At 42.0% G+C, this 72089-nt stretch overlaps 3 protein-coding genes and 1 long non-coding RNA gene across 12 annotated transcripts; 2 read left to right on the plus strand and 2 right to left on the minus strand.

Annotated features, from left to right (window-relative positions):
* Positions 1-14783: 14783 nt before the first annotated feature.
* On the plus strand, positions 14784-18807 carry LOC122882379. Of its 7 annotated transcripts, none has more exons than XM_044209692.1 (4): positions 14784-15630; positions 15929-16044; positions 16164-16213; positions 18522-18807. In XM_044209692.1, the coding sequence occupies exons 2-4, from the start codon at positions 15945-15947 to the stop codon at positions 18780-18782; spliced, it is 411 nt and encodes a 136-aa protein (XP_044065627.1). In that variant the 5' UTR covers positions 14784-15630; positions 15929-15944; the 3' UTR covers positions 18783-18807. The 7 variants fall into 7 exon arrangements, with proteins under 7 accessions (XP_044065627.1, XP_044065628.1, XP_044065626.1 ...); XM_044209693.1 differs by having other exon boundaries at positions 14784-15594; XM_044209691.1 differs by having other exon boundaries at positions 14784-16044.
* A 2530-nt stretch (positions 18808-21337) lies between these two features.
* LOC122882932 lies at positions 21338-43888 on the plus strand. The gene is made up of 3 exons (XR_006379497.1): positions 21338-21769; positions 34739-34893; positions 43304-43888. It is a non-coding gene; the product is annotated as an uncharacterized LOC122882932 (long non-coding RNA).
* Positions 25988-28622, minus strand: LOC122882929. The gene is made up of 2 exons (XM_044210901.1): positions 27791-28622; positions 25988-27690 (listed from the first exon to the last, which is right to left on the minus strand). The coding sequence occupies exons 1-2, from the start codon at positions 28031-28033 to the stop codon at positions 27247-27249; spliced, it is 687 nt and encodes a 228-aa protein (XP_044066836.1). The 5' UTR covers positions 28034-28622; the 3' UTR covers positions 25988-27246.
* Positions 43889-57462: 13574 nt separating the features above from the next.
* On the minus strand, positions 57463-69575 carry LOC122882930. Of its 3 annotated transcripts, none has more exons than XR_006379496.1 (3): positions 68730-69575; positions 67426-67471; positions 57463-57797 (listed from the first exon to the last, which is right to left on the minus strand). XR_006379496.1 is itself a non-coding variant. In XM_044210903.1 (3 exons), the coding sequence occupies exons 1-3, from the start codon at positions 68840-68842 to the stop codon at positions 57493-57495; spliced, it is 429 nt and encodes a 142-aa protein (XP_044066838.1). In that variant the 5' UTR covers positions 68843-69575; the 3' UTR covers positions 57463-57492. The 3 variants fall into 3 exon arrangements, 2 of the variants coding, with proteins under 2 accessions (XP_044066838.1, XP_044066837.1); XM_044210903.1 differs by having other exon boundaries at positions 67461-67471; XM_044210902.1 differs by lacking the exons at positions 67426-67471; positions 68730-69575 and adding an exon at positions 57893-58261.
* Between the last annotated feature and the right edge of the window lie 2514 nt (positions 69576-72089).

Consider the following 72089-nt stretch of genomic DNA (forward strand, 5'->3'; position numbering starts at 1 on the left):
CCCAGTTTGGGTTCGGGAGGTAGACACCATCTCCACATTTAAGAGTAGGCTTAAGACTTTCCTCTTTGATAGAGCTTATAATTAGGGCTGGCTTGGGTGAGTCCTGAACCATCCCTTAGTTATGCTGCTATAGGCCTAGACTACCGGGAGACTTCCTATGATGCGCCTCTTTCCTCTCTCCTTCTCTCCCTCTCCATCTGTATGCATTTCATCTCATTACTGCAGGTTACTAACTTGACATCTTCTCTCTCCCATTGTTTTGTGCTTTCTTGTCTCTCCTCTCTCCTTCTGTCGCTTTCAGCAGGTATTTCTGCCTCTGGAGCTGCAGAGTCTGGATTTGTGGTTGTGGGCCACCTGCTACCCCTGTGTTCCTGCTTGACAACTGCTGATGCTGACATTGTTCTTCCTATGGCTGCCATTCCTATTAGTACGAATTTATTAATATTAACACTACAATTACTATTCTACTATATAAAAAATATAATTCTACGTGGTCTTTGTATTATGCCTCCCTAACCCTATCCCCTTCCCCCAAACCCCTCCCCTGTCTCTCTCTCTCTCAAAACCTAACACGGCAGTGGTGGATGGCCACCCAGCATTGAGTCTGGTTCCGTCCAAGGTTTCTGCCTGTTAAAAGGAAGTTTTTTCTTGCCACTGTCACCAAATGCTTGCTCATGGTGGGATTTGTTGGGTCTCTGTAATTAATATTATAAAGAGTACAGTCTAGACCTGCGCTATAGGAAAAGCTCAATAAGATAACTTCTGTTATGAATTGGCGCTATATATATAAAATTGAATTGAATTGAATTGACTTGTAACAGCTTCCCAAGGGCGAGCATGGCTCTAGCCATCTCTGCAAAAGTTCTGGCACACATCAGGCTAATCTCAGAACTGGAATCCAGTAGGGCGAGTGTCAGGTCCCTTTGGTGGATCAGCAGATGAAAACTGCTTCACCGCCTCTGTCAGGTATTTTCAGAGCAAGTTCTGTATGTCTTGGTTTGACTTTTCCCTTCCGGGTTTGTTCTCACCGTTGTGCCCGTTGTCTTGCAACAGGTTCTGGTCGAACCATGCCTTTCCCTTTGATTGGAAGGTGTTGGCGGTGGTCTCGATCGACCATGGGGATGGGTCCTGTTCCCACCCCATTGGCTCAATCCCTGCCTGTCTTGGTAGGGGTTGTGGCGACCTTGGTATCCAGGCTTCCTATCAACCCTGGTGCACAGCATTTCAGGTGCCTTCAAGCGTGAGGCTTGGGTCTTCTGAGGCCTGGATTATCAAGACTCTAGCATTGCCCTCAGGTCGTCTGGCAAGGCGTGCGTCTCCCACACCAGTTGGGCGTATTTCCTGTCTTTTTCACAACACTTAATGGTGATACCACACCCGGTTATGCAGGAATAAAGGCTTGAAGTACTGTTCTACCTCCAAGCCTGGGGCATTGCATCCCCGGAAGTATGTGGCTCTCAGCTGTCTGAAGTACTCCCTTGGAGGCTCATGCCTTTTCTGCACGATGGCAAAGGCATAGCACAGCGAATATTCATCCTGCAGGGCTTGGCACAGTCCTGAGTATCGATCTTAGGTATCTGGCGGGAGTGTTTCCATGAAGACATGGATGCTCCTGGAAGTGGTTTTCCAGATTAGCTTCAGCTCTTGCTTTTCAGCTTGCTCTTCAGCTTGTGCCTAAAGTTTGCATTGGCAGAGGAGGGCTATTTGTCCATGTTGCTAAAACAAGGCACAGGTGAGAGGCTTCAACCGGGCTTGCAAATTAGTGTTAGTATGCTAATTATTCTACCTCAACCTATTTTGCAGGATGCTTAATTGAGGTGACTTTCAAGAATAATAGCTAAGATGAGATCTCAAACCAAACAATGTGCTAAATTATTACATAAACAATCCAAAATTATCCACTAGTACCCACTGGTACAATCGACAACACAACTGAGTATGCTCGGCAACTTGCGCAGAATATTAACTTCCCAAAGAAAAATTCCAAAGATTTCCAAAAAATGTAAAATTAAAACTCGAAATGAATCATTGAAGAGTATTATGCATAAATATAGCAATAAAGCTAGTATTTGATGGCCTCACATGGGACACCAAAATGTTGGGATTTAGGTAGGGCAGGTTTGGTTATTGGCATAAATATCAAACATATTTATGAATATGAATGAAATTATTAATATTATCAAAATCATTATTATAGATTAATAATTACAGGGCACCACCCTGGGATCAGGGACCAATAACCAAATGTGAAAAACAGTCTCAAAGATGGCTGTCCACCTAAAAATGTTGATATTTAAGGGACTATCTTACAGGGGACATTGAAGGGTGAGATCCAAGCACTGACCATCGCAACCAGCTATTATCACAACATGTACACACAATAACCACAGGCAACTGCTCTTTAAAAGATACAATAGCGTTTATTTAACCTTAGCACTGACAACTAAATATAAGCTTTATCAAAGAGCAAAGTCTTTAGCCTACTCTTAAATGTGGAAATGGTGTCTGCCTCCCGAACCCAAACTGGGACCTGGTTCCACAGGAGAGGAGCTTGATAGCTGAAGGCTCTGGCTCCCATTCTACCTTTGAGACTTCAGGAACCACAAGTAAACCCGCATTCTGGGAGCATAGTGTTCTAGTGGGGTAATAAGGTACTATGCACTCTTAAAGATATGATGGTGCATGACCATTTAGAGCTTTGTAGGTGAGTAGAAGGATTTTAAATTTCTATTCTTGATTTTATAGAGAGCCAGTGCAGAGAAGCTAATATAGGAGAAATATATTCTCTTTTCCTAGTTCTTGTCAGTACACATGCCGCAGCATTCTGGATCAACTGGAGAGTCCTAAGGGACTTATTAGGGCACCCTGATAATAAAGAACTGCAATTATCCAGCCTAGAAGTAACAAATGCATAGACTTGTTTTTCTGCATCATTTTGAGACAGGATGTGCCGGACTTTTGCAATGTTACGTAGCTGAAAGAAGGCAGTCCTTGAAGTTTGTTTTATGTGAGAGTTAAACTACATATACTGATCAAAGATAACTCCAAGGTTATCCAAGATTTGGTGCTGGAGGCGAGGGCAATGCCATTGTAAAGGACATTTTCAGACTCATGTCCTTTCTGACACAGAACACGTCACACGCATCTTTCTTCCATGTACTTTGTACTGTGATAAAATGGAAGAATTGTGACAAACCCTAGATTTTACCCCTGGGTAAACAATAAGCTGACAATATCTCACTCTATGTATGCCTTACTCACTGTTCAGGAACAGGACAAAATCAGATTGTTGAGATCTATAATCTGATCACTGGACAATGGAACAAGATCTATTGTTCCATTGTCCTGTGTAGAAGATCTTGTCCCAGCTTATCCCAGTCTTTGGATAATATGTGACTCAACCCCTCCCTGACTTTGCTGTTCTCAGTGTGTAAAGACTGACATTTCTTTTGCTCATTGCTCATTCACTTATGGAAGTTTTCAATGGACGTTATTATTTAATCACAGTAAATAGGTAATTGAATTACAGTAAGAAATATTTAAGTCAAAATGAAAATTAAATATCCTAACAACTTGAAAATGAAAATGAAAACTGCATAACCTTCTATGGAGTGGACAATATTCAAATGCAATAAATAAAAAAGCGCCCCCATGTCTAAGCATTTCCATTTCCTTATCACTATGATCTTTTCCTATAGAGCAGGTCTAGACTGTACTCTTTATAAAACGAATGTAGTTGTCTCAGCTTGAGTAAAACGTTATCTTTCACTTCACCTGGTTCATTGTCTCCACCTCTCTGCTGTCCGCTCTCTGTGTGTGTGTGTAGAAGCTGAGCCACATCTTCAGTCTAACTCCGACACATTCAGTTTAGGCAATGTGAAAAAACTCTTAGGCGCTGTGGCTAAGTCTTAGAATGGTAGGGAAAACCCTGAAATCCTTCCAGTAAGACTAGAAAACAGCCTGAAAAATAGGTTAAATTAACTCCTCTCGCAAAAATGGAATATTATCATTTCAATATTGGGATTCATTGCACACTGTTGAAGTAGACAGCATGACATTGTACAAGGGTTTCTTATGTTCTGGTCACTCAAGTGTGTGTACATTATCTCAGTGTATACTTACCAAGCATAATGAGTCGCGGGCTCCCAGGTATGGTGTGTTGCTTGTATATCTGCTGCTATAGCACACCTCTGTCAAATGAAAGAACTTTAGGCAATATTATTAAGAAACACTCCATAAACTCTCATTGTTATGCGGATGATACCCAATTATATCTATCGATCAATCCAGATGAAACTAACCAGTTAGCTAACCTTCAAGCATGCCTTAAGCTCATAAAAACCTGGATGACCTGCAATTTTCTGGTGTTAAACTCCACCGTAAGGAACCTCTGAACTATCTTGGATCAGGATTTATCCTCCCACTTGAAACAAACTTCAAGGACTGCCTTCTTTCACCTACGTAACATTGCAAAAATCAGGCACATCCAGTCTCAAAATGATGCCGAAAAACTAGTCCATGTATTTCAGGTCAGATAAATTAAGTACCAAGTGGGTATAAGTATAAAATTAAAATAAGTGTAAAGTAAAAAGTGGATTACTGGTTGATGATAAGTATGTACATAATAATACAATGTAATAATATAAGTAATAAGTAGTAGCGCATGTACTGTGTAGCTTATTAAGATTATTATGAGACAGTGGATTTTGCACAGCAGTTATAGAAGTATGAATAAATATCAATAAATTAAACTGAAAACAGAGTATATTGCACCTGAGTTTAATACTCAGGTGCAATATACTCTGATATAATATATCAGTGAATATTACTATGTCAAGTATTACAGTGATGTTAATGATCTATTGTCCAGTTTATCGACTTATGGTCATATAGACTGACACTTAGAGGGAGGAGTTAAAGAGTTTGATGGCCATAGGCAGGAATGACTTCCTGTGGTGCATTTTGGGGGGATGAGTCTTTCGCTGAAGGTACTCCTTTGTTTGACCAGCACGTCATGGAGTGGGTGGGAGACACTGTCCAAGATGGCATGTAGTTTGGCCAGCATCCTCCTCTCTGACACCACCGCCAGAGAGTCCAGCTCCACCCTCACAATGTCACTGGCCTTATGGATCAGCTTGTTGAGTCTGTTGCTGTCCGCTACCCTCAACCTGCAACAGCATACAGGATAGCACTGGCCACCACAGAAAAGACCAGACCACAGACCACCTCATAAAACATCCTCAGCATTGTCCGGCAGATGTTGAAGGACCACAGCCTCCTCAGAAAATAGTGGCGGTCTTCCTGCAAAGAGCTTGAGCATTCTTAGCCCAGTCCAGTTTATTGTCCATGTGTACTCCCAGGTACTTGTAATCCTCTACCATGTCCACACTGACCCCCTGGATGGAAATCGGGGTCACTGGTGCCTTGACCCTTCGTAGGTCTACAACTAGCTCTGTAGACTTTGTCGTATTGAGCTGCAGATGGTTCTGCTCACACCAGGAGACAAAGTTCCCCACCACAGCCCTGTACTAAGTCTCATCACTACTGCTGATACTTCCCACCACAGCAGAGTCATCAGAAAACGTCTGAAGGTGGCAGGACTTTGTGTGGTAGCTAAAGTCTGTGTTGTAGATGGTGAAGAGGAGGGAGAGAGGACAGTGCCCTGAGGGGCCCCAGTGTTGCCGACCACGCTGTCCGACACACAGTGTTGCACACGCAGGTGCTGAATAGAATTTTATATCCTTCTCCTCACCTACAAAGCTCTTGATGATCAGGCACCATTTTATCTTAAAGAGCTCATAATACCTTATTACCCCACTAGAACACTTCACTCCCAGAATGCAGGGTTACTTGTGGTTCCTAGAGTCTCCAAAAGTAGAATGGGAGCCAGAGCCTGCAGTTATCAAGCTCCTTTCCTGTGGAATCAGGTCCCAGTTTGGGTTCGGGAGGCAGATACCATCTCCACATTTAAGAGTAGGTTTAAGATGTTCCGCTTTGATAAAGCTTATTGTTCGGGCTGGCTTGGGTGAGTCCTGAACCATCCCTTAGTTATACTGCTATAGGCCTAGACTGCCGGGAAACTTCCTATGATGCACCTCTCTCCTCCTCTCCCTCTCAATTTGTATGTATTTCATCCCATTACTGCAGGTTACTAACTTGACATCTTCTCTCTCCCATTGTTTTGTGCTGTCTCGTCTCTCCTTTCTCCTTCTGTCGCTTTCAGCAGGTATTTCTACCTCTGGAGCTGCAGAGACTGGATCTTTGGTCGTGGCCCACCTGCTGCCCCCGCCCACCGTTGAGCCTGGTTCTGCCCGACGTTTCTACCTCTTAAAAAGGAAGTTTTTTCTTGCCACTGTCGCCAAGTGCTTGCTCATGGTGGGATTTGTTGGGTCTCTGTAAATAATATTGTAAAGAGTACGGTCTAGACCTGTTCTATAGGAAAAGTGCAATGAAGTGTTATGAATTCACTGTTATGAATTGATATATATATATATATATATATAAATAGAATTGAATTGAATAGTGTGTGTTTTTGCTTTGTTTATCTTTTAATAAATGCTTGTGTATAATTAAGCTGGTTTGTTTAATGTTGCACAGAGTGAATAATTTGCCAACCTCTTCTATGGTGAACTCCAAATCCTTCAACCTACTAACTATTAATGGTTATTTTTCTTATAGTCAATTAAATTATTAATCAGAGTTCTAAATTGATAGTTTGGTGCCCCTTTAACCATGGTAAATCCCAAGAAATGGTGCCCTGTATGTTAGGCATAGTACTGTTCGCAATTATTCATAATTGTGTAATATTAATATTCAGCATCATTTTTGGCCTATGTCCAAATTTTCGATCACACTCTAAAATTTTTGGATTAGGAAAAGTCTTTACATTCACTGCCACAGCAGTAGACATGCAGCTGTACTTACAAACAAGTGCATGCATAAATAATAAAAAAATAACTTTGTCCTTCACCCTCCGCGGGTGGTCTCATCCTTCGAGCTCGGGTCCTCTACCAGAGGCCTGGGAGCTTGAGGGTTCTGCGCAGTATCTTTGCTGTTCCTAGTACTGCACTCTTCTGGACCGAGATGTCTGGTGTTCTTCCAGGGATCTGCTGTAGCCACTCCTCCAGTTTGGGGGTCACTGCCCCGAGTGCTCCGATGACCACGGGCACCACTGTTGCCTTCCAGGCCTTCTCCAGCTCTTCTCTGAGCCCTTGGTACTTCTCTAGTTTCTCATGTTCCTTTTTCCTGATGTTGCCATCGCTTGGTATCGCCACGTCAACCACAACGGCTTTCCTCTGCTGTTTGTCAACCACCACGATGTCAGACTGGTTCGCCATTACCATTCTGTCAGTCTGGATCTGGAAGTCCCACAGGATCTTGGCTCGGTCATTCTCTACCACCTTTGGAGGTGTTTCCCACTTTGACCTCGGGGTTTCCAGTCCATACTCAGTGCAGATGTTCCTGTACACTATGCCAGCTACTTGGTTATGGCGCTCCATGTATGCTTTTCCTGGCAGCATCTTACACCCTGCACTTATGTGCTGGATTGTCTCAGGGGCCTCTTTGCACAGCCTACACCTTGGGTCTTGTCTGGTGTGGTAGATCTGGGCCTCTATTGCTCTGGTGTTCAGGGCCTGCTCCTGTGCAGCTATGATGAGTGCCTCTGTGCTGTCATTCATTCCAGCCCGCTCTAGCCATTGGTAGGATTTCTTGATATCAGCCACTTCAGTTATGTTCCGGTGGTACATCCCATGTAGGGGTTTGTCCTCCCATGATGGTCCCTCCTCCAGTACCGCTTCCTCTGTTCCCCATTGCCTTAGATATTCACTGAGAACATCATCTATTGGGGCCTTATCTTTGATGTACTTGTGGATCTTAGATGTTTCATCCTGGATAGTGGCTCTCACACTCACTAGTCCACGGCCGCCTTCCTTATGGCTAGCATACAGTCTCAGGGTGCTGGATTTGGGATGGAACCCTCCATGCATGGTGAGGAGCTTTCATGTCTTAACGTCTGTGGTCTGTATCTCTTCCTTTGGCCACCTTATTATTCCCGCAGGGTATCTGATCACTGGCAGGGCGTAGCTGTTTATTGCCTGGGACTTGTTCTTGCCATTGAGCTGACTTCTTAGGACTTGCCTTACTCGTTGACGGTATTTGGCTGTTGCTGTTTTCCTTGTTACCTCTTCAAGGTTGCCATTTGCTTGTGGTATTCTAAGGTATTTGTACCCATCCTCAATGTTTGCTATTGTTCCTTCTGGGAGTGAGAACCCTTCTGTGTGGACTACCTTCCCTCTCTTTGTCACCATTCGACTGAACTTCTCAAGCCCGAATGACATCCCAATGTCAGAGCTGTAGCTCCTGGTGGTGTGGATCAGTGAGTCGATGTCCCGCTCGCTCTTAGCACATATCTTGATGTCATCCATGTAGAGGAGGTGACTGATGGTGGCCCCATTCCTGAGTCGGTATCCATAGCCAGTCTTGTTGATTATTTGGCTGAGGGGGTTCAGACCTATGCAGATTAGCAGTGGGGACAGAGCATCTCCTTGGTATATGCCACATTTGATGGATACTTGTGCAAGTGGCTTGCCATTGGCATCAAGGATGGTTTTCCACAGCCTCATCGAGTTTGCAATGAAGTCTCTTAGAGTCCTGTTGATGTTGTACATCTCCAAGCATTCAGTGATCCATGTGTGTAGCATTGAGTCATATGCTTTCTTGTAATCAATCCAGGCAGTGCGCAGGTTGGTGTGTCAGGTTCTGCAGTCTTGGGTGACTGTTATGTCAACCAGGAGTTGGTGTTTGGCTCCTCTGGTTTCTTTGCTGATGCCCTTCTGTGCTTTGCTCATGTATTGATCCATGTGTCCACTTATCTTAGCCGCGATGATGCCTGACATGAGCTTCCATGCTGTGGAGAGACAGGTTATTGGCCGATAGTTGGATGGGACTGTACCCTTTGCAGGATCCTTCAGGATCAGGATTGTATGCCCTTCGGTAAGCCATTCAGGGTGCGTCCCATCCCTTAGCAGCTGGTTCATTTGTGCTGCTAGGCGCTTGTTGAGTGCAGTGAGCTTCTTTAGCCATTAGGTGTGGATCCTGTCAGGGCCCAGTGCTGTCCAGTTTTTCATACCTGAAACTCTTTCTTGGATGTCTGCCGCTGTGATGGTGACTGGATTCTGTTCAGGGAGGTAGCTGTGGTCCTCTCTCAGAGCCACCAGCCACTGTGCATCGCTGTTGTGTGATGCCTCCCTCTCCCATATACTTTTCCAGTACTGTTCAGTTTCCAGCCTTGGTGGGTCTGCTCTGCTGTTATTACCCTGCTCCCATGGTTGCTCTTATAGCCAAGCATCTCGAGGATCACTGCTGCTGAGGCGTATATCAGCTCATTGGTTTCAGTGATGGTTGTGGTAGGTATCGCACTCAATGCTGCATTCACATCTTCTAGCAGACTATCTGATGGTACTTCACTTAGCCGTTGTAATTGGCGTCAGGGTTGCCTTGCATTCATCCTCGCCATGATCTTATCTTTCAGGTCAGTCGCTGCGTCGTTCAGCGTGATTGCCCTTGTTGGGGCTTCGCATCCAATCTCTGGTTGGGGAGCCGCCGTTTGCTCCCCTCTGACCTGTTGTCCTGGCTCCCCCTTGCCGTAGCATTTGTGTTGTATCTCGTCAATCTCAAGTTGTGATAGCAGTTGCCGCTTGTGGATGTTGGAACACTGAGCTACTAGTTGCTTCGCTGTGAGCCTTGATTATGGGTTTCGAAGTAACCATTCATCCCACATCTATTGCATGTAACCTCTCTGACTAGGATTACTGGAGTAGTAGCATTCCAACAGAGCCTTGTTATCGCATCTCCTCTTGTTCCAGTAGCCCATTTATCATCTCGGTGCTCTGGTTCCCCAACACCTGACGCAGACCTTGTTTCGCCGGGTGATGTCTGAGCCGGCATCTCACCCGATGAGACCACCCACGGAGGGTGAAGGACGAAGTTTTTTTTGTTATATAAATAAATAAATTGAATCCTGATCCTCTCAGAAATGTGCCAGGAGGAGTTGAATTACATAGGGTCCAACTTCTTTTTCTTCTTCAGTGGACAGGATTATTTAGACAACTTCATTTGTGGGTTTCCTGTGTGTTTTGAACACGTCAATGAGGACTACTATATCCCTGCATGGCCTGGTTGAGCGTGACATATTCCAAAACAGTATTAGATTTATGTTTGCAAAACTTACAAGGGATCATCTTGAACCTTGTGCTTATGCATGCTAGCTATCTTTAATTGCAATGCTCAGAAAGAATAATGCTATCTGGACCCAGACATTGCTTTGATCATCACAGACACGTAAATACTATGCTCAATTTAATATTCACCAATAATGCATAAAGGTTTACAGTAAATCTAAATAAAATGGCTTAGTTGACAGTTGCTAAGGACTGGGAAACAACACCCAAATATATTACAGTGGTGTGAAAAAGTGTTTGCCCCCTTCCTGATTTATTTTTTTTGCATGTTTGTCACACTTAAATGTTTCAGATCATCAAACAAATTAGTCAAAGATAACACAAATAAACACAAAATGCAGTTTTTAAATGATGGTTGTTATTATTAAGAGAAAACAAAATCCAAACCTACATGGCCCTGTGTGAAATAGTGATTGCCCCACCTGTTAAAACATAACTGTGGTTTATCACACCTGAGTTCAATTTCTCTAGCCACACCCAGGCCTGATTACTGCCACACCTGTTCTCAATCAAGAAACCACTTAAATAGGACCTGCCTGACAAATTGAAGTAGACCAAAAGATCTTCAAAAGCTAGACATCATGCCGAGATCCAAAGAAATTCAGGTACAAATGAGAAAGAAGTAATTGAGATCTATCAGTCTGATAAAGGTTATAAAGCCATTTCTAAAGCTTTGGAGTCCAGTGAACCACAGTGAGAGCCATTTTCCACAAATGGCGAAAACATGGAACAGTGGTGAACCTTCCCAGGAGTGGCCTGTCAACCAAAATTACCCCAAGAGCGCAGCGACGACTCATCCAAGAGGTCACAAATGACCCCACAGCAACATCCAAAGAACTGCAGGCCTCACTTGCCTCAGTTAAGGTCAGTGTTCATGACTCCACCATAAGAAAGAGACTGGGCAAAAATGGCCTGCATGGCAGAGTTCCAAGACGAAAACCACTGCTGAGCAAAAAGAACATTAAGGCTTGTCTCATTTTTGCCAGAAAACATCTTGATGATCCCCAAGACTTTTGGGAAAATACCCTGTGGACTCACGAGACAAAAGTTTAACTTTTTGGAAGGTGTGTGTCCTATTACATCTGGCGTAAAAGTAACACCACATTTCAGAAAAAGAACATCATACCAACAGTAAAATATGGTGGTGGTAGTGTGATGGTCTGGGGCTGTTTTGCTGCTTCAGGACCTGGAAGTCCACCTCTGAATGGCTGAAGAAAAACAAAATGAAGACTTTGGAGGTGGCTTCCTTCCCTGGTGGGGGACTGTGAACAATGCACATAAAACAGATGGGCTTGCCTTGGAGCTGGAAAATCTGACAGCCCAGGTAACAACTGGTTTCTCTACTTTCTCCCCCAGAGTCCAGGGCCTAAGGAATATGGCCCTGCAGAATAGGATATGATACTTGCCAGTCAAAGAGGAGTCTGCCATATCATTGGAGATGAATGCTGTACCTACATCCCAGACATTTCAGATAACCTGACTCATGTTGTTTCCTACCTAAATGACAGAGACTCCCAAGACTCCCTGAGGGCTGGAGCTTATGGTCCTGGTTGACTGAAGGTGATTGGAAGACTACATTGATAAAATTGGTGACACCTCTGTTGACAATAATTTTGATGTTTGTATTATTAGTATGTTGTGTTGTCCCTTGTACTATGATTGCCTCTCTGATCAAATCCACGGTTGGGCAATATGTACAGTTGCCACAACATACAAAAGAGATCCCTGACTTTTTCCTACCTCCACATTGGACTCCACCATTTTACGATGAGAATATTTTAGTTTGAATTGGTTGCTTCCATATTCTTAGCTGAAATCACATTATCACATTACATTATGTCTTAGTGATTTTGTGCACTGTAATGCTAATGCTATTGATTAGAGTTCACCTTTGTGATTAATGAAAATTTTGTTGTTGTGAGCATAATATGCTCAAAGGGAGGTAATGTAAAAAAAAAAATTTCCGACTCATGTCCTTTCTGACACAGGACACGTCACGTGCCATGTCACACTACCTTCTTCCATGTACTTTGTACTGTGATGGTGTAATGGCAAGAACAAACGGACTCTCTGATATAATAATATACAGATATTATAATTGTTTGGCGTCAATACTTCATTTGTGTATGATTGTTTGGACTGTGAGATGAGAACAGTACACTGATAATGATGACATGGAACTACAAATTATCCTACTGACTGTTATGTCCAGACTTCAGGGACACTCTTCTCCCCGGGCTGAGGAGTCTGACCCTGAAGACTGGATAAATAACTGATGCTCTTTTTCCTCTGTACTCATTCAGAGCAGATTATACTGATGTATGTTTTGCTGCTGTGAGTCCGTCTGCAGACGCTTGAAGTAAACCTACAGAAAGACAAGTGATTGCCTTAAGTGTTTCTTTATTCTGAAGGAATTGCCACTACAATTTGGCGTTGTCGGCATTTTCACTCGTGTGAGAGGACTTGGGCGCTCGGAGCGGCAGGTAAAGACCGTGCACGGCTAGAGTCTGGGACTCTGTACCTCAACCTCCCGGCAAGGAAGGGTGGAGACGAGGGGCCTGCTGCCCTGGGTGTCCGAGGCTCGCTCACCGCTGTGATCCAGTGAACCTAGTGGCTGTGGCAGCACTCTCTTTCTGGTGAGTTTATTCAAGGGGCCCGGGGTATACCGATTCTCGCTACCGTGAGGGGTGAGCGTGACAGACGTGTCAGCAGGGCAGGTCTGGGACCGCTGTGTGAATCATTGCTGTATTTGGCCAAACTTTTCTACTATCCTGACAACTATCTTACTTTCTTTTCTGCAATTCTTTTCTACACATTCATTTGGTTCCCTCTTGGGTTATTTAAAGATTCGTAGTTTGGAACTCATCTTTAAAAGGAGGAGGAGTGAATGTGTGAAAGGGAAAATAAAAAGACAAAAAAATATATAAAATAATTAAAAAACTGAGTAAGTAAAAGGCGTGAATGCCAAGCAGATGATCTGGGAAGGTAATAAAAACAGGCCGCTCTAAGAGGCATTGAAGGGTTAATATTATTTTATTATCTTTTTTGGGGTTGGTTCTCAAGGAAGTTTGTAAACTATCTTACTGTCTTTCCCCTAGCAGCCAGCTTCAAGGTCCTTTTTTTCTTTCCTCTTAATTGTGGCAGAAGCGCTCCTAAGAATCCAGCCAAAATAATAAGAAGCAGAATAGAGGCCATTTAAAATACCAAACGAAGTTATTATAGTTGGGGAATCCGGGTTAAAGAATAAATATGGGTTCTAACAATAGCAAAACTTCTGGGAATGAAAGATCAAAACTGCTATCACCTATGTTGAAATCCCCTAATATAAACTACATGATTACCAATTATGGTAAACACAGCATTGACCAGCTGGACATCTGGGTAAAGGAATTTGGTTTTCCATCAACCGGCAGCTTCTCTCTCAGACAGATAGAGATATTAAAAGGCAAATTAGAAGAGAAAGAACAAGTCACTCAAAAGAAAAAAATAAATTTAAAGCAGACTGGAAGGCTTATGCTTGTTGGCAGCATGAAGCCCATATCAGGGATAAAAAAAATAAATAAGGCAGGGGCAGATCAGCCAAACACCTCTGTGTCTCAGTATGTCCCACAGTGTGCCAAGCTGGATCTGGACTCGGCCCCATCAAAGGAAGTCAGCCTCAACAACGAGAAGCAGCAGCTACAACAGCAGCACCAGCAGAGGCACAGCCACCAACTGCGGCCTCAAAATACCCAGACGAGGCAACAGGAGGACAAGGATCATTTATTCCCGCACCTCCAACACCCAAAGAGGCCTACAAATCACATTGGGGTGGCCCAAACACCCCCAATCGCCCTTCCAGCCCTCATCACACTCGAAGCAACAAAGAATTCCGGCCCAGATCAAACTCCGGCACCTCCTTAAAAGCGATTGCACCGATGATGGAGGTGGCAGCAGGAGATGGGACCTCACAACTGATTTTCATTCCATGGACATATGCGTGACCTGGGAGTATGGTAACCTGGAGACCATAGAGAGACACGCTATCCATGCAGAACAATTCCTCAAAGATGAGCAAAGGAAGAAAAGTACGCAGCTGACGGACAGATTACACATGGCGCAGCTGAGGGCGTATGAGAATCAGAACAGAGGCCGAGACCAAGGCCGACGGGGACGTGGAGGAAGAGGAAGAGGACGAGGAAGGAATGGCGCTTGTTTCAAATGTGGCAAAATGGGACATTGGGCAAAAGATTGCCCCAAGAGTCACGAGCAGGCTGACTGACTAGATGGGGTGTCGACGCCAGGTCAGGAAGGAGCTGGCTTGAACACTGAACTGGAGATGACAGAGCATTCTTCACATCAGTTACGTAAGAGCACCCACACTGACACGAAAGAGCATGTGAACACACAAGACACAGACAACTGCCTGCATGAGACACCGACACACACACAGACATTGATAAGTGAGGCTATCTCTTACCTTGAGCACACACAAGCCACTGATGACAAAGCCCCAGCAGAGATATACACTGAATATACACATGATGCATACAAACGCATGCCTGAACACACAATCAATGTTGCTGGAAAAGATATTGTTTTTCTTGTGGATTCTGGTGCGACTGATTCTGTCATCAGAGAGTCAGAATTTGCAGTCCTTCCAAAGATGAGTGGCAGATTTGTGAGGACAGTGGGAGTTTCAGGAACGCCCCTGGTGGAAAGGTATACCACACCATTGCCATGCAGTGAAGAAATTGAGAAACACTTTAAACATTCATTCTTGTTATCTAAACGATGCCCGATCAACATTATCGGAAGAGATATGATGATAAGATTAGGAATTATTCTGATTTCCACTCCCGAAGGCATCATTGTAGCCAGAATTTCTGACACTGCATCGCAATATGTGAAACACAGTAGCAGGGAGCTGATGTACTCTTATCAATGGAAACTGCCTCACACAGCTGCTGGCTCTGTAAATAACACTCTGATTGCTGAGGTCAGAGCTCTCTTTCCAGACAACTATACACGAATAGACATCAAGTTGCCACAAGAGTTACACTGCACATCACATGTACATCTTGGGGTTGATAAACATTTTGAGGACACATGGTTCAGGCAAGACAAAGAGAGAAACACACTAAAGCTGACCTGGTTGTACTGGAATGATAAAAGATGCACTGTCTCAGTAGCTTTCAATGATCCACTGTGTGAAGCTTTGTTTCAGGTCCCTAACACATATCCTCATGTCCCCCTGGTCAAAGCAAAGCAGGATACATGGGAATGCTTGGGCCCTTGGACCAGGCGTTGTGAGGAAGCTGCTGGCTGGGTAAAGACATCAGACTCAGGGGTGGATTTTCACAACCAACTTCAGGTATTCCGGAAAAGATTTTCAGCTATAGCAACAGGGGTAAGAAGCATTAAGCTCATTCCAGATTCAGAGTTTTTAATGGCCAGTTTGGTAACATCAGAGGATGAAATAAGTCATGACAGAAACATTTTTGTGAAAGACGTCTCAGAAATTCCTGAGTTAAATCAGGTACCATCATGCTTGTGGGCACAACACAAGTATGATGTAGGATTAATCAAAGATGCTGAGCCTGTAGTAATCACACCAAAATCTTCATACAGGCCATGTCAGAACCAGTATCCTTTGAAGAAGGAAGCTGTTGATGGTATTAAACCGGTGTTTGATTCTCTTTTAAAAGCAGGAGTGATTATTCCATGCGCAAATTCTCCAGTCCGAACACCTATTTTCCCCGTACGGAAACTCCGGGACGCCGGAGAGCCACAACATTGGAGATTCGTGCAGGACCTGCAGGCGGTAAATGCAGCAGTACATGCAAGAGCACCCAATGTTCCCAACCCACACACAATACTCTCACAGGTGCCACCTGGGAGTAAGTGGTTTTCAGTTGTTGACCTGGCTAATGCTTTTTTCAGCATCCCAGTGGATCCTGACAGCCAGTATTGGTTTGCGTTCTCTTTTTAAGGTAAGAGTTTTACATTCACCAGACTCATCCAAGGGTATTTGGAGAGTCCTGGAATCTTTAACGATGCGTTAAAAAAAAACAATTTGGAAATGTTGAGATTGACAGAAGGAAGTGCGCTGCTACAGTATGTAGATGACCTTATGATCTGCTCAAAAACAAGAGAGGCTTGTGTAGAAGACACACTAGCTTTGCTCAATCACCTTGCAGAAAATGGCCACAAGGCTAGCTTGTCCAAGCTGCAATTTGTGTCTGAAAAGGTTATATTCTTGGGTCATGTGATCTCAGCTGAGGGGAAGTCCCTATCACCCAAAAGAACCCAGGCAATTCAGCTCATCCCAAAGCCAGAAACAAAGAAACAAGTTATGGCCGTCTTAGGGATGATGTCGTACTGTAGACAATGGGTTGCAAATTATGCACAGATTGAAGGCCCTCTTGCAGATATTGTACATGGGAGAGGTCTGACAGCGAAGGACAAAGTCCACTGGACACCAGAAGCGGAGAAGGCTTTGTGGACTTAAAGCTGGCCCTCCAGACACCCCCAACGCTTGGTCTCCTGACAGTAACAGACCTTTCACACAGACTGTTGACGAGAGGGGTGGGTTCATGACTTCGGTGCTATTACAAGAACATGGGGGAGACTGAGACCAGTAGGTTATTTTTCCAGCAAGCTTGACCCGGTAGCAGCTGGGCTGCCAAATTGTCTGAAGGCTGTGGCGGCTGCAGAGAAAGCTGTTATAGCCTCACGTGACATTGTGGGTTACGCTGATCTGACATTGTTGGTTCCACATGCTGTCTCAATGATATTGCTTGAACAGAAAACATCACATCTCTCAACAGCCAGGTGGTTAAGATACAACACCATATTGCTTGAAATGCCTAATATCACTGTTAAGAGATGTACAGTGCTTAACCCAGCAACTCTCCTCCCTACAGCGGCAGACGGTGAACCTCACGATTGTGTGGCAGTGATAACAGAGACTTGCTCCCCCAGACCAGATCTGCAGGAAACACCATTGATCAATCCAGAGCTGGAGCTGTTTGTTGACGGTTCAGCATCACGAGACCCAGCAACTGGTAAAAATCTTGCAGGGTTTGCAGTAACAACATTGCATGAAACAATTCTGGCTAAGCCACTCCCATCAAATTACTCAGCACAGGCAGCAGAGTTAGTTGCATTAACGGAAGCATGTAAATGTGCTAATGACCAAACTGTTAACATTTTCACAGATAGCAGATATGCATGGGGAGTGGCGCATGATTTTGGAAAACTCTGGGCAAACAGAAACTTCCTTACATCCACAGCCAAACCCATTGCACATCACACACTGGTTGCTGAACTCTTGGATGCTGTGCTGTTGCCTAAGCAGATTGCCATTTGTAAATGTGAAGCACACACTAACAACCTTGATCCTATCTCACAGGGGAATGCCAGAGCGGATAACAACAAACACCGACCACTTGATGTGTTGCACTAACTAATGAACCTCTGACACCTACAGCTGATCTGCAGGGACTGCAGACAAGAGCAACGGCAGAGGAAAAAGCAGTGTGGCGAAAGGCAGGCTGCACTGTCACAGACAAAGTGTGGTATGGACCAAGTGACAGACCATGCTTACCGAAGTATCTGTTCCATAATTATGTTGTGTTGACCCATGGGCGAGACCATGGGTCAAAGAGGAGCATGGTGCTGGAGCGGAACAGATGCTGGTTCGCAAAGGGATTTAATAACTTCTCTCAAAAATTTTATTTTGCCAAAAATGCAGATGGATTTCATTGAGCTGACACCCAGTGAGGGAAAGAAATATTGTTTGGTCATTGTTGACATGTTCTCTAAATGGGTAGAGGCCAAACAGGATTCAGCAGCAGTAGCAAGGAGTCTTATGCGAGATATCGTCCCCTGCTGGGATATTCCAGATAAGATCTCCAGTGATAACGGTACACCTTTCATGAGCGCAGCATTGAAGAGTGTAGGAGAGTATCTTGGTATTGATTTAAAACATCATTGTGCTTATCACCCAGCCAGCGCAGGAGCCGTGGAGAGGAGAACAGTTCTCTGAAAAACAAGCTTGCTAAGTGTTGTGATGAGACAGGGCTGCCCTGGACAAAAGCACTCCCCATTGTTCTGATGTACATGAGGTCCAGGATAAGAAGCAGGGGGTCTCAGCCCTTTGAAATCCTATTTGGCAGGCCATTGAACACTGGTATTGGGCCAGTGAAAAGACAACTTCCTGACACCAGCCAATGTGAGGATGAGATGCTACGCTATTGCACAAACTTGTCCACTGTGCTTTCTGATATTCACAAACAGGTGAAGGAAGCCATTCCAAAGGCTGCAGAGAGGAAACTGCATGACTTGGAGCCTGGTGATTGGATCGTGGTGAAGGATTTCAGACGGAAGAACTGGCGGGCTCGCAGGTGGAATGGTCCCTACCAGATCTTGCTCACCACTGAAACAGCTGTAAAAGTGGCAGAGAGAGCTACGTGGATCCACGCCACCCACTGCAAACGAGTACCCGAGCCGGGGCCAGCAGCCAAACACCAGACAAGTGAGATCGAGATCAGTGAGTGAACTGAACCTTCCTCCCCTTGTGCATTCAGGGGTTGGAGGGGAGTGGCGGTCCCGTGGGGAGTTTCTCTGAGCACAGAGGTTCCACTGGGACCACCTAGAACCACTACCCTCCCGAACCAACATCACGGGCACACTGATTGGGGGTAGGCAGAGGTGACACAACTGATAAGGTGACACTTGAGACCAGAGAAAGATGGCGAAGGAGGGTGACAGACCGGGAGGCCACGGAGGCGGGGTGTTGCTCGCTGTCATCGTTGTCCTGTCATCAGTCTCACTAATGGAAACATTCAAATCACAACTAACCAAAGAAGAAGGAGGGGTCAAAGGAGGTGCCACTCATCTTCCCCAACATCCCAGCTCAGCTGGAAGACAACGCATGGTATGCAACTATACTGACTATTGCCAGAAAAGTGACTAACCAGAGCTGCACTCAAGCTATGTAACATCAGCATCACCAACTACGACGGCTCCACAGCCAGGTTTTGGAACATGAGCCAAATAACCCAGCAAGGAATTCATCGGCCCATCATGACTACCAATCCAACGTCCCAGGCCGGTACGGTTGGATTCACCAGACAGTGCTACACGTCTAGAGACCACTTCCTGGGGACTTCAGCATGCAAACAGATTGTCACTACAACATGCGGCACCGGGTGGAACAGGGGAGGTCGAAGCGAATGCAGAGGACCTCAGCCATACATCGCTCAGCTGAATCTGACTGACACCACCAGCTTACACCGCCCAGGAAGCGACAATCCCATCGTCCTGATGCCTACGGAGGATGGATTTGGATCCCTAAGAGAGCACGTGTGGAGCACAGCGATCCACTACGAGAGTGTCACCAGGGGAGAAAGGAATCAGTGGCATCCTCCCTGGTGGGGACTGTGAATAATGCACACAAGATAGATCACCTGGCCATAGATCTTGAGAACTTGGCGGCACTGGTAGAGGTAGGGTTTTCCACTCTCACTCCTACCATGCAGGGGATCAAAAACGTGGCCCTGCAGAACAGAATGGCTTTGGACTTGATGCTGGCTAGTCAAGGAGGAGTTTGTCATATTATTGGGACTGATTGCTGCACCTATGTTCCAGACATCACAGACAATATGACTCATGTTGTTTCCCATCTGAACGACCTACTGCATGAGGAGAAAAGCCTAGACTCCCAGAGTGTGGGAGGATGGGATATGTGGTCATGGCTGACTATGGGAGGATGGAAGAATGTGTTGATGAAAATGTTGGCACCTGTGCTCCTAGTTATTGTGCTCTTCCTCCTTTTGACCTGCTGTGTAATTCCCTGTTTCAGATCAATGATTGCTACAGCAATTAAATCATCTATGGGTCAGTATCTGAATATACCAATAGAAACATCCAGCTCTGTTGAATGGATTCCACCGTTTGACAATGAGATGATTTGAGGAGAATAAAATTGCATATAACCACACTGGATTTTGAAGTATGATGTGAGTTTAGAATAAAATGTTCATGTATGCTCATATATTGCTGCTAGAGCTATTTACCTAATGGTTAAAGTTATAATAACAATAAGAGTTCTGTTGTTTTGCTGATTCACGCATGCTTATTGGTTATAACCTAGGTTTTGGTTTAGTCTCATTAAAATTTTTTTTAGTTCATTCCTATTTGTATCCAGTTATAATGATAATGATTGCTAATGACAGGCTATTGAATTGAAGTTTATTGGATAAGCTAATGATAAGTATATGTGGGTTTTTCTTCCTCTGACGCTTGAGGTTTTCCCCACTTGTCTAGTTGTTTGATTTTTCCTTTCCTACTTGAAGTTTGTTCTTAATTATTTTGATTAGCATTTATTTTTAAGATGATTTTATGCTAAAAAGGGAGGAATTGTAATGGCAAGAACAAACGGACTCTCTGATATAATAATATACAGATATTATAATTGTTTGGCGTCAATACTTCATTTGTGTATGATTGTTTGGACTGTGAGATGAGAACAGTACACTGATAATGATGACATGGAACTACAAATTATCCTACTGACTGTTATGTCCAGACTTCAGGGACACTCTTCTCCCCGGGCTGAGGAGTCTGACCCTGAAGACTGGATAAATAACTGATGCTCTTTTTCCTCTGTACTCATTCAGAGCAGATTATACTGATGTATGTTTTGCTGCTGTGAGTCCGTCTGCAGACGCTTGAAGTAAACCTACAGAAAGACAAGTGATTGCCTTGAGTGTTTCTTTATTCTGAAGGAATTGCCACTACAATGGCATGGAAGAATTGTGACAAACCCTACATTTTACCCCTGGATAAACAACAAGCTGCCAATATCTCCCTCTACATATGCCTTACTGATTATTCAGGAACAGGACAAGATCAGATTATTCTTTTTTTCCATTGTCCTATGTAGACGATGTGCTTCCAGCGTATCCCAGCTCATTAATTTGACTGTGTTGTGCGAGTCCATCTACAGATGATAAGTTTCAAGTACAATAACTTCAGTTTTGTCATGAGAGATTAACATCAGAAAAGTGCATCATCCAGGTTTTTGTGCAACTGGAAACAGAGCACTATGTCCAAGAGGCTTGCTTGGTGAAGATAAGCAAGCCATGAGGCTGACATTCCGAAGTTTGGACTCATGAAGCAAGCTTTGGAGATGACGTTGAGAGGTGTAGACAAAAAGCCAGTGTTTGTGCTCTTTGTTTGAATGTGACACACAAAACAAGGCTGGCCACATCGTGACATAAAAAAAGGTAGAGGTGTGCATTCAGGATCTGCTGTAATTGGTGTATGAGGTTATACCCCTCTATGACAAGATGCACAAATACTGAACTGTATGCTTGTATGATTCAGTGACGTTGCAAACCGCTTCAGGCCTTTATGCTTTTGAATAAAGGTCTTTAAAAACTCACTTGGACAAGAGCAAGCTACTACAGTTGAGGATGGGACTACAGAGCTTTTCTTCACACAGAGAAGGCCACAGAGTGGCCACAGTGGCCACTAACAAGGTAAGCACTTTTGCTTATTATAAGCAAAATTCTGTGTGTAGCTCTGGACTTCTGTTCCACAAATTGGTAAGAAGTAGCATCAAAAAAATCTCCAAATAAAGAACCAACAATTTGCTATTAAAAGTAGGTGGGTAATCAGAGTGTAATAAAGTAAACTATCGTGGATACCGCTGTCTAAAATTAGTCAGATCTGAACGGTCAAAACACTCAAGGACAAGGACGAGGTCCTGGTTTAAATACTATAGTAGCCTTGAACCTGGAGGTAAAAAGAAAAAGAGTAAAATAGAGGCCATGTGATAAGACCTTAGGCCAAGTGGCCTAGAAAAATGTTACGACTGTACTTTAATTTATAACCGTCACTTTGAGTTTGACGCTCATAACTGTTACTTTGAGGATGAGCGTTTGTAAATGTAATATGTTCGCCGGATAATAAGCTTGACATTTGTGGTTACTGCTCTCAGGAGCTCGGGAGGTCTGTACATGCAAATAAATAAGCCTATCTTTTAATATATACGTGAAGAAACTCACTAGAAAAGGAAGAAAGCATTAAAGTTGCAAGTGTAAAATTATAAACAGGTGACAAGTGATTTGCCATGTACCGACTGATGAAAAATACAATGCAGTCTGTAGGAACGGGTGATTAATTATGAACTATAATATTAATTTATATTAATTAATTAATAACTATATGACAGCGTGTATAGAAAACACAAGACCAGAGCAGGTAAAAACACAGACAAAGATAGGAGTACAATTGTTTTATGCTGTTTTTTGGGATAACGTTTCTGACACTATTTGAAGGATAAGTGAGGAGGTTAAGATTAGAAAAAAGGAAGAGATAAAAACAATAAAGCTCAGTAAATGAGATAAAAGACAATAAGAGGAAATCAGGAGTGCAACAGCTAACCCAATCTCCCTACTACATTTCCTCATAGCTACCCTGTAAAACATGAGCCTGTAGAAGAAGGTTTTGTGCAAAACACCCTGCCCAGCAGAATATCTCCTGATAAGGCCTGTATCCAGTAAGGTGACATATTTACTTGATAAAGGAATAGACAGTTTTTCTAGCTATAACCATTAAAGGGATTAAAACACATTCTCAAGGGAAACTGGGTTCACAGTTCTAAAATAAAACAGATAGTGTAGAAGCAGACAAGAATTAAAATAAAACATCACTGTCACAAAAATCCTTTATACACCATTATTAATGTCTAGTGTAAAATAAAGACCAAGTAAAATAATATGTGATAAAACATTGCGTGTTGACAACAAAAATAAAAAATTTCATACTTAAATATGTACTAAGGTTAAAAATAAGTTCTTAATGCCTGTAGCTACAATTAAAGGGTGTCGGGTCCACAGAAACAGCCAGAGACACCTAAGTAAAGACATGTAAGGATGTCATAAATATCAGTACTAGACAAACAAGCTATTTGAGTGTTGTCAATGTGTATTTTCCACCAAAATAATCTATAACAGAGTTTATCTTCTACTTTCAGAGGGTGTACGAATCCAATGTAGGCATAAAAGTGGAACAATAATGAATTGCTTATTGCCTAAATGTAGTGATTATCTTTAAAATCAATTGTTTTAATCTGACAGGCAAAGACATTTAAATAAAAGAGATAAATCAGACTATATTGTCAGGAATGATTTTCATACACTGAGGTACATATGGAAACCAAATGGCTTCTCTCAAACCATGTTTAATCCATACAGAAATCATAACAATGAATAGTAATGAGAGGCAGAAATCAGTATTACTCTGCGGTCAGTCAGTCCCACACATTTTTACCTCGATCTGTAACTCATAGTGGAGGCTGTCGATAACACACACAAGAACACACATAAGAGATGAGTGCGTCTTTTGGATTGCTTACATTACATTTCTAGCACTGAGTGAGTGTAGTTCTGCATGTTCATGTTCTGCATGATTCCTTCATGTTAGCCTCCACATACAGTTTTTCCACAGTTAAGCAATATATATACCTACAGAAAAGGCAAGTAAAGGCATTCATTTTTATTTGTTCTCTTCTAGAACAAGGTGTTCTGACACCTGCCTCTAGCCAGTAACACATCTCTAAAGCTAAAAAACCTGGAGAATGGCACTTTAAGATTTGGAAGCTGTGTGCAATTCCAATTCAGCTGGTGTTAATTCTAATCTGGCCTCATAACCTCATGACTCAAAATTTTATATCTGATAGTACTGTTTCCAACAAATAAGCTTCAGAGGTAAAAAAAGAGACTTTTTTGACCTTGTTGACCTGATGGAGGCATGATTGTTTGAGAAGGCTTGTGAACAGACTTTATTCTCCTGCTGAAATGTTTGAAGAACAGAGGTCACAGAGCATTGCTTGCCAAGCTATCAGCCTGGGGTGACCTATTTGGGGTACATTTTGGAAAATGGTCAGCTCCTCTTACCAGACAGAGTAAGTGCCTGCTCCACATGCCAAAGCAGAGAAATCTCCCTTTGTAAGGTTTGGACTCATGGATCCACTGAAATGGACTTTGTCATTTATGCTGCTACTCTGAACTCTGCATCTGAACCCCTTCAATGAACAAAACCCATGCCATTTGCAGTCAGAGACGTGAAGGCTACTCTCACATTTGCACCAGACAGTGATCTGCCTTTTCATAGACAAACAGCTTCATCATGGGCATCTTGGTTCAGAAACAGGGCTCTCATTACTGCCTGATAGGTTTATATTCTTCTACACTGCCTCCTGTAATGCAGGGGATGAGCTGTTACAGGCACGGCTATTGTTATGGTTGTGAAGTCTTGGCTTTATCAAATCTGTGTTGTACATTCTGAACATTTCTGACTCCTAACATATAACAGCTGCCCAAATCAAGTTACAATGCGACTATTCTGTCTAACTTTAATATCAGCCTTCAGATCCAGCTACATTGATCCCATTCATTAAATTTGATGACTGACTGATTATACATGGCTGTGAGACACTAGTGATACAGACAGAGGTGGGAAAAATACTCCTAATAATCCTTTACTTAAGTAAAAGTACACATTATGCAGAATGGCCCATTTCAGAATAATATATATCATATTATTGGATTTTAATTATTGAGGATTCAGGATTATCAATGTGTCCTTCACTTTTATTTTTGCAGCTGATAAAGGAAGCTCATTTTAAATACTTCTTATACTGCTTGGCAGTTTCCTGAGAAAGTTTTATCTTTAATTTTAATAACACATCATCATTTCTTTGCTGACTATATCTTGTATCAATAATCTGAATCTGCAAGTAACTAAAGTTGTTTAATAAATGTCGTGGAAGTGCATGATTTCCATCTTAAAACATTGACAGACTGCCAACAATTTCTTACTGATTCACGATATGTGTGTTAGTTATATGGCATCATCTAGTAAAACTATCCGACATTCTACTCGTTATTTTACCTATTGAAATCCATTTTCTTGTCTTCACAATTGGCTATTATAAAATGCATTGCACACAACAGGTGATACTGATTCTGTTAATAAATATTCTGTTTCTAAATGTAACGCGTTAGCATACATTGCTAGTAAAAAAGCCACGCTTAACTCGTTCCCAACTCCTGTTCTTCCTCCATGTGTTAACCTAGGTGGTACATGGTTTCACACATGCAGGAAAAGGGGGGGGGGGATACATTGGATAAATGAGGTAAGCCGTTTGCATCCATCCTAACTCATACAATCCTCTGTCCACCTTTTACACAAGTTGATCTGTGCGCAACTGGGGAGGGTTCAAAAACACCAAAAGATCCAGAAAGTCTACCTTCCTTAGAGGGTGAGAAAAGACTGCTTGTAGGATTCTGGGAGGAGACTTTGTGATATGGCTTTCCCATCGAGAGAGGATGTAATATTGGAGATCACGAGGAAAGTACCTTAAGGCAAAGATAAAAATAAACAAAGAAAAAACTTTTTTTTAACAACTTGATAAAATTAATGAAATAATGAAGACTGGAGAGTCTCAGAGTAACTGCAGAATAACTGAATCATAGTAAACCATGAACTGACAAGTTTGATCTAATGAAATGTACAAAACCACTCTGCTATGGACTGATGAATACAAGACAGAGTATGGAGAAGGACTAACAGAAACCTTGAGAAAGTTTCATTTGCAGGTATCAGACAGACACCCAAAACCATCAGAGGAGCCTATTCATCCTTTTCAAGTTGGTGATTATGTACTAATCAAATGTCTGGACAAGGTATCTTTATCTCTTAGGTGGTAAGGTCCGGGACAGTCATAAAAGGTCGAAGACAGAATGGTCCATGCCTCAAGGTGCAGGCCGGCTGTCCCAGCCGCTCCCAAGGAGGCGAAGAGCCATGGCAATGGAAGGAGTGGTTCCTCCTGCTCTCCCTCTTGCTGAGCGGAGATAGACCGCTAAAGGATTGCTAGGGCTCACATCAACGAAGTGTCACTAATGGAGTGCCACAGGTGGAAAACAGCTCAGGAGCAGGGTCTAACAGCAGCACTCAGGTGCTCAACAGCAAAGTAAGGTTGCATACCACACAAACAAACGGGTACGAGAACACTCAAACTGCCCACAACATGGTGAAAGACTGTAGAACACTTCAGAAAAGACTGATGAACATTTTCTTCCAGCTCTACTCAGCATGAAGAGACAAGTGTCTCCTGTTGTTTTTAAGTGTCCTGTTGACAGATGGTCACAAAGGTTGCTATTCAAGGTTGCTATTTGACAGGAAGTGAAGAAAATAAGATGGAAATGAGGTATAACGATTTACAAGGCATTCCACCAGGTTTGCCAGTTGATGAGAAAATGCCTGAAGATGAATGTGAATGAATGTGTTTGAAATAAAGATGGATTTTGATAATCAAGGTGCTGATTAAAAAATTAAAAAACCCTGGATAGAGATTCAGATGTAGGATTTAATTGAAGCAGTTGGGTAGTGCATGTCAATATCTATCTGAGTGTGCTGCTCTTTTTGTTTAAAATGTTGTGCTAATGATTTAAGCAATAATCACTATTACCATGATATCTGTGTTTAATTAAGACATTTTTAATGGTGACATGATTAATTCACTAATAAAAAAAGGCTAATACTTGATGTTTTTCCTCTTATGCCATCAGAGGTTTTTTCCCCAAGTATTGGCCATAGGAAGTTAGGTACAATTTGGTTTTTACTTGCTCCCCATGCTAAATTGGGTGGAGAGGTTTACTAGATTGTACACTTGTGCTAACAGACTAAGGAGCCATGATTCATAGTCATCCAAAGGATAACAAGAGCTAAGTTGCTTGGCCAAAGACGGACTTTGTCATCGCAGGCTAGATAAGTATTGTTTAATCAATATGAATTTTTTTGGTTTTGATTCCTTTCTGTAACTATGTAAATAGTATGTGTGTATCTTAACCTCTATGAGTGGGAAGTATTGGGATTTTTGTAGTCCCAAAGGGGGATCTGGTGGAAACTCATAGTTAATAGTAAATACTTATGTTTTATATTAATAATATCACATTTGTTCATGAGCAATGACATTCTTGGTTTTGTGTGATACTGTCACAAGCGGCTTTTCTGAACCCAAATGCAGGACACACGAACAAGAAGGGAGGTAAGGTTGAAACAGTTTTATTGTGTAGATAGTGGGGGGTATGCGAGAAAATCGGCGTGGTTTGTGGCCGTCTTGGAGACTTGATTGGACCTGGATGAGGGAGTTCACTGGCAGCGCTTCTGGCGGAGATGAGGAGGGCTGGTTCAGGACTGGCGGGTGAAGTGAGAAGGGCTGAGCCGACTGAGCGGTGGACACGGGAGCCTGGCGTTTCTGGTCCTGGAGGAAGGCAGGCTCCGGGAGGCAAATTCGGCCAGATGGCGAGGGTGGGATGGCAACTGGTGTGGTCGCGGAGATCCGGGAGACCCAGGGACAGACTGGCGCTGCAATCACCGGCAGAGCAAGAGTCTGTAGCAGAAACAGAGGAGAGTTACCACCAGGATGGAACAAAAAGACCGAAACATCACTTACTTCAAGTGTAGTAGGAGTCGTTACGAAGTGCTCGTACGCATGTACGGAGGACGATCTGGCGTCGGCAGTGTGGAGGAGCCCGGTAAATAAGCGGTGTAGATTGGTGATGATTGGAATCAGGTGTGCCGGTGATCAGCAGCAAATCGGAGACCGGGAAGCCAGGCCAGAACACAGACACACATACACACACGAGAACAGACAGGGGACAGCCAGGGAACACAAGGGAGGGAAAAACACTAGGATCAGGGGGCATAGTGGCTAACTGTGACAGATACAGCATATGACCGTGCACCTTGATACAGAGCACTGTGTCCTAGAAGCAAGCCATGAGGCTGACATTCCAAAGTTTGGACTCATCAAGCAAGCCTTAGGGATGACATTGCAAATTCTAGACAACAAGCCAGTGCTTGTGCTCTTAGTTTGAATGTGACACACAGAATAAGGCTGGACATGCCGTGACATCAAAAAGATGAAGAGGTGTACATTCAGGATCTGCTGTTATTGGTGCGTGAAGTTAGACCCCTCTATAACAAAATGCACAAATACTATGTGCTTGTGTGATTCAGTCACTTTGCACACCGATTCAGGCCTTTATGCTTTTCAATAAAGTTCTTTAAAAACTCTGATGACTTTGCCTCCAAACTTTTGATTTCAACCACACTAATTTTGGCGTGCATGAAGGATTCATCGTCAACATGTACAATCTGCGATCAATCTGATAAATAGGACTTAAACCAGCTTAGTGTGGCTCCTTTAATGCCGATTAAATGTTGCAGTCTCTGTAATAGGATGTGATGGTCAATGTTGTCTAATGTAGCACTAAGGTCTAACAAGACAAGTACAGAGACAAGTTCTTTGTCTGATGCAATTAGAAGGTCATTTGTAATTTTCACCAGTGCTGTCTCTGTGCTATGATGCACTCTAAATTCTGAATGAAAATCCTCAAATAAACTAAGACAACTGATTGGTGAATGCTTTCTCAAGGATCTTAGAGTAAAAGGGAAGGTTAGATATAGGTCTGTAGTTGGCCAAGACCCTTGGATCAAGAGTGGGCTTTTTAAGAAGAGGTTTATTTACAGCTACTTTAAAGGAATGTGGTACATAGCCTGGTAATAAAGACAGATTGATCATTTCTAGTAAAGAAGTGCTAACTAAGGGTAAAAGCAGCATAGTTGGGATGGGGTCTAATAGACAGGTTGATGGCTTAGATGAAGAAATCGTTGAAGTTAATTGGTGTAGGTCGATGGAAGAAAAGCAGTCTAAATATATATCAGGTTTTACAGCTGTTTCTAAGGTTCCTGTGTTTAAGGATAAATCATGACCGATGATGAATTTTGTCTCTAATAATTAGAATTTTATCATTAAAGCAGCTCATGAGTCATTACTACTGAGGGCTACAGGAATACATGGCTCAATAGACCGGTGATTCTGTCAGCCTGGTTGTTCTTATTTTCCTCTACTAATATTGAGTAATAGGCTGCTCCGGCATTACAGAGGGCTATCCTACATGTTTTAAGACTATCTTGCCAGATTAAATGAGATTCTTCCAGCTTGGTGGTGGCCATTTCCTTTCAAGTTTTCCCAATATTTGCTTTAATTTGCGGGTTTGGGGGTTATACCATGGCGCTAACCTTCTTTGTTTTATTATCTTCTTTTTTAGAGGGGCAATAGAATCGAGTCTCATTCACAGTGAGCCTTCAGCACTATCAACAAGATGATAGTGCCAACATGATGATTAAATGCCAATGGAATCACTTCCTTAAATTTAGCTACAGCACTATCTGATAGACATCTAGTGTAGGAATTTTTGCCTAATGGTGTGTAGTCCAGTAATAGGAGTTCAAAAGCTATTAAATAATAGTTAAATATAAAAAAGGTCGAGGGTGTGGTTAAAACAGTGAGCGGGTTTATGAACACTTTGACAGAAGCCAATCAAATCTAATAATGAGATAAAGGCAGTACTACGACTATCATAATGGACGTCCACATGAATTTTAAAATCACCTACAATAATTACTTTATCTGTTTTAAGGACTAAAATGAATTAAAACTCTGAGAGTTCAGATAAAAATTTAGAATACGGACCAGGAGCACAGTATACTATAACAAATAGAATTGGCTGTCGTGTTTTCCAGGTTGGGTGTGAAAGACTACGAACAAGGCTTTCGAATTAGTTATAGAAAAATAGAAACAGCCCACATTTCTCAGTAAGTTTATTCTGGACTAGCTACATGCCCCACATGGCAGGGCAGGTACACTGACTTGCAGCCAACAGCACAATAACTAAATTAACCTGTATCTCAACAGGATTTACAGCGCACATACACACAATTAGCAGCAACAGCATATTATCTCAGACATACATTCAACCGGAATCTTAATAGGATTTACAATACAGGAACACTCAAAGCTGCTCCACCTTTTCGCTTTTTCGGTCCTTTATCCATTTTGTTTGTATACTCTTTCTGATTTGATTTCAGGCGTACATCCCATGTAGGGGTTTGTCAAACTCATCCATGGTCATACTGTTTCATTGTTTCACCGTTTCATTTCTCTGAAATGTATGGATATATTGTTTTATTATACAGTCTATATAATGACATCATACTAAATGGTGTGCGATATTCATGTTTTTGTATTAATCTGAATGGCCAGGATAACTTATATCTAATAGTTATTAACAACAATTTACAACAATTTGAGAACGTTTACACTACAGCAGACATCAAACTTGAACACCAACATACTGTATGTCAAAGCAACCACAGCAACTACATAGTCTACAACATAGAACTAATGCATGAGAACTGCAAGGAGGTGAAGAGAGAGAGAGAGAGAGAGAGAGAGAGAGAGAGAGAGAGAGAGAGAGAGTGCCTGGACACGGGTGAGAGATGACCCACAACCAGATCATCATGGTTTATACAGTGAGGATACAGACGTTTGATAGCGACAAGCGTATATAACGCGGATCTACCTGTCTGTTTACTGTTAACAGAGACTCCAGTCTGCCGTGTAGTTCATACACTTCACTGATAAACCACAGAATTAGGCTTCATGATCAAAGAAATTATATCATGTCAACGCTTCTGTCCATCTTCGAATGCTCTCTCTCTCTCTCTCTCTCTCTCTCTCTGCGAGACTGCATCACACTCTTTATCAAATGATGGTTTATATAATGCCTGGTTTTAGGGGGTGCTGCATCCCCCTCAGCACGAGTACTTCCCGTGTCATGCTCAAAACTAAAAGTAATTACAACACATCTGAGAAGCACCATGGCACAGGAGAGACTGGGGCTGGCCACCCTGAGAACTGAAAATTAACGCGCTGTAAGAATCAGATACTGTAGTCCTATTGCTAAGATGAACGTGTATTCACAATTCATGTAATCTTTGTTGCTCTGTTTGAGAAACCGATTTAAAGATATGTTGGCCTTAAAGGAAAAGCTTGTTCTATCTATCTTCACAGTACAGTTGTATGACAATCTGAGTTGAGTGGGCAGGTGTCATTTTACAATAATTTTGATAATGAAATCCTGCACTTTGCCACAATGACTAATGAGGAGGAGTCAAATTCGGAGTACCGAGTACCTTCTTCTCTGTGGTGGATGCCAACAGAGGATGGAAGCATTATAGTGTTGTTGTCATTCTTCTTCTGGTCTGACAAACACACACACACACAAACACATCCCTTCGTGCTATAAAGGATTGAATAAAAACCAAAAAAGACGGAAAAAGCTTGGCTGACAAGAACCACAATCACCATCTTCTCCACGCAACACAAATGGAAACCAGATGCTGAATGTATATGGTATAATAATGGCAATCTCTGTATGAAAAAATTGTGTGTTGCTGTTATGGCAGCCATTCAGTAATTCCATGTAATTTACTGTTGCTTTATTTTTAATGACTGGAATAGCTGGGCTTGTGTGTTGTTTCAGTTGAGCCAAAACTCTGTTTAGAACAAGGAGGTGATGACTTTCTAATCAGTACCAGTCAGCACTGATTTGAGTTAGATGTGTAGTTGCCTGGAAGTTTATGTAGTGATTCAATTCAGTGTTCTGCAATGTTTCTAAGATCTAACAATATGAAAATGTTTGGTGGAGCGAGCAACTTGCATCTTGACATTTTGCTGCCTTACAAGGCTAGGGTGTCTCTAGAGTAACAGTTATGTGGTTAATAAAATTAAGAGTGTTTGTCCCTGTGGGAGCATTAATGAGCTCAGCAAATTTCTTGACAATCTGCCTACTAGATTATGAGATGTCTTGTGTGTAAAATGAAGACTTTGGCTTGAGGATAACACAAGAGGAGAGCTCACAGTGTCAAAATATGAGAGCATTAATTCTGTAAGGAGCGTGAATGAGCTCAGTGAGTTTCATGGCAATCTGCCCATTAGATTTTTTATATTTCTTGTACACAAGTGAGAATTTTAGACTTATGACAGCACTAAGGGAAATGTAAAGGGTGATCAGAAACATTAGGATTCAACAGCCATTACTTTTGAGATACCTTGTCTTGAACCAAAGTGTTTTGTCACTTTATGAATTTTATGGTAGTATTTTAAGACCAGCAGTTTCTGAGATGTCTCTAAAAGCTCTGGAAAATGCTCTGAATGTGCTAGACATATTGATGAACTAGCTAATGGTGACTCTTAGTCTTACTCCAATACTGTACCTACGTACAATTTTGTCATAGATGCACTTTATTTGAGTATTTCAATTGTGTGCTAGGGGTGCACGGTGGCAGAGCGGCTAAAGCTCCTGCCTCCCAATAAGGAGATCGTGGGTTCGTGGGATCGATTCCCGGACCAGACCAACATCACACAATCTCTCTGGGTGGAGTCTGCATGTCCTCCCCGTGTTACCGTGGGTTCTCTCCGGGTTCTCTGGCTTCCTCCCACCGTCCAAAGACATGCATGTGTAGGTTAATTGATAACTCTAAATTGCCCGTATTGAATGAATGTGAGAGTGAATGGTTGTCTGTCCTTGTCTGTGTTAGCCCTGCGACGAGTTGGCCACTGTCCAGGGTGTACCCTGCCTAAGGCCCAAAGTCACTGGGATAGGCTCCAGTCACCCGCGACCCCTAACGGGACCAAGCGGTAGAAAATGGATGGATGGAATTGTGTGCTACTTCTACACCACTACATTTCAGAGTACTTTGTACTCCACAACATTTATCTCACAGCTGTAGTTACTAGTAACTTTGCAGATTAAGATTTTACTTTTAAAACAAATGATCAACTTATGAAACTTAGCGAAAGCTCAACCAGAAAGACTATATTAATGCTTACTCTATTTCAATTGTTTTTCCTTCCTCGCATCTAACTCAATCAGCTGAAAAGTTCACACTTTTCACTCCAACAAATCTGATTTTGCCTGTGAGAAAATCACCTTGTTGCTGTCACAGCAACTGTCAGCTGTCATTTCAGTGTCTGATTGTTACGACCCACCTCCACCCCATTCAATTCCAATTTTCATCAGAATCAGTTGTCCAAAGGGTCCTCCCAGTAAGTGAATAACACTTTAAGCACTTCTTTTCATTAAACTCTCCTGACTACTGAGTAACAGTATACAAAGTAGTTTGTGAACTAGCTGTCAAATTAAAATGCTAATTGTATGTTAAGTGTTTCTTTGAGGATAATACTTTTGTACTTTTACTCAATTTTGGAAGATTTGTAATGAAATATTTTTACATTGTGGTTTTGCTACTTTAATGTTAATGACCTACTGACATCAACATCCTTATTTCCAGCTGTCAGTGGAACAAAAAGTGCATGTAATCCCAAGTGAAGACGGTGTAGTCCCTAATTCATCCAGGAGTGTTCTATCGTAGAAAAGGTTTCAGTCGACCTCACTGTCTTCAAATGTGTGGTTTAAACCACACATTTGAAGACAGTGAGGTGAAGATGAGGGAGGTGCAGCCAGAAAACAATAGGCCTGATTACTGATTACTGGGACATCATGGAAACAATGAACCAGATGACTATGACTGAAACCTTTTCTACGATACAATCCCAAGTGAAGTATAATAGCTGAAATTAATCCATTCAGAGGAAAAATGCACATTTATACAAGACGAGAGAAGACTAATTTGTAAAATGTGACAGATGCGCACAGATCAGTGTGCCTTTCTATGTTGCTTTTGTTTTTATTTTTTTATTAACAGCATGATAATGTACAAACATTCAGGCAAAGAACAGCAGCACATACAAATAAAACTGACACAAATACATAACTTTGTGTGTTGCACACGCTCCTCACACTTTGTACCGAGTTGACTAACTTGCTGTGTAACCATGGTAACACTGGGTCAACGTAAGCAAGCTGGTTAGTGCGGCAATAAATCGATCTTGCAACTTATTTCAGAGTAAAGTTAGACAAATAGCTCCTAAAGAAAATTTAGGAGTGACGCTGAAGGGCGGAAGAAGACAAAATTGAAGATGGAAAAAAAGAACATGTGATGTGAATCTGACAGTCGTTTTTCTTGCTACATTAAAGTCGTGTCTTTGAATGAAATCAAATTAAACAGAACATAGCCACAGATAATTTTAACCTGGCAAGCTGGCTAGAAACAATAAATGCATTATAACATTTAGATGCTGATGCATCTGAAAAGTTTTTCATTAGAACATGTTTGCTTTTTTTTTCAATGCTTGCTAACGTTAGCTAACCTAGGATTGTATTCATTTCTATTCAGTTCAATTTATGTAGCGCCTATTCATAACAGAAGTTATCTCATTGCACTTGTTTTCATTAGAACAAGCTTGATTTCTTGCCATTTGCTTTCCAATTATGCTAAATAGTATTTTTGTAGATCATATTTGGACATATTGGACATATTTGGATAAATGGATCATTTGCATATTTGGATAAAATTGCACTTGTTGTGTAGTTTATAAATAGGCCTGGAAAATACATATAACATACCTATGTAGTGGCTTCCAGACTATATTTAAAAAACAATAATAATCGAATGTATAATCTTTTCAGGGGCATTGTTGGAATATTTTGGAGCAACCTCCGCTGCACCAGGACAATCTACCTCATCAGCTGACATGACTGCTGCTGAGGGAACATCTTCAGAGATGTCAGGGGCATCTACGCCCTCCTCTGATGAGACTGCAGCTGCAGAGGTCATAACAGAGGTGCCACAGCTTTCTACATCCTCCTCTGACGTGACTGTATCTGCAGATACATTGCAAAAGTGTTTCTTAACTTCTCAAATTTAAATATATTTTAATAAACATTGTTTTCAAATAAAGTTAGAGATTTGTTGATAATTAATTTGTCCATCTCTATTGTGTATGTGTGTGCATGTTCATTCAGTTATGAGCAGTGTGTGTGATTTGGTGGTTGCGTTGTGTTTTGGGGCCACAAACAAAATCTTGTTTAGGGCCACCAAAATCTAACTGGGAGGCCCTCTGCTGTAAAGCAAAAAAGTCAGCTATTAACCTGAAGCACAGAATAGAGTCCAAAACCTGTTTGGGGATTTGTGGACATGCAGGACATTGGCGGCTCACTCTGTGAGAGCTGGACCTTTGCACAGGGGGCCAAATGATATGGCCATAACCCTGCACACATAGAGAATGTCATGGGCTGCCACATATCCAAAAAGTGCTTTGCCACACACCATGGGTTTGTCTGTTCTGTTCTTTTTAGGTGCAATAACATTGTAGGAGGTAATGGTGCATAAAGTGTGTGTGCATCCAGACACAGGCAAATAACTGCACTGCACTGGTGTACATTGTGGGGCTAGTAACTAAATTGCTGAGTATGTTGATGCATAATGCTACACTGAGCAATTCTTTAACTGTAGACCAAGATAATCCATGTCATCTGCAAAGTACATACTGTATGTAAAATACATTACAATTTTTAAACAGACAATTTAGTCCCCTGAATTATTGTGACATAATACTTTTAGCAGATCCGCCCATATGCGTGTCTGTGCAATATACCACAGCCACAGTATAAAATGCTCCTCAGCGCTGCTGTCTATTTACTGACTCATTCAGCTATCAAGCTCCTCTCATGTGGAATCAGGTCCCAGTTTGGGTTTGAGAGGCAGACACCATCTCCACATTTAAGAGTAGGCTTAAGTCTTTCCTCTCTGATAAAGCTGTAGTTAGGGCTGGCTCAGGTGAGTCCTGAACCATCTCTTAGTTCTGCTGCTATAGGCCTCGACTGCCAGGAAACTTCCCATGTACCTCTCTCCTCTCTATCTGTATGCATTCTTAGCCCATTAGTGCATGTTACTAACTCGACATCTTCTCTCTCCCGTAGTTTTGTGCTTTCTTGTCTCTCTCCTCTCTCCTTCTGTCACTTTCTGCAGGCATTTCTGCCTCCAGCGCTGTAGAGTCTGGATCGATGATTGAATACCTTCTTCCCCCATGTTCTTGCTCAACACCCGCTACTACAATTATTATTATTATTAGTCTTATTATTATTATTATTATTAGTCCTATTATTATTTTAAAGATTATTTTTTGGGGCTTTATTGCCTTTATTTGATAGGAACAGTCGAAGAGAGACAGGAAATGTGGGGGAGTGAGAGGGGGGATGACACACAGCAAAGGGCCAGGGTTGGATTCGAACAAAGGCTGCTGCGGCAAGGACCCAGCCCTGTACATAGGGCGCGTGAGCTACCAGGGCGTCCCATTATTCCTATCATTATTATTATTATTATTTTATTAATATTAATATTAACACTACCATTACATTATTATTATTTTTAAATTATATGTGGTATTTGCATTGTGCATTTGCATTGAGAGTATTGCATTGCATTGCATTGCTCTCTTTCCTCCTGCTCTCTCTCTTCCTCTCTCAACCCAACTGGCAGAGGCAGATGGCTGACCACCCTGAGTCTGGTTCTGCTCAAGGTTTCTGCCTCTTAAAAATAAGTTTTTCCTTGCCACTGTCGCCTGTGCTTGCTCTTGGTGGGAACTGTTGGGTCTCTGTAAATAATATTATAAAGAGTACGGTCTAGACTTGCTCTATAGGGCAAGTGCAATGAGATAACTTCTTTTATAAATTGGTGCTATATTAATACAATTGAACTTAATTTATCTAATCTGAATTAATCTGTTGTGTGCAACATCCACATATTTAGTGTTTATTATGCTGAGGTCATTTCATCCTCAAGAACGTTTGTGTCATGTTTTTTTTCCCTAGAAATCTAAACTACTGTCACTGAACAGCATGTTTCTGTTGTGTTGTGTTTCCGGTTTGGATGTAACCACTGTCATAGAAAGACAGAATAAGTATATGCGGGTATAGTATGATTAAGCGCAGTCACCTTAAATCCAAATTACAGTGTTAAAGATACCATCTGATAAATAATAATAGAAAAGCAAATATGGATGAGATACTAAATAAATGGAAAAACAGAGAATGTTTCTTACCTGGGAGTTGTCTTTTATGACTATGTAAAATGACTTAAGAGATGAGAAGTGTTAAAAGAATATGCACATTGGCATGACATTTCCTGCACCATATTTGAATATGATTAATATATTCACTGTGTGTATCGGCAGGTTTTTTATATGGAAATGTGAATGAGTTTTCTTTGTTTCATCAGTAATTGGCTGTATCCCACCTGGCCTGGCCTAAGTCCTGCTCTGTTCCTGGCTAGATGACAGTGTCACTGACCTGGTGGAAACACTGCTCAGCCTGCCAGCCGGACCCCGTGCGCACACACGCACACACACACACACACACACACACACACACACACACACACACAAACGAACATAAGGATGTAGGCATGACATACATAGCTTACAGATATAAGTGCATGCACAGTACACCTGCACAGACACTCTTTCTCTCTCTCAAACACGCAAATATACAGATTAAGTTTTATCAGATGACTATCAGTATCTTGGCCAGCGCTCTGTCAGGTCATCATCACCTAGCTGACGCTGACACACACACACACACACACACACACACTGCTTCATGGTCATAGCTGACCACTCAGAATAGACCCTTGTGTTTGATGTAAGCCAACAATTATATCAAATGGAAAAAAAGGTAATTTTTATTAGGAACTACAGCCATGAGTCTATAAATGCTGCTATCTGTCTCATCAAAACAGTTGTTGAATTGTAGACTTGTTGACTTGAACACTTAAGACGCAGCATTTATTTTGTTTTATTTATGTCTTTGTCATGAGAGACAGCAATGGAAATAATGCAGGACTCTGCACTGGAAATTGCCAATTATTTCCAATAGTGAGATTAATAAAGGTTCAGTTCAATTCAATTTTATTTATATAGCGCCAATTCATAACAGAAGCTATCTCATTGCACTTTTCCTATAGAGCAGGGGGGTGGGTGGAGGAGATGGAATGCAAATTCCACATAAAATTTTAGAATATTAATAATGTAATGGTAGTGGTAATATTAATATTGATAATAATAATAGGAATGATAGTGATAGGAATAATAATGATAATACACACAATCATAGTTCCAAACTCTGTAGCTCCGGAGGCTGAAAAACCTACTGAAAGTGACAGAAACTACGGAAGAGAGAAGATGTCAAGTTAATAACATGCATTAATGGGATAAGAATATATACATATGGAGAGAGAGAGGAGGGAGAGGAGAGAGGTGCATCATGTGAAGTCTCCCGGCAGTCTAGGCCTATAGCAGCATAACTAAGGGATGGTTCAGGACTCACCTGAGCCAGCCCTTACTACAGCTTTATCAAAGAGGAAAGTCTTAAGCCTACTCTTAAATGTGGAGATGGTGTCTGCCTCTCAAACCCAAACTGGGACCTGATTCCACAGGAGAGGAGCTTAATAGTTGAAGGGCTCTGGCTCCCATTCTACTTTTGGAGACTCTGCATTCTGAGAGTGCAGTGTTCTAGTAGGGTAATAAAGTACTATGAGCTCTTTAAGGTACGATGGTGCCTGGCCATTAAGAGCTTTGTAGGTGAGGAGGATTTTAAATTCTATTCTGGATTTTACAGGGAGCCAGTGCAGAGAAGCTAATATTGGAGAAATATGATCTCTTTTTCTGGTTCTTGTCAGTACACGGGCCGCAGCATTCTGGAGAGTCTTAAGGGACTTATTCGGGCAGTCTGATAATAAGGAATTGGAATTATCCAGCCTAAAAGTAACAAATGCATCAACTAGTTTTTATGCGTCATTGAGACAGGATGTGCCTGATTTTTGCAATGTTACGTAGGTGAAAAAAAACAGTCCTTGAAGGAGTGGGAGCCTTAAGGGATAAATCCTGATCAAAGATAATTCCGAGTTCTTTATGGTGGTGCTGGAGGCCAAGGCAATGCCATCTAGAGTAACTATATCTTTAGATAATGTGTTTCGGAGGTCTTTGGGGGTAGCTTTAAATAATCTGGTTTGTCCTTTAAGCCTACAGTATCTTAATCGTACAGCATCACATCTACTAGAAAGAGTAATGAGTCTTGTGCTTCATATGTTGAGATATTTTGGCCTGTCAGTTTTAGCCTGTGATTAGCTCTGACACAAGATGCTTTGGGAATCTTTTGTTCTATGACTAATAGTTACATCCATTTTCTACCAACTTATTTCCTACAGAAGACCTCTGAATGGAACTCAGGTACAAAAAAGGATTCATGACAACATAAAAAATATATGCTAAAATAAAAATGTACTAAATGTTATCTTACTGAACAATAGACAACATTAATCCTGCATTTTGTGGATAATACTGTGGATAAAACTAGGGTATTTTTGGACAATCCCTGGTTTGGTACTAACTTGGCATTTTGGAAATGCAGCTGCTTACATTTGTTTAATTTATTTGTGTCTTTTCAAAAAAACACCACCACATATGTTTTTGAATTGATAAGTTGTAGACAATGATGAAAATATGTATTGCTTGATTAGATGGTATGCAGCTGTATGAATGCCAGCAGTCTTTTTGAAGGTCACTCAGTGGAACCGTGGAATTCCGCTTTCAGGTTTAGAACAAGTTGCTGCCACAAGAGTAGGAGTTCAAGAATCTCATGAGTGAGTTGGACAGGTGGACTGGTGCAACATTTTATTGGAGTGTTGTGGTAAATAGGGAGATGAGCCTGAAAGTAATGCTTTTGATTTGCTAACTATGTTCTATAGGCTCTCACCTATAGTCTGTGAGATCTACAGTATAGGAAAGAATGAGATAGCATAGACATAAGCATCCATCATTCCAGTTATCCATCCATCCAGGTTCAGAATGCAGTGGCGGTAGGCTGCACAGGGTAACCCAGATGTTCTTCTCCCTAGCCAGTTCCTCCAGCTCTTCCTGGGGGAACTCCAAGACGTTCCCAGACCAGATGGTATATGCAATCCCTCCAGAATTCTCTGGGTCTGCCCCAGGGCCTTCTCCTAGTTGGACATGCCCAGAAAACCTCTAAAGGGAGGCGTCCAGGAGACATCCTTATCAACCGAACCATCTCAACTGACTCTCCTTGAGGAGCAGCAGTTCTCCTCCAAGTTCCCTCATCACCACAACAGTCCTGTACAATGCCCGCAATAGTGTTGATACCACACAAATTTGCCTGACAAGCTTGCGCTCCATCTTATGATCACTTGTAAACAAGGTACTTGTACAGCAGTCCACAGGTTAGCATATGATTGGCATGACCAAGGTGCAAGGTGTCAAGGAAGCCATTTTGTGAAAAAAGAAAACCCCTCTTTGAACAGAAATGGTGGTCTGAGATTAAATCTGCCCAAAGTTTACCACAGTGTATTAGCACATTGGTCACGCCAATCATATGCTAATAAGGTACTGAACAGTGATGAGGGAGGTGCAGCCAGAAAACAATAGGCCTGATTACTGATTACTGGGCCATCATGGAAACAAAAGAAGGTCAGTTTCAGGTGAAACTAGCAAATCAACAGATACTCAGGTAGACTCCTTCCTGAGGGCAGGGCTTATGTAACACAGAGTAGCTTAAATTTCTGAGTTCCCGTTCCATTTTAAAAAAAATGAGAATGACTTCTGGATGGGAGCTGAAACGTCTTGATTGTGAAAACAGTGTCCAGATGACTACGACTGAAACCTTTTATACGATAGAACACTCCTGGACGAATGAGGGACTACACCGTCGTAAATAACCAAAATAAACTACACAAAACATTACTAATGGTGTGGGGTAAATTAACAAAATAAACCAAATGAGAAGTATGCCATCCCAAATGATACTGAATGGACAAAGCGGGCAATGCTAAATCAGAAATGAAATGAATTAAATCATCTAGGCTGCATGGGATACAGGCACGTGAATTACAGTCAAGGACAAAGTAAATGCAGCAACCTTAAGCCCCACTCACAATGCACATGCAATGCACATGTCCCGGCTAAGAAGGAACTACTGATAGTTATGTCAGCGCATGACAGTTCAGAAAATTAACAATCAATAACACAAACCAACTATAGGTAAAGCAGCAGCTTTTTTGTGGCGTGAGCCAGAGTAGCCATTGCAGCTCCCCAGTACTGCTGACACCAAAACAGGATCAGGAAGGAAATCAGGAAGGGTCTGTGAGCTCAGAGGAGGGGTTGGGGGTGCTCATTCTGACTGAAATGTTGAAAAAGAAAATAAACGTTTTGTCTCACTGCTACGACATTAACACAATATCATTTTGTACGATCGATTTAGCCAACCCTTGCCTTACAAACACGAAGCATTAGCGGTTGGCATTAGCATGTAGCTAATGTTAGCTTTTGGTAGGGTAACATAGCACGACATCAGTTAGTGTCATAGCATTTAGCAAACATCACGTGGGCCGTATGTGATTTACCTTCAACTGACTGGTCATCCGTTTCTGTGTCTTCCACCATGGCTTCCAACAGCGCAGTAGCTGAGTCTTTCGTTTTTTCCGCTGCACCAGAGGTCCCTGGGGAAAGTTCCAGTGGAAACGCAGCCTTAGATTCTGATTAGGATGCCTCCTGTATCCTTCCCTGGAGGTATTCCAGGTACATTTAACTTGGAGAAGAGCATCCTGAAGGCTTTACCTATCCCATGTGGCCTAGGAATGCCTCGAGGTCCACCAGGAAAAGCTGGAGGACGTGGCTAGGAAAAAGGATGTCTGGGCTACCTTTTTAAGCCTTCTTCCACTGCAACCTGAATTCTAATAATCTCACACCAGCATATTGCTTAAAGAAATCAGTTTCTGAGTATTGTCACTGATCCCTGTGGAGATGACAAGTACAGAAGGGTGAGAGACAGGAAATAACTTGAGCTCCCTTTAGAGTTTCTTTAAATCTCACTGCCACCAAGTAAACATGGTAGCATTTATTTACCTGCCACAGTTAGTGTGCTTTTGCGTGAGTGTGTATGCATGGTTTGTACATATGCTGTACCTCGTCTCTACATTTAGATTGCTACTGTTGTTCAGCCAGCCCGTGGCCTCCTGATGGGGTTATGAAAACTGACTGAATTTGAGATCCAAATAATGACTTCCATTATGGTAATTTCAAATCGTTCGCCTCCATTTTTGGCCAAATGACTACCAATAAACACCTTAATTATGGCCTGTTAAAAAAAAACTGTTAAAAACCACTGTTGAAAAATAAATCTGTTTTATGATTTGACATTGCTGTAGTTGAGGTTTGGTTTGTTTAGGCACAAACACAACTTGGTTAGATTTAGGGAAATATTGTTGTTTGGGTTAAAATTACTTAAAATTTAAGGTAAGTGAACAATCGTGGTCATGGTTTACAGAAAGTGATGTTGACTGTTGGTAGGAAAAAGGAAACATGTCCTGTGTTGCAATGTTTTGCTATCGCATCCGTCCACCATGACCTCCTCCATCTGTGGTCTTTGTTGCTCTATAATAAGATCATCTGAGTTCATCTCTTGCTCCCGTCACAAGTCCTACGGCTGCTAGAGAGCTTTGTCACTTGAACATAAACACGTTGTTTTGGGGCACTTGCTGAAACAACGAATTGTTTAATTTTTTCTTGGGAGGACATTCTCCATCTTTCAGCTCATTTTGGTTTTCTGGCCCGCAACTTTACTGTTTTGATTCACTCTCACCGCTCTCATCAGTCCAGTATCAGGCAGCAGTTTTCAGCGAAAAAGCTCTAAAAACCGACTGTATGCTACCTCCTCACCCAGAGGAAAGGAATTCAAAATAAGATCTCTTCTTTGTCCAGCCTATTTCTCCTAGACATAATTGAGCTCAATTTAAAATGAATGAGATTTTGACAATTTCCTCATACTTCTTAAATTCAGTTCCTGAGATAAAGCCAGGAGCTATATCTGCAGTCTCTGCAGCTTCTGCCTCCGAAGCTGCAGAGACTGGATCTGTGGTTGTGTGCCACTTGCTGCCCCCGTGTTCCTGCTCGACAACTGCTACTGCCTTTGTTGTTATTGGCTCTGTTACTAATACTGTCATTATTACTATAGCTGTCATTCCTATTATTATTATTAATTTATTAATATGTACACTAAAATTACATTTCTACTATTTTAAAAATTGTAGGTGGTATTTGCATTGTGATGTGGTACATTGTGGTATGTGTTGTGATGTTGTTCTGATATGAGGTGAGTAACAAGTTATTGTTGATGTTTCCTCAGATCAGTAAGGCATCCACTCACAATATCCCCTCTACCTATGCGGTCTACATGTTTCCTGAGCTGGACTGGTTCTGGCTACACATACTCACTCTGCTGAATGGCAGGTAAACATGAGACAGAGTGTAAAGAGAATGCAGATTATCACCCAAACCAAAAACTGATTACCTCAGCTCAAGACAGAAATGAGGGTGTAATCAGTGAAATTCTTATGAAAAAGAGATTGCTGGACCCAAATGCAAGACTCAGAGAGATGTTAGTAGAATACGAACTCAGTTTATTTGAGGATTTTGAGATGAGGAGAATGATCTGGTGGAGTGGAGAAGCAGAACAGGCAGTGAGGGCTGTTCCGTAACTTGAGGAGTTGTCTCAGCGTGGTGGAGAGGCTGGCAGACAATGTAGACCGACACGTGGACTCTGGGAATTGTTTGGCATGGCAGAGAGCAGAGCAGGTAGCAGGAATCTTCAGACAAGAGGCGAACCTGAGCACAGGGAAACAACAGGTCAGGCAGGAATCCAAACACATGAAGCAATATCACAAGACTAGAGTTACTTGGCAGTTCCGTTACCACGTAGGCTATGGTGATTAGACCCCATCCTCACGTCATACTTTGAGGTAGTAGTGATGCCATGAGCTGTACAGGAATATCCCCCATGATGGAGTCTAAACACAGGTGGTGGTGATGGTGAAGGGGTGAAAAGTAACGGCTGAAGATCTGGATGGATGAGATGTGGATTGGGACTTCTGATGTGCTCACTAGAAGCACCAACTGGAAACACTGGTTGTAATGAAAACTGGAGGTGAGTGGGTTGGAGGAGGGTTGCATTGATTGAAATGACAGCTGATAGCATCAGAGATAGGAATTTCACTTTCAATTCCCATGCGTTTGACATATAAATAAATCTCTCTTGGGATGTCAAAGCCAGACTGGCACCTAGTCCAGGTGCAAAGGGGTCTCTGATCCAGTTTTGGTGGGAATTGTCAAGGTCAGGGAAATAATCTTAATAGTCTGAAATATCCCTGCAGGTGCTCCAGGTGTGATTGAATGAGTGGTTAAATGGTGCCTGAATCAACACCGGATGACAGCACCTCTTGATGAAGGTGTGGGAACATCTCTGTCACTCCCTCCTGAAGTTTGCACGACCCCAGAGCTATCTTCTCTGAAAAAGCCTGCACTTTGTCCTGAGCATGTAATATGTATGTATTACACCACTGCATTCAGTACATGTACAGTAGAAGCTGGAAAATGTCTGACATATATGCACGTTTCTGAATCCATGATGCATCTGAAAAATGTCCTGCCAGCTGATGATTTTCAGGTGAGAGGAATTCAACAATCTCCCTTCGCAGCTCAAACACACGATTGAGAGCCACCCCTTGTGAAAGCCAGTGTATGTTGGAGTGGAGCAGTAACCCCTTAAATCTGGCGGCCATTTCGTTACACGAAATAGTGAACAGCTTGTGTGTTATGGGGCGGGCTTTTGTGAAATTCACTACTTCTATAACTTCCTGTAGTATGTGATGCAGTTCATCATCCATCTGTTTCCCAACAAGAGCCTTGCGATGGAGCATGCAGTGCATGGCGTGCATTGGGGTCTTTCTGCTGAATGAAAGCTGTCACTTTTTTTGCCGGTCATAGCCGCTGCCCCATCTGAACACACCCCCACACAATGAGGCCAGTCAAGTCCATTTGAGGGAATGTACTCATCTAAAACTTGAAAAATGTCTCTTCCTGTAGTTCTACCTTAAAGTGCTTTTGCAAAATAGTATTTCCTCAACAAAGCTTTCCTGGGAAATAAACGGATGTATACAAGCAGTTCTGCAGCATTGGATACTTCGGATATGTCATTCAGCAGTAGGAGCGAAATATTCACTTGCTCTCACTTGCTCCAAAAGCTGAGCTGAGATGTCCTGAGGCATGTCACCTATCTGTTGGCTCAGGGAATTATTGGAGAGGGGTACAGTGTTAATTTTGCTGGCAGCATCCTCACCAAGCAATTCCCTTACAATATCTCTGGTAGCTGGTAGAATTAAATCTTCATCTATTGTGTGTGGCTTTTCTGCATGGGCAATGTGGTATGAGGCCAAAAAGGTGCTACCTTCAGTGCTCATTCGGGAACACTAGCTTGCTGCATGAATTAAGTCGAATGCATAGCCAGGTGCTCTTCTTTTCATTTGAAAAAGTATATTGATTTGTTGGCTTCTGTCAGGTGCTTAGACGGCTTAGTTTAGACAGCTTTGAAGACTTATTGGCGAGGGTCTTGAGACATACTTCATATATGCTCGTTCGTATCTGTGGGTTTTAGTTGGCCAGGAGTTCTGTGGTTGTGGATCTTTTGCAGCTGAGTTATCATCTCCGGTCTGGTCATCTGGTCTTTTTCTTTTCAGAAATCTTTCCATTATAGCATGAGGTTGCTAGCTAGTTTTCAGGGCACAGCAACATTCTGATGGTTTTATTCACAGTAGCACGCCGTAATATCACTTATATATAACCGTGGCCAGGGTAAATTCTCAATTCTGATTGGCTTGAGGGGTGTGCATTATTTTTAAATTGAAAGATTGGCATGGCAAAGAACACAAAGATTTTGATGAGATTTCAAATGAAATTTGTAGCCGACTGCATGGTTAGGTGCTCTTCTTTTCATTTGAAAATAGAAAGTCACAAATAATGTAATTAATTGATTTCTATTTTTGTTTCAGTTGTTTTTTTCATTTTCCTCCACCCTCCAAGTTTCCACGACCCCCCCATAGCGGTTTGTGAATACATGAAAGAGAAAATCTGTAGATAGCAATATCTATCAAATAAAACAGCTTCAGCTACAGAAACTCAAACTTAATCAGCAGATGACATATAACTGTCAGTGACAACAACTGACACTGACATTGAATTTAGTAAGAGAGAACAAAACAAAAAAATTGTTTTTAAAAAGTCAAAAATTTTAGCCTGATCCAGAGGGACAGCAAATAGAAGATAACAGAGTATGAAAGTATGAAAGAAGCTTTTAAAGATCCTACGTCTTTGATGTTAGTTTGACGAGAATGAGAATGAGATATTAGCGTGTTTGGTCAGAGGCAGCTTGCCCCTGCTCATCAGTATGACAAAATATTGACATTTTAGTGCAAAGTATTTGAATTCTACACAGTATCTGAATTCTACATAGTCATATGTAGAGTGTTATAAATATGCATAGCGGCTGCTCTTTTCTGGTTGAAACCTGCCTATTGTAATGGAATTTTGCTATTGGCTGATCTGGTGGTTGGTGACGTATATGGTGGCAGCTTTTGTCACCAAGCAGTAATAATTACTATTATCTGTTAGCGTGTATAATATCATATAAGTTCATATGCTTTTCAGCTTTGGCAGCAGACTTTATGTGTCTCTTCTAACATGCTACTTAATCAGGAACAACAAAACATCAGCTCTTTTATCAGTATTTTTGTCAATCAGTAGAAAAGTGATCCAATCCTCCCTTTAAAGTTAAGACATGAAAATCACCAAATGTGGGTTTACAATGTTTTTACAGAGGAAGAGACAGCATCAGTTATGTACAAACTGTTCAAATAGCCTCACAGAACATTACATTTCATGGCAGCAAACCGTTAATTTCCATTTCTTTTATCTCTCAGTTCTTTGTTGAATTCGGCATACTGCATCAGAAGGACTCATTGTAAGCAGCAGCTCAAGATGATACACTGTGTGTAAACAAATCCAGCCACAGAACTCTGTTCTATAGAGTAAATCTGGAGTTATATAATGTAGTGCATTATATACAACGTTTTGCTTTTGTATCTTCTACACACACTGGCTGTTATGGTAGCTGAGTAATCTAAAGTGCCAGCTTTTCTGGTGTCTAAATAAAGATCTCATTGTTTTCTGACATCCTGTGGAATCAAATTGTTCATGAAACCAGTGCTATTTCAATGCAACTTCACTGTGTTACAGTAAATGACTTGGAGGTAATTTGGGTAGCACAAAGTCGACCAGAGGAGATCTAGTATGAAAAATGCTCCCTTCCTTTTACCCCCCACGTGTGTGGTATAAATATGCTACATACTGCTTAGTGGGAATTTCACCCACCACCACACATGCATGAAGACACAGCTCCCTCTCTTTGTCCCCCCACACACAAACACACACATAGGGAAAGTAAACTTCCCAAGGTGTTCTATGAAAGAGGCTTGTGTTTTGACTTTATTTTCCACCACTCTCAGTGAACACAAGCCAGCACTAATGGAAACAAGTACACTAGGAACTTGAAAGGAAAATCTACCCAAAAACCTGATTTTGCAATACTTCATTGATCCCTGTAGGATAATTATTTTCTCTCTTGTCCCCCTCCAAATGGACATCAGAGGTCAGCTACAGAAAAGCATTCCTGGAGCTGGTGGGAATAAAATTTCTTACGCACAGACTTAGCTTACATAAAGTCACATTAAAGCAGATGTGTAATGGTCAAAACTAGACTGGAGACATCTTTTTTGGTGCTGCCCCACTGCTAGTGTATGGGAAGTTGACCAAGGGCAAGTTTATTTGAGGTTTTGGATCAAGTTGGGCTTAATGTCATTCCAATGTAATCAAGTCAGAGCCAGAGGTGTGTAAAACTCATCCACTGTTTCTGGGTCTGTAAGATCAATGTCTAATCTACTGTCAGTAGAGAAGCTCTGTGGGTAAGTTTGATGTATCTAGTGGTAAAATGATTGATCGGGAGTGAAATCTGGAATTTCAATTTAGATTTAGGGTGTGTTATGTCTTTAATGTGGTTTAAATGAAATGAAAACAACATTTTTACAACTCAGGTGAACTGGGGGAAATTGTGTTGCGCTGGTTCAGGCCTGCTAATTATTAAGGTGAAAAAGTATGTCTTTTGGTGTGAAAGAAATTGTACGTGTCCTGTCCTTGCTTTGTAATGTGCCTCAGTCTGACACCTTTTCTTCCTCTACCACTTCTCTCCTCTGTGCTGCACTTGAGGATGTCTGCAGTAAAACTCAGCTGACTGCATTGTGTAGACATGCAGAATTTAGCGATGCCTGTTGCACACATCGGACACACCACACAGACAGAAGCAGTAAGCGGGATGTAGATCCAGGGAACACATTTCGTGAAATTGTTGCTTTTCTGTAGAATTAATGTGCGTCAACACGTGTTACATAGAAAATAATAGCCTTGGGTGTTTTGATGCATAGTCGGCTACAATGCGTGAATAGTTCCATAAAATATAAATATGAGAGAACTTGTGGGCTGCTGCTTTTGCTGCACCAACAAAGCTAAAGTTGGCTCACTTTGGTCAGGGTAATGTTACTATAGCGCAGCTAAACAGCAACATTCAATCAACTGGCAAAGGGACTCATCTCAGTTTGCATCACAAAAAATGTACAGGGTCTGTGATTTGCCCAAGTCGCCAAAGGCGACAAGTTTGCAGCTATGTTGCAACCATGATATGACATAGTTGTAAACACTGGGGGAAAAACTGCATATAAATAAGGGTATTAGAAGGAATCATGTATTTACCTGAAAAATGTATGGTCTTTTTGCAGGATAACAATTCAATTAATTATTTTTTAATAAAGTCTTGTTATGAATTTAATCCTTTTCAAGACAGATTTTGTCCTGAGGCAATGACTGTACACACTACCTGTCTACACTACCTGACTGACGCTTGGCTTGACAGATGTTAGTTTGTGTTAGAACATGCTAAATGCAACCTGATGATAAAGCTGCATATTTGTGCGTTATTTTTGTAAACTTACATAGTTTTCTCAGTGTTTGTGTGCACTTATGAATGACAAGTGTGCATTTGTCTGTGTATGAGTTTGGTTAAAAAGCTTCCTACTGGATGCACGTGTGTGCACTTACCTACCTATCCAACAGTGGACCTCGGCGTAGTTAAACACTCTAACAGGGGACCACCAAGCCACAGAGGACATTTTAGAGGTCCCCTGTTGGTCATGCTTTAATTCATGCTAAAATCATGTCTAAATCCCTCAGGTTAATTTTTTTTAACTTTAGCCAAGAGGAGACCAGCAGGTGTGTGAGTGTTTAATGTCCAAACTCAGCAGTGCCCCTGCAGGCTGAAGCAGGGATTTTAACGACTCACTCACACACGTCGTTTTTAACGCTCCCCTATAGTTTGAATGGATTGCAGCCCCAGGCAGTCTTTCAAACTGTAGAGGGGCTATTAAACAGGCTACTGAGTGAAGAAACCAGTCTCTTGAAACATGATTTGTTATTATGTTTTTGTAACAAAATATAAAGTTTAGTGGATGTCTTAAGTTTCAAGCTCAACATTATTATAATAAAGGGCTAGAAGGCACAAGAGTAATAAATACTTTAGTATCTAAAAAACGAAAAAACCAAAACAGGATAAAATTAGGAATAAAATGATCAGCACCAAGATCCTTTCTTTTCATTTTTAATTAACCTAAAAACAGAATTATTATCCAACTTTTACTGGACTTTTGAAATGGTTCAAATTCCCTTAACCAATTTTGACAAGAACAGGACTTCAATTAATTTTACAATGTACTTGTGTCCTCAATCTATATTTATAGGAATGCATTTTATTTGTTGACTCGCATTACAGAAAAGGGTGTTAAGAAAAGGCATTAATAAGTGCTTTATAATGACTAATAAAGAGACAATATGCTACTCATATGCTTGCTAATAAGCAACTAGTTAATGATGAATATGTGTACCTTAATATAAAGTGTTACCCAAATTTGTTTTGCAGTAGTTTAACAGTGGGCTTTGTTAGATTCATCCGTCCTCTAGCTGACTTATCCCTTGTATCTTAGACAAACTGATGACTCCCAGTACCTGCTATATTTTCTCATACCATGTTAAATTGTTGTTCTCCTAAAGTATTTTTGTTGCATAACTTACATATAGCATGATAGGTTGTCATTGTATTTTCACAATACACCCCACATTTCAAAAAGCTACAATGACAACATTGTGGGTGCCTACTAAAAAATAACAACACTACAGCTTATATTTAGTTTAGATTATTATTATTTAAATAATGATTCATTTTGCTTATTTCTATTTTATTCATCCATGCTGGAGTGTGAATGTCGATCCATGCTATCTAAGAGATAATACAAATCGACAAATAAAATGTATTCCTATAAATATAGATTAAGGATAACAAGTAAATTGAAACATTTATTGAAATCCTGTGCTTGTGAAAGGGAATTTTTGGGGACTGAACCACTGAACCATTTCAAAGGTCTAGTAAAAGTAAATATTGTTGCAAGTACTACAGTCCTTGATATTAGTGCATGCAGCCAAGTTGCTTCTGAATTGCAGGTAAAACATTAATTATTCTCAATTAATGTGGCAATGATTATTTTTCTAATATTTCTATCACAGAGAAATGTTTAAATATTGATAAAATTATAGCTAAATTATCCATTTTTGAATGAAACAGAGAAAGTCTTTGCAGTAAACAAACCCTCATTAGGTGAAAGAATGGGTACCGACAGTTTCACTGCAGTATATGGATCCCCTCTTTGATAGGTAGACATTGTTCAAGGAAGCAAGTCAACTCTTGGCAATTTCTTTAAAAAAAAATTTAAAAGCAGATTTGCAGTAATATTATGGGAAAACACCTTAAAAGTAAATTTTCAAAATGACCAGAAACAGAGGTCCACACTTGGTCGATGTAGAATGATAGTCCACTATTTGAATATAGGAATGTATGTGTGTGTGTGTGTGATTGAATATGTGCCACACATCTCCATCTGCACAACAGCAGACACAGTGCTAGCAAAAGGATTTTTTTACTCCACCCCTCACTGTGAATTCCTTACATTCACAAGACCTGAGGGCAACTCAGAATGAGAGCATTTGGCACAAGTGTGTTATGTTTCCCCTTCTCTCCTTTTTACAGCACTCTCCAATGCCTTTCAAAAGTGTGTGTACGTGTGTGCCTTTAATTCATGGTGTCTTTTCTTAAAATGCTGTTAGAGTGAGTGTAAATAAGTATAACATAGCTGCTATGTTAGAGCTCCTATGCAGCCGTATATACTGTAAAAGGTGGAAAGGGAGGAGTGCGGTGAATGTATTGCTTTTTTATATGGCTAACCATGTGCAGGAGTAACTTGTAAGCACATGTAAGCCAAGCCACACACAAGCACACAGACATATACTTTGCCCACACCCTGTACACATACACATGATAACATAAGAGAGAGAGAGAGAGAGAGAGAGAGAGAGAGAGAGAGAGAGAGAGAGAGAGAGAGCGCGCAAGCGTGTGTGTTGAGGTTAGGGGTCTTTGCGCTCACTGTGGCTACTTGAGACACTGCAGTTATATGTTGACAAAATTAACCCTCCCTGCAACACCCAAACAACTCAAATTTCCTTGTTTTCCTAAACACAACTTCTTTTGTCTCCTTCTCTGTGCAGTACTTTATCTCCTGTAATCAAGTTAGACTCTAGTCTACTCATCAAGTCTACTTTATTAGCTGAATTAACTGACTCTGCAATGCATTATCTTATCAGGTGATGGAATGTGTGGATGGCATTTTAGTATTGTGCTGCTGTGTGTTGTTTTAATGAACTCATTTTTTATATTTTTTATATTTTTTTAATGTTTTTAAATGAAAATTGCAAATGAAATTTACCCCCACCGCTTTTTCTGACTTTTCATATTTCTCTATATATCTATTTTTGCACATCTGTGTGTGTGTGTGTGTATATAGGAAGAGAGAAAGAGAGCCGACATTACTTTGTGATTTGGTCATATATTGTTACCTACGCAAACATTAGGGGAAAAGTTAAAGGAAAGCTATTTTTTTTGTATTTTTTAAATGTTGGCAAAACCAATATTCCCAAAGCTACAACTAACATTTATTTCCATTATCAATTAATCTAACCTTTATTTTTTTGATTAATCTGTTGCTAGATCTGTTGGCGCTGCTCTATTGTGGCCATGCTGCTGTCTCATTAGTGTTTTGTTTGTGCTAAATGTAGTGCATGTTTTTCACCTTAATACTTGACAAGTTTAACCTATTAAGTATGTTGTTTTACTGTATGTATTGTTTTTATTTGTTCTTAGATATCTTTCTTGTTTCTTCTTGTCTTTTATGTATGTGGAATGTTTTATAGTTGCAGCATGGGTGGAAGCCCCATCCAAATTTCCTACAATGTGGGACAGTAAAGCGAATCTTGACTATAATGTATAATTTACTATAATGTAAAGGAACAGCAGCAAATCTTCACATTTGAAATCCTGGAACCATCATTTGGCATTTTTGCTTGAAAAATGACCATTGCAGCTCTAGGCTTAATACACAATATATATAATGTGTGTGTAGTTACAACAGGGAGTTGGACGTGCTGACGTGCTGCGGTATGCATATTGTCTCATTTCCGGTTACCGGTGTTTGTGTGTTACTAGTAGTGTATTTTTGCTGTTCTAGCTCATCAGTAATTTTTTTTTCGATTCTTCATTATAATGACTAACTAGCTGCTATAAATTTTAACTTACACTAGTTCTGCTCAAGCACTCATAGCTCTCTCCTTCTTTTAACGACTTTCTCGCTAATCCCACAGTTTACACGCTATTCAGTTTTGCTAGCTACCGTTCTTTAGTTTAGCAGCTAGCAATGGCTTCTCTCTCTCCTGCTTGGTTTGTCAAATGTTTAACTATTTCTCACTCTCCTTTATTGATAATGGTACAAGTAATAAATGTAGTGTATTTGTAGCGTTAGAGGCGAGGCTTAGTGAATTGGAAATGCGAATCATTAGCAGTTGTAGTTAGCCAGCCCCCAGTAGCCTGTTAGCTACTAGGGGCAGAACAATAGCTGGCTTGGTGTAAATCTCCATGATATTGGCTGTGAATGTAAATGACTAATAATGAGGGATGATCATGTCTAATAAAACCTATTTACACGATTCTTCCTTGGTCAGACCAGTCACTTGCACAACAACTTCCTACTATAAGTTCATATATGTTCCAGCATGTTGCTCAACAACAATTAAATCCTTTCCTGTGGTTCTTTGCCACAGAGCCATTTGGATCATTGGAGTCCAGCAAAGAGCCAGATTTCCTACAGGCGTTGATGAAGAGAACAAAAGTTGAATGGAGAGTGAATGGCTTCTGGCCATGTTGCCAGAAACATGACAACAGAATGCGAATGCTGCTCTGTATCTGCAGGATGTGTAAATAGGTAACTTGCTAACAAGTTCGCCATATTAAGTGATTATGTCAATTTTGTGTTTACAGTGGTGTTTTTAAAAGGGATATTTCACCGCTACAAAGATGGTATTTTCATAAAACTGGGCTGTCTATGCAGTACAAAGATGGCCTTCCAAGGCCACTCCCAAACTTCCCCAATTCCTACAAACAGCTGGTCAGAGCTACTAATGTTAGACTAAACTCTGATAGCACCGCTGGGTAACAAACTGGGCAGTCTCTCTGCCAGAAGAAAGTAACTGGCTGGGCATTTGGTTTTTATGGGCGGGCCCTGACAATCAAAGTCATTTTTTTCAGACTTTTAACTGCAACAATGGATTCATATTGAATAGTTCAATATTATGTAGGTTTATATGTTAAAAAACTACCATGAAATGATATGCTTATTTACTGTATATTTTAATGATGACACTTAAAATTTGGTTCAGTCAATATGAATTAATTGTGACCTGATAGTGCAGCCTATTATTTATAAGAATGGCAAAGTATGCTAAAGTCATGTAGTCTCACCCCATATATATAAATCAATTCAATTCAATTTTATTTATATAGCGGCAATTCATAACAGAAGTTATCTCATTGCGATTTTCCTATAGAGCAGGTCTAGACCGTACTCTTTATAATATTAATTACAGAGACCCAACAAATCCCACCATAAGCAAGCATTTGGCGACAGTGGCAAGGAAAAACTTGCCGGCAGAACCCTTGGACAGAACCAGACTCAATGGTGGGCGGCCATCTGCTGCTGCCGTGTTAGGTTTTGAGAGAGAGAGAAAGAGAGAGGGGGGTTTGGGAGGCACAATGCAAAGACCACACAAAATTTTTTTTTTTTTTTATATAGTAGAATAGTAATTAGTGTTAATATTAATGAATTAGTAATAATAGGAATAACAGCTACAGGAAGAATAATGTCAGCATCAGTAACATAGCCAATAACAACAACTGTAGTAACAGTTGTTGAGCAGGAACACAGGGGCAGCAGGCGGCCCACAACCACAGACCCAGACCCTGCAGCTGCGGAGGCAGAAATACCTACTGAAAGCAACAGAAGGAGAGAGGAGAGAAATGAGAAAGCATAGAACTATGGGAGAGAGAAGATGTTGAGTCCCATGCAGTAATGGGATAAAAATGCATACAGAGAGAAGGAGAGAGGAAAGAGGCGCATCATGTGAAGTCTCCCGGCAGTCTAGACCTATAGCAGCATAACTAAGGGATGGTTCACCCAAGCCAGCCCTAATTATAAGCTTTATCAAAGAGGAAAGTCTTTAGCCTACTCTTAAATGTGGAGATGGAGTCTGCTTCCCGAACCCAAACTGGGACCTGATTCCACAGAAGAGGAGCTTGATAACTCCCATTACTTACCACTTACTTACCATTACCACTACTTTTGGAGACTCTAGGAACTACAAGTAACCCTGCATCCTGGGAGCGCAGTGTTCTAGTCAGGGTAATATGGTATTATGAGATCTTTAAGATATGATGGTGCCTGACCATTAAGAGCTTTGTAGGTGAGCCAGTGCAGAGAAACTAATATTGAGAATTGTTTGAAATCTCTTTTCCTAGTTCTGATCAGTACACGTGCCGCAGCATTCTGGATCAACTGGAGAGTCTTGAGGGACTTATTCGGGCAGCTGGATAATAAAGAATTACAGAAGTCCAGCCTAGAAGTAACAAATGCATGCACTAGTTTTTCAGCATCATTTTGAGACAGGATGTGCCTGATTTTTGCAATATTACGTAAGTGAAAAGGCAGTTCTCGAAGTTTGTTTTATGTGGGAATTAAAGGATAAAGCCTGATCAAAGATAACTCCGAGGTTCCTTACCGTGCTGCTGGAGGCCAGGGCAATGCCATCTAGAGTAACTATATCTTTAGATAATTTGTCTCGGAGGTGTTTTGGACCAAGTACAATAACGTCAGTTTTGTCAGAGTTTAATATCAGAAAGTTGCAGGTCATCCAGGTCTTTATGTCCTTAAGGCATGCCTGAAGTTTAGTTAACTGGTTAGTTTCATCTGGCTTGATCAATAGATATAATTGGGTATCATCTGCATAGCAATGAAAGTTTATCGAGTGCTTCCTAATAATACTGCCTTGAGGAAGCATATATGAGGTGAATAGAATCGGTTCAAGCACAGACCCTTGTGGAACTCCGTGACTAACTTTGGCATGCATGGAGGACTCACCGTTAACATGTACAAACTCGAGATCGATCTGATAGGATTTAAACCAGCGTAGTGCGGTTCCTTTTATGCCAATTACATGTTCCAGTCACTGTAACAGGATGTGATGGTCAATGGTGTCGAACGCAGCACTATCAAGAGTGGGCTTTTTAAGAAGCGGTTTAATTACAGCTACTTTAAAGGACTGTGGACATAGCCTGTTAATAAAGACAGATTGATCATATCCAGTAAAGAAGTGCTACGGGTAAAACGTCTTTAAGCAGCATAGTTGGAATGGGGTCTATGGTTGATGGCTTAGATGAATCAATCGTCAAAGTCAGCTGAAGAAGGTTGACAGGAACAAAGCAGCCAAAACACAGATCAGGCTCTACAGCTGAATCCAAGGTTCCTGTGTTTGAAGACAAGTTGGCACCGGTTAAAGACAGGACTTGATGAATATTTTCTCTAATAGTTAAAATTTTATCATTAATGAAGCTCATGAAGTCGTTGCTACTGAGAGTTATAGGAATACATGGTTCAATAGAGCTGTGATTCTATGTCAGCCTGGCTACAGTGCTGAAAAGAAACCTGGGGTTGTTATTTGTTGTCATTACGGAGATATATTATCCTATATTAATATAGGAGTCCTCTGTTATATTGAGACATAACATTGAATTAAATGCAGATGAGATCGCTTCCTTGAATCTAGCCACAGCAATATCAGATAGACATCGAGAGTAAGAATTTTTGCCTAATGGCGTGTAGTCCAGTAATAGCACTTCAAAAGTTATTAAATAATGGTCCGATAAAGAAGGATTCTGTGGAAAGACTATTAAATGTCCAATTTCAATTTCATATACCAGAACAAGGTCGAGGGTGTGGTTATAACAGTGAGTGGCTTCAGTACACTCTGACAAAAGCCAATCGAATCTAATAATGAGATAAACGGAGTACTAAGGCTATCATTTTCAACATCCACATGAATATTGAAATACCTACAATAACCACTTTATCTGTTTTAAGGACTAAACTTGATAAAAACTCTGAGAATTCAGATAAAAATTCAGAATAAGCACCAGGAGCGCGGTACACTATAACAAATAGAATTGGCTGTTGTGTTTTCCAGGTTGGGTCGGAAAGACTAAGAACAAGGCTTTCGAATGAGTTATAATTTAGTTTAGGTTTAGGGTTGATTAATAGGCTTGAGTCGAAGATGGCTGCAACTCCACCTCCTTGGCCAGTACCTCGAGGAATATGAGTATTAATATGACTGGGCAGAGTACATTCATTTAGGCTAACATATTCTTCATGACCCAGCCAGGTTTCAGTAAGACAAAATAAGTCAATATGATACTCGATGATTAAATCGTACAGCTTTAGATGACAGAGATCTGATGTCCACATTTAATTCTCCTATTTGTTGTGCTATTTCAGCGTTTTTGTTTAGGTTTTTATTTATAACTCCTCTTCTGTTAACTTTAGATTTTATTAATTTAAGTGGTCGGGGGGTAGACACCGTCACTAAGGAGTTTTGGGTGGGTAACTGCTCTGGAAGCGCAGAGATGCGTGTAGGACTGCGACTCTGCCTCCTCTTCTGAACTCTGAGTTGACATGGTTTTGGTCCACTAATAAACTTGGCCAGATTTCTGTATATGAGAGCTGCTCCATCCAAAGTTGGATGAATGCCGTCTCACCTAATCAGACCAGGTCTTCCACAGAAATTCTGCCAATTATCTACAAAACCCACATGTCAGGAACAGACTATTTTCTTGGACCCAAATGCAGAAACTCACAGTAAACGGCTGGATGAACGTGATGGTTTTTATTGTGCAGATTATTATTGACACTGATGAATACTAAGTCCGGCGTCACCCGTGGCCTCTCCGAGGATCCGGCAGAGCCGAGTTGGAGGGGTGACTGACGGCACTCCGGACGGTGACAAGGTGAGTAGGCTCCAGGCTGGCGAGCGTAGCGGGAAGACTGAGCCGACTAGGTGGAAGATCACTGGAGCCGGGCGTGTGGTGTGGATGGCCGGCAGTGTCCGGAGGTGAAGATCGGCTCGATGGCGAAAGTGGTGAGGTAGCTGAGGCCCGGGTGATCTGAAGGGCAGACTGAGGCGGTAGTCACTGGCAGAGCGAAAGTCTGAAACAACAAGACAAGCGGAGTTATTACTGCAGAAAGAAACAAAACCGAAACTTTACATAAAGCGCTGCGGGAGCTGTTACGAATACTCGTACGGATGTACGGAGGATGATCTGGCCCTGGAAGCGTGGATGAGTCCAGAAGATAAACTGTGCTGATCAGAGACGATTGGCGCCAGGTGTGCTGGTAATCAGTCACAGACGGGAGATGAGGAAACCAGCCCAGAGCACAGACACATCCACACTTACACACCAGGACAGACAGGGGACAACCAGAACACACGAGGAGAGACAGGTACAAAGAGACATACAAAGACCGGGGGGGCTCTGTGGCCCACCATAACACCACATTGTTTACTGGATACCACCTCGACAGCCAGGGGCGGAATGAAGACATGCAGCTAAACATGTCATCACTGGTCAGGTTTGGCAGGGGCCCAGAGAAAACTACTACTGTATTTACGTTTATCCTTAGCCAGCAGTTATAAATAGGATTCAGCGTCGCCCGCTCTGGCCCCAGGAATACATTTGACTATGGTCGCTGGTGTCGCTAACTTCACGTTTCTCAAAATCGAGCTGCCAATAATCAGAGTTGGTTTCTCAGCGGGTGTGTCGCTGAGTGGGGAGAACTTGTTAGAAACTGGAACAGGCTGGTGGTGAACCGTGGGCTTCTGCTTAGGGCTATGCTTCCTTCGGACAGTCACCCAGCCTCTCTGGTTTCCCGGCTGGTCGGTCCGTACCGGCTACTGGGGGCTGGCTAATTAGAGCAGCTAATGGTTGAGTTACCATGGTGTGGAACCACGTTTCCAATTCACTGAGCCTCGCCTCCAATGCTACAAATAAACTACATTTATTACATGTACCATTATTACTAAAGGAGGCAGAGGAATAGCTAAACATCTGACACACTGAGCAGGAGAGAGCAGGAGAGTTAGAGGGAGAGAGAAAAGCCATCACTAGCTGCTAAGCTAAAGAACGGTAGCTAGCAAAACTGAATAGCGTGTAAACTGTGGGATTAGCGAGAAAGTCGTTAAAAGAAGGAGAGAGCTATGAGTGCTTGAGCAGAACTAGTGTAAGTTAATAGCAGTTAATCACTATATTGAACAATTATTATTTAACGACATTAACTGTGATGAGGTAGAGCAGCGGAAATACGCTACTAGTAAAACACAAACACCGGTGACCGGAAATGACACAATACGCTTACCGCAGCATGTCAGCACGTCATCAGCAGTCCACTGACTGCTTTCATTGGACTACCTATATACAAGTCAGTTATCAGAGAAAAACAAAGTCACTAAAACAGTGACATCGTGACAGTTGCATGAGCACCATGGACAGGACTAACGTTACCAGGTCCCAACGGCGACCCAGGCCCTGGTAGTGGTGGTGGTGGAGGAGAGGGTAGAGGAGATGGTAGGAGAGATGGCACAGTGGTGGCTGCACGTGTCCCTGCTGCAGTTGCTAGCTTGGTAGTAACATCAACACTAGTTCCTGTTTCATTACTGCAATCTACAAAACTGCTAGCGATAGCTGATTCTTGTAGTGTGGCTGTACCTGCTAAGTGACCATCCTCATTAGGTGAGCTTTTTTTGTTGGTAAACCACTTTCTTATGTCCATTTCCACAGAGAAATACAATTGTTAATACTTAAACCAAGCTAGCCACATGCTGGCTGAACTGAAGCATCATATTTACTTTTAAAAAAAAACATGCAAATCTCTCGAGAGGTTGACATCATTCTCATTGTTACACACATCTCAAAACCAGTCTACTCCCTTTTCTGATTATCCAACTTGGCCATGAATTTTATACTGCTTCGCCCAGCTTATTTTAAACATGTAGTTGCTAACCTTGATCTATCCCTTCCCAAAAACTATAGGCCTATATCAAAGCTACCTTTTATTTCAAACATTTTAGAAAAAGTTGCTGCTGGTTTCTGTCTGTGTTTACTTGTGTTATCTTTGACTAATATTTAAATTTGTTTGCTGATCCGAAACATTTAAGTGTGACAAACATGCAAAAAAATAAGAAATAAGGACGGAGGCAAACACTTTTTCACACCACTGTAGCTTAGCTTTCAAAGTTGCTCAGTGTATTATGTCCCTTTCTTCACCTGTACAGTCTAATCTCAGAAATCTCAGTGTATTTGATCAGGCTATGTACTTCAACAAACACATGAAATCATTGACCCCTACATGTTTTTTCCATTTAAGAAATATTGCAAAACTCAGGGCTGTTGTATCACAACCTGAGCAAGAGATGATCATTCACACTTTTATATAACCCTGGCTAGACTACTGCAACTCCCTTTTCACCTGCCTCAGCAAGTCATCCCTGGGACCTGAGGACATCTCTGACCTGCTCCACCCTTATATCAGCAGTAGGTCACTTAGGTCTTTTGACCAGGGCTTACTGGTTGTCCCTCGCGTCCTGACTGAAAACAAAAGGTGATCGTGCCTTTGAAGTGGTGGCTCTGACACTGTGGAACGCCTTTCCTATAGACTTACGTTCTGCGGTCTCTGTTGACGCCTTTACAAAGCAGCTGATGACTTTTTTTCAAACAGGCCTTTGTCTCGCCTTGTGCTGTCTTGTGTTTGCAATCTTGTGTGTTTTTAAAGGTCTGTTGTTGCTTATGTTTTGTTTGATTCTTTTTATTGTTTTTTATGGTGCTATTGCTTATGTTTTATTTTTGTTTCTTTCACTGTTTTTATGGTCTAAGCCTCATAAAAAACGTGTATTGTATGTTTTCACACTGTAACGTTGCTGTGTTAGTACAAAACATTGCTGTGCTAGTACAAAACACTGTTACTATTGCATTGGTTTGTGTCCATTTGTTTGAGAGAGAGAGAGAGAGCAGAGGTGGTCGAGCAAGCTAGAGAGTGAACGAAGAGAGGGAGCAGTGGGTGAGAAAGCCAGTGTATCAGAGAAATAAAACGTTATTTTCTGATTGTTTCACAGCAGTTACGTTCTAAAGCTCTGCACCGCCATCCTCACTGGCTGGCTGTGCTTGACTCTTGGCTGTGGGGGCCTCTTCCTCCTCCATTCACCATAATTCCTCCACACTGTATTCTGGCTCATATAAGTAGCCCCGAATGTCTGGTTCCAGCCTTCCACCAGTGGTTGTTCTAGCCAGATGATTTTGGACAGGATGTCCACGTAGATCATTGGTTTGCATCGAACAGGATAAAATCATCTCTGGTCCCCTCAGCCGCCAGCTCAAGCTCAAGACCAAAACTACGCCGTCCATCTACCAAATCCATTTCGGGACAGGTCAACCCCTCAGCTGTAAGCGTGTCCAGTTGAGTGCTGGTCCAGTCATGCTCCAGGTCGGATTATTACACCTGGCACATCTACATCTTCTGGTTCTGGAGGATTCCACCGCTGATGTGATCCTAGGGCACCCATGGTTGGAGCAGCACAATCCCATCATCTCTTGGACCACCGGCAAAATCCTGAAGTGGGGCGACTCCTGTTTCCCAGACTGTTTCCCTCACTGACCCCAATCCCCTGCTCCTCGCTCTGAGACGCTTCCTGTGTACTCCACTTACCGTCATGTTACTCCCCCTTCAGTGATGTTTTCTGCCTGAAGAAAGCCTCAACACCGGCCACGGGACAGGACTGTGCTATTGATCTACTTCCGGGTGAGCCAGTGCCCCGTGGGAAAATATATCTGTGATCCATCTCAGGGCAGAAGGCCATGGAGGAGTACAACAAGGAAGCATTACAGCAAGCCTACATCCGCCCTTCTACTTCCCCTGCTGCTTCAAGCTTCGTGACCAAAAAGGAAGGAGGCTTGCGGCCTTGTGTCGACTGCCGGGGTCTCAACAGAATAACCGTCAAGTTCCATTACCCTCTTCCCCTCGTCCCAGCGGCTCTAGAACATCTCTACGGTGCCACTGTTTTTACCAAGTTCGACCTCCGGAGCGCTTACAACCTCATTCGGATACGTGTGGGGGAAGGAGTGGAAGACAGCCTTTGTGACACCTACAGGGCACTACGAATACATTTGGCCCCGTCAATGCCCCCTCCGTATTCCAGGATTTCATCCATGAGGTGCTCCAGGAGTTCCTCCACATGTTTGTCCTAGTTTACATTGATAATATCCCGATCTACTCCCAGTGCATGGCCGAATATCGCCACCACGTTGCGGAGGTCCTGAAACGCCTGAGGGAGTTCCAGCTCTTCCTAAAGGAGTGATAAATGTTCTTTCCATCAACCCTCAGTGCAGTTCCTTGGATACATCATCAGCAGCAGTGGCATCCAGATGGATGAGGGGAAGGTAGAAGCCATAAGGACCTGGCCCACTCCATCCACCATCAAAGAACTCAAAGAACAATTCTTCGGATTCGCCAACTTCTACAGAAGATTCATCCAAGATTACAGCTCCATAGTATATCTGCTCACCAATCTCCTCTGTACTAAGCCCAAGTCTCTGTCCTTGTCACCAGCCGCAGAAGAAGCCTTCAACATGTTGAAGGAAGCATTCACCAGCGCACCGCTCCTTGATCCGGAGCAGCCCTTCATTGTGGAGGTAGACGCTTCTACCACAGAGGTAGTAGCGCTGCTCTCTCAGCAGCAGAGGAATTCAGCCAGACTCCATCCATGTGCCTTCTTCTCCTGCAAACTCAGCCCGGCGGAGAGGAACTACGACATTGGCAACAGGGAACTTCTTGCCATTAAACTGGCCCTGGAAGAGTGGAGGTATTGGCTGTACTCACTGACCACAAGAATCTGCAGTACCTCAGAGACGCAAAAAGGTTAAACCCACGCCAAGCCCATTGGGCGTTATTCTTCACCCGTTTCCAATTTCGTATCACCTACCGTCATGGTCCCAAAAATGTGAAAGCAGATGCCTTATCCCGCCTACACTCCTCCGAGGAGACCAATGAAGACCCTCAGTCCATCATCCATAGGAACATTATCGTCAGTCCCATACAATGGTCAGAAACTTCGGTGCCCTCCTCCAATTCCTCTGCCAACACTCCACCGGCTGTCCCTCAAGCTTGCAATATGTCTGCAGAACTCCACTCATCCACTCCTCCCACACATCTCTGGGCACTGGCCATCCAAGGGCCAATGAAACCCTCTCAGTGCTAAGGGAGCGCTTCTGGTGGCCAAACATGGCTAGGGACGTGAGAAAGTACATACAGGGATGTCAGGAATGCACCATCTTAAAGAGCCCTCACCACCTTCCTGCCAGCAAGCTACTTCCTCTGCCTGTTCCCAACAGACCCTGGTCACACCTGGGAGTGGATTTCATCACCGATTTGCCTGCCTCTGACAGTAACACCTGCATCCTGGTGGTCGACCGATCGTTCAACCACGTGTTCCACTATTACGGGATCCCCGAAGACATAGTGTCTGACCGGGACCCCAGTTCATTTCACGAGTGTGGAGAACCTTCTTCTCCCTCCTAGGTGTGACCGTGAGCCTCTCATCAGGGTACCATCTGCAGTCCAACGGGTAGACGGAGATGGACTCACTCCCTTCCCGTGCGTACTCGGCTACCAACCCCCTCTTTTCCCGTGGTCAGGCAAACCTTTGGAGGTACCTGCAGTAGACTACTGGTTCCGAGAGAGCGAGAGGATCTGGGACGCAGCTCACCATCAGCAGCAACAAGCTCTTTGCAGACGCAGAATGACGTCCGACCTGAGACAATCCACTGCCCCAGTCTATCAACCTGGTCAGAAGATCTGGCTGTCGACCAGAGACATCAGAATGCGTCTGCCCTGCAAGAAGTCCCAGATTCATTGGTCCCTTCACCATCACCAATCAGACCAACCCAGTCACTTATCAGCTCCAATTACCACCTCAGTACAGAATTCACCCAACTTTCCATGTGTCCCTCCTAAAACCTCACCACCCTTCTGTTTCTGTTTCCACAGAGCCTGGCGCAGCAGCTGAACCCTCCCCTTCCTCTCATTCTGGAGGACGGAGCGGCATACCTGGTAAAGGAGATCCTGGACTCCCAGCGCCGTGGTGGTCTACTGGAATACCTGGTAGACTGAGAGGGCTACGGTCCCGAGGAGCGCTCATGGGTACCTCGGCATGACATCCTTGACCCCCCTCTGCTCGACGCCTTCCACGCCACTCACCCAGATCAACCTGCTCTCCATAAAAGAGGAAGACCACCACAACGCCTCAGCCCTCGGGAGCTGGCCGTGTGTGTGTGTGAGGGGGGAGGCACACTCTGCTCTTGTTTGTAATAGCACAGACTCGTATCATGCGTGGGCCCCTTTGATTATAGCTAATAATAGATATAATCTATACTCATAATTTTTTGGTTATATACAGGAGCTTATTTGTCAATTCTCTTGATTCCTTATGATTCCTCTCGTCTTCTCTCCTCTCAAACTTTATCAGAGCCTATAGAATTATCGGGAAACATTGTTTATATTAATAATATTATAAAGAGTACGGTCTAGACTTGCTCTATAGGAAACGTGCAATGAGATAACTTCTGTTATGAACTGACGCTATATAAATAAAATTGAACTGAATTATTTACAGTAGTGTGAGCATATATAATTATGCATGTATTCACACTTCTGTTTATTTTCAGCGGATGACTGCAAGATTAGATGGAAATATCTCAGAGATGCACTTGCCCGCAACAACAAAACAGAGCCTGCCAAGAGTGGAAATACACCCAGGTGATGTCCTTCCTGCTGCCCTATCTCCAGCCAAGAAGGTAAATGTCTTCTTTACGATTTGCAACACTAAAATATTTCAGTACAATATAGAATATGACAACAATTGTCACAGTCTGTCATGTTCTCTCCACCACATCACAGCCACACCTCACCTCCTCACCTGAGTATTAATTCCCAGCACCTGTCACCCTTAGCACACCTGCACATAATCAGCCACTCCACTCACCTATAAAACCCAGCTCCTCACGTCAGTCAGTGTCCGGTCTCGTTCATGGTGAAGGACAGAACGTTAGTTCCCCTGTAGCCTAAGAACAATTTGGACTCACCTCGTCTAAACCTAACTATTCCCTGCAACCGCTCTTCAGTACCTCTTCCCTGGCTCCGTCGTGTTCCTGTCCTCCGTGTGGTTCACTCCAGCTCCAGTCTCCGTGTTTCTCCAGTCTCCCGTGAGTGTTCACACCAGCTCCAGTCTCCGTGTATCTCCAGTCTCCCGTGAGTGTTCACACCCGCTCCAGTCTCCGTGTTTCTCTCGTCTTCTGTGGGAGTTACGTCAGTCTCCTGGCTCGAGTCGAGCTTCTCGTCTGGACTTCCCACTCCGCTCCAGATCTCCGTCTAATCCAGACTTATACAGTAGCTTTCCCACCATACCCAAATCCACGTTGTTTGTGTTTAAATAAAGCACTCACGATTCTCCTTGTGTCTCCGGCCTGATCTGTCCGTAACAACAATATATAAATAAATATAATATAAAATATATAAAAACACACCTCTCTTTCTCCGTCTCTGAATTAAATTTCAATTCAATTAATTTCTATCTCTGTCAGTAGCGAGATAGTCTGCCAATTCATAATCTCTTTTTATGGCCAGATAACATTCTAATCTACTTTGACTTTTAGTTTCTTCTTTCCAATGTTCTAAAATGGTTTCTTTACATTGCTTTATAATTTGTTTTATTCTGCTTGGTGTATGGAAAGCAGTGCTGTTGTGAGACTGGTCAGAGTGTGTCTGAGGGGGGGCAGTTAGTCTCAGCACTAACTGACATAGGGGACTCTTTTCTGGGCTCAGCTTTTGGGTTTGGAGGGCTTTGGAATGGATGGTGTCTAGGGGGCTGGATTTAAGGTGATTAAAAAATGTGAACACTCTCTTTTGAATGTTAATGATCAGTGGGTATCTGCCTAATTCTGCTCTACATGCATTTGTTGGTGTTTTTCTGTGTAAGTGTAAAATGTATCTGCAGAATTCTGCATGTAAATATTCTCTTGGATGTTTGTCCCAACGGGTATAGTTATGATGACTGAGTGGACCCCATACTTCACTACCATATAGCGCAATGGGCTGGATGACTATCAAATATTTTAAACCAGATTTAAACCAGATTAAACCATTTGAAAATGTTCTCTTAATTGCATTTAGAGCTTTTCAAGCTTTTTCTTTTAGTGTATTCTCTGCCATGTTGAAACTCCCTGATGCTGCTATGGTTACACATTAAATAAAGTCAGGCTTAAGTTGCAGCCCTGACGAACACCTCTTCCCTGGGTGAAGGATTCAGTTTGTTTGTCTCCAACTTTTGCAGCACATCTATTTTCCAAATACATTGAGCCAGATCATACATTTTGCCCCCTATACCACAATGTAAAAGCCCTTCATGCCAAATAGAGTCAAAAGCTTTCTTGAAGTCAATAAAACAAGCGAATATACAACTGCTGACACAGATGCCATGGTAATTACCAGGGTCTGATTTGTCCCCACTCTTATGATTTCTCTCTCCTTCTCTCTGTATGTATTGGTAATAACCATATCAACATTTTGTTTTAGCTCTAAAAACAACCTGCAGCCAAGCACCTCATCCAGAGAATCTACAGGCCTCATTGGACGAAAGGGTGTCTATGAGGAAAGCAGATCATCTGCATCAACAATTCCTGAAGAAAGCAGATCATCTGCTTCAACACCATTTGACCTGGAGCAGGCCACCACAGCACCTCTGTGAATCCCCAGGGTGCCAGGCAAAGCACACCTAGTCAGGTGGATAATGGAAGGGTGCCAATATCATCAAGGCCTTCTAGCAAAACTCCTTCCACCTCTGCAGGGAAGTTATAGAAGAGGGCACAAGATAGAGTGGAGCAAAGGCTGCTTAAAATTGTTCAAGAACCACCATCCAAACAGTCTGTGCCAACGGACGAGGAAGAGATGCGCTACTTTGCCCTAAGTTTGGTGCCAATATTAAACCGCCTAAACCAAAAGGGTAAAAAGGAGGCAAAAATCAGGTTCTTAAATTTGCTGGATGAAATTGAGTCATCCTTCTGCACCCTTTCCCAAGTTCCTGCCTCTTACCCACCACCACCACAGCACTGGCAACATAATCACTTCCAGTCAATTCCCAGTACCTCTTCTGTCAGTTACCCGTCTGCTCCAATAGGACATATGACAAGGCAACTGCTTGACCCAGGTGAGTTTGACTGGAACGTACAGAACTTAAGCATAGACTATGGGAAATTGTAAAGGCTGTGCCTAATAATTTTATAACTTTGTGTAGTGCTCTTTGATATACATTTTGCCATGTAAATAGTTGTGTGTTTTTATGATGCCCTCAACTTATTTGCTACATTTAAAAAATACAAATAGTTTTTTTGGTTGAGAACCATATAACTTATCTATACTTATTCTGTGTGATTTTAAACAAGCAAGTATGATTATTTGTATTAATGTTCCTGTACGTCAGTTTTTTATTTTTGTTTTTCAAATAGAATACAAACCACACATTGACAATACAAAGACACTCACTGTACATTACAGACGTCTCATAAATAAGTTAACAGACAATAATAATAATAATAATAATAATAATAATAATAATAATAATAATAATAATGGGGTTGAGAAATAGGTCACCCAAAAGGAAATATCTCGGGTTCCATTGGAAAAGTAACTCCATGAATTGTAGAAAAGCATCAAAGATCCCCTGCCAAAAACTTACTTTTTTACTCCACTGTCAAAGTATGGTGCCCTCACCTTGACCACATCTAAAACAAAGAGATGAGAGATTGGGGTTAAACCATGTAGCTTGGAAGGGGTGAGAAAATATGATGTAAAAAATTTAAGTGGGTTAACCTATATCTTAAATTTAGTGGGCACATAATGCCATTGCTATAGGTTACTCCACAATATTGGATCAATCTCTGTACCTAGATCCCTCTCCCACCTCAGTCTAGATCTTTCTGGTTCAGACATTGGCGTAAAAGGGCTTCATAAACCATAGATTGTTCTAACCATTGGTTGACCGTTGTGAAAAAGTTGCTTAATGGGTGGCATATTTGGTAATTTCCACTATCCTTGTAGATTTACCCTTATAAAATGTCTTAAATGTAGGTATTTGAAAAAGCCTTTGTCAGATAGTTGATATTTATGTTTTAATTGTTCAGGACATAAAAGTCGCATCCATATAACAATGTTCTAAGCGAGTGATACTCTTTTTAGGCAAAGACTCAAAATGTCTGTTCTGGTACAGGATAGGAAAAGCCTATTTCCCCACAAGGAAGTCTTGGGAGACAGGAAACTATCTCGGCCAAACATCTTGTGTATTTTGAACCAGGTTTGGACTGAGTGGACTATGAAGGGGTTAAAGTTAATACTCCTGATCGACTTTTACATCCCATTTATATAACATATCAGACAGTGAGCTCATTCTGTTCTAGCCTCTCAATGTTCAGCCATGAGGGTGGGGGGTCCTCATCAAACAGTTGAACTAAAAATCTAGATTGTGCGGGAAATAGTACAGTCTAAAATTAGCAAGTTTCAACGCTCCTTTTGCATAACCTAGGATAAGTTTGTCTAAAGAGATCCCTGGGGATTTACCTCACCAGATAAACTGCCTGGTCAGTTTGTACAGTGAGGAAAAGAATGTAGAGAGAACATGAATTAGAAGGGTTTGAAGTATGTATTAAAATTTAGGCTAGACGTAAATTTTTATAAAATTAATTTGGCCTGTTAAAGTAAGAGGGAGGTTCATCCCCTGATTCAAATCATCTTCCAACTTCAAATCATCTTCCAACTGCAACAGATTCAAAAGGTTGAGGCTATATAAATTCTTTATAGCCTTGTCCACCTGAATACCCAGGTATTTCAGCTTGCTGGGTGACCAATGGAAACTTGTATTGAATAGTGTCATAGTTAAATGTTAACGGGGTAGAATTTTACTCGTCAAGATTAATCTTGTACCTATACTTCACTGTTATTGGGAGATGAAAATAAACAGAATACATGCCTAGAACATCATCTTACCTGATTGCAACGAACAAGCCTTTGCTTGGGTTCAGTGGGCTGCCTGTAGTTTGTAGTTTGCCTTTAGAGTTGTCTGCTGATAACGGATAATAGATTATCCATTTACTGGGCATTCATGTAAAAGTACTGATGGTGGTGCTCACTGTCCAGTTGCATCTCGAACACCAGGTGGTAGAAATTCCCATGTGTTCGACTCCTCTGATTGATAGGGTGGTAACAGAGCAAGTGCTGTTTTTCTGTTTTAGGCGCCTCATTAAAAGTATGCTCTGTGAGAGAAGCAGTCCCTCATATATACAGCTGATTTCAGGCACACTGGGCCAAAGACTGGAACAAAAACATGAGCTGCCATGGCTGAGTCGCTCTCCTCCTAGGCCTGCCTAGTTTGTAGCACCGGTTACCATCCTAGCTCTAGGCTTTAGCAGATGCCTGGAACAGTATAGCCAATCAGAGGCAGATTAGGGGCGGGTCTTCCCACAAGGCATCCATGGTTTAGTCTCTCCCATCTACGTGATTGGCTGAAGCAGAAGGAAGTATTTGATTGGCTATAGATACAATGCATTTGTGAACTGAGCCTCATCAAGGGAGTCTCAAAAAACCCCACACACAAATGCAGTGAAGTTTACAAATTATAGTTAGTTTGTAAATGCAGGTTCAACAGTTTGTATATTAATGTAACCACATCCAAATATGTTTTTGATGGAAATTGCAAATACTTTTAAATACATATATTTGTGTGTGCGCATCAGAAATATATTTATGAACCTTGTTTTTTTATTTGTGGATTTGTTTTACATTTATATAAATAGTAACAATTTAACAAGTATTTTGAGTGCATTAAAAAATATTTGTGGAGAGTAAATTATACATACAATAAATCCGAAATACATTTGTGAATCTTTCTGTGTGCATTCATTATTAGTGAGATTGATCTAACTCCACAGGGAAGTGACAAAACTGTGTTTTGCCAACTGAGCCAAACTTGTGTGCAGATGATCAACAGAGTGACTTCTTTTACGTGCTAGTTGCAGCTAAGAAACCCTCTCAGACATGTAAGAGACTGTTGTGTCATGATGATCTTTGTAAATACTAACAATACACATGCCAAGCACAGCCAGGCTATTCCGCATGAAAAGGGAACTGCAGAGAAAAATGCCACAGCAAGATTCATTTCAGCTACAGTGGTTCCATCCTCAGGAAGGTATTTGGGTCCTGCCCCCCCCCTACTTGGCTCTCAGTTGGTTGGTGAGTTTCCCATTGTTCACAGACAGGAGAAATTCTCATTCCCCCACGTGAGTGTGTGTCTGTGCTTGCATGTATGTACAGTATGTATATACTCACTGAACTGCCCATTCTGTATGCCTGGTGTACAAAGTGTGCAAGTTTGTGTGCTTTGGTTTCTGTTGAGTATGTCCTTTCATCTATGTGTGTGTTAGGGTTTCTCCTGCTTGCACCCCTGTGTGTAAATTAAGTACCATTGTTATCCCATTGTTGCAGTTTAATGAAATTAACTGTGCTGGCATTTAGCTGGACCCATGAGACCCATCTCAGCACACTGTATAGTTAAGTGTGTGTATCAGCTCAGTTTGGGCCATTAATAAGCTGCTAATGATGAAACTGATACTGAAATGGCTGACTGACCTATCCCACTACCACCTACTGCAGAGTGCTTTGCGGCATGATCTATTAAGTAAAAAACAAAAAAAGATCTTTAACATAAACCAAAAAGTGTAAACTAATTAAGAAATCCAACCAGCTTGTTGCTTTCAAATGCTGATAGTAGTGCAGACAACACATGCAATAAAGTTCTCTCTTCTGCTCACAGTTTGTCAGTGAAGTCTGACAGTCAGCAACGTACTTGCTCTTTCATTAGCATTTTACTCCTTTCTCGCTCTTAAACACACACACACACACACACACACACACAGGGTCTGAATTTGGCTGAGCGTTGTAAGCAGTTGCATAACAGTTATCATCTGATCCCACGTGTCAAATCAGCACATGGCCTGTTGTAGTTTGCTGCAGGGTAACTTGCCTCTGACCTTCAGATTTGTGTACAGTATCTGCTTCTCCTGCTCACGCAGACATATTGAAACATAGTGTGAAGAGAACACACAGCTGTTGTTCACACAGCAACTTTTTAGTGACTGAACAAACCCGACCTGTTTACTTTTTCCCATATTCCCACAATATACATTCAAAAATATAATATATAGAAATAATACATCATTTACATATATATATATATATATATACTTCCATTGTCACTCATCATCATGAGGTAGGCAGCAGCGTGAAGGGTCTTGCCTAAGGACCCACACTGGATGATGGGTCATTGCTCATTGTGCTCTGAGGGGGATTCGAACCCTTGTTCCCCCGTGTTAATGTCCCGTGGCCTACCAAACAAAGCTATCCAGCCGTTCCACACTGGATGATGGTCATTGCTCAATGCGTCCCGATGGAGGGGTTTGTCCTCCCATGATGGTCCTTCCTCCAGCATGTCTTCCTCTGTTCCCCATTGCCTGAGACATTCCCTGAGCACGTAATCTGTTGGGGCCTTATCTTGGATGTACTTGTGGATCTTGGATGTTTCATCCTGGATAGTGGCTCTCACACTCACTAGTCCACGGCCGCCTTCCTTACGGCTAGCATACAGTCTCAGGGTGCTGGATTTGGGATGGAACCCTCCATGCATGGTGAGGAGCTTTCGTGTCTTAACGTCTGTGGTCTGTATCTCTTCCTTTGGCCACCTTATTATTCCCACAGGGTATCTGATCACTGGCAGGGCGTAGCTGTTTATTGCCTGGGCCTTGTTCTTGCCATTGAGCTGACTTCTTAGGACTTGCCTTACTTGTTGGAGGTATTTGGCCGTTGCTGTCTTCCTTGTCACCTCTTCGAGGTTGCCATTTGCCTGTGGTATTCCAAGGTACTTGTAACCATCCTCAATGTCTGCTATTGTTCCTTCTGGGAGTGAGAACCCTTCTGTGTGGACTACCTTCCCTCTCTTTGTCACCATTCGACTGCACTTCTCAAGCCCGAATGACATCCCAATGTCAGAGCTGTAGATCCTGGTGGTGTGGATCAGAGAGTCGATGTCCCGCTCGCTCTTAGCGTATAGCTTGATGTCATCCATGTAGAGGAGGTGACTGATGGTGGCCCCGTTCGGTCGGTATCCATAGCCAGTCTTGTTGATTATTTGGCTGAGGGGGTCCAGACCTATGCAGAACAGCAGTGGGGACAGATCATCTCCTTGGTATATGCCACATTTGATGGATACTTGTGCAAGTGGCTTGCCATTGGCCTCAAGGGTGGTTTTCCACAGCCTCATCGAGTTTGCAATGAAGTCTCTTAGAGTCCTGTTGA

This window comes from Siniperca chuatsi, linkage group LG10, assembly GCF_020085105.1.
Source record: "Siniperca chuatsi isolate FFG_IHB_CAS linkage group LG10, ASM2008510v1, whole genome shotgun sequence".
Taxonomy (NCBI): Eukaryota; Metazoa; Chordata; class Actinopteri; order Centrarchiformes; family Sinipercidae; genus Siniperca; species Siniperca chuatsi.

Bases quoted from the DNA above. Each gene is read 5' to 3' on its own strand.
- LOC122882930 (XM_044210902.1), bottom strand. From the start codon at position 58,205: ATGTTTAGCTGCATGTCTTCATTCCGCCCCTGGCTGTCGAGGTGGTAT. The intron at 57,798-57,892 runs GTACGAGTATTC...TTGTTGTTTCAG, and splicing joins AGATCATCCTCCGTACATCC to ACTTTCGCTCTGCCAGTGAC.
- LOC122882379 (XM_044209687.1), top strand. From the start codon at position 14,887: ATGAGTGGCAGATTTGTGAGGACAGTGGGAGTTTCAGGAACGCCCCTG. The intron at 16,045-18,521 runs GTAAATGCAGCA...ATTCACAAACAG, and splicing joins TCGTGCAGGACCTGCAGGCG to GTGAAGGAAGCCATTCCAAA.
- LOC122882929 (XM_044210901.1), bottom strand. From the start codon at position 28,033: ATGCTGTATCTGTCACAGTTAGCCACTATGCCCCCTGATCCTAGTGTT. The intron at 27,691-27,790 runs GTACGAGCACTT...TTTCTGCTACAG, and splicing joins AGATCGTCCTCCGTACATGC to ACTCTTGCTCTGCCGGTGAT.